At 42.1% G+C, this 72,089-nt stretch overlaps 1 protein-coding gene across 1 annotated transcript; it reads left to right on the forward strand.

Annotated features, from left to right (window-relative positions):
* Positions 1–1,151: 1,151 nt before the first annotated feature.
* Positions 1,152–45,240, forward strand: LOC140192579 (PH and SEC7 domain-containing protein 1-like; the record flags this gene model as incomplete). The annotated part of the gene is made up of 3 exons (XM_072250143.1): positions 1,152–1,264; positions 21,267–21,325; positions 45,068–45,240. Coding segments are annotated over 3 exons (292 nt in total), but the record flags the coding sequence as incomplete, so codon positions are not given.
* Positions 45,241–72,089: the final 26,849 nt, after the last annotated feature.

The raw sequence follows: 72,089 nt of genomic DNA on the forward strand, positions 1-72,089 counted from the left end.
CACGCACCCACCACTCTCTGTGTGAAAAACTTACCCCTGACATCCCCTCTGTACCTACTTCCAAGCGCCTTAAAATTATGCCTCCCTCATGTTAGCCATTTCAGCCCTGGGGAAAAGCCTCTGGCTATCCACACGATCAATGCCTCCCATCATCTTATACACCTCTATCAGGTTTCCTCTCATCCTCTGTCGCTCCAAAGAGAAAAGGCCCAAGTTCACAACCTATTCTCATAAGGCATGCTCGCCAATCCAGGCAACATCCTTGTAAATCTCCTTTGCACCCTTTCAATAGTATCCACATTCTAACTGTAGTGAGGTGACCAGAACTAACAGTGTTATGCTAACAGCTACACCACTGTGTCTAATCTTAGTTTGTGGGGTATCATTAAGTGTCTTTCAGGTTATTTTTGTTCTTTCTTCACTCACCCTGGGAACCTTCCCCTTGCTCTTTCCTTTCAGTACTGTACTGCCCATCATTTCCTTACCTTCTGTTAGCCCGGGTGGATGGGATTGACCTCTTCTGTCAAGAAGTAGCACAACATTTATTCAAAATAGACATGTCAGAAACTGTCTCGATTTGTGTGCTGTCGACTGTAACACCACTACAAAGCTCTTCCTAGCTGCACAGCTGGAGGAGTGTCTCAGTCATCCAACACTCTGTCAGGTTTTTATTGCCTACTTCAGTAATATCTCATTTTATGAGGGAGGGGTCTTCAAGCTGGCTCAATGCACAGTATGATATCTGGGAAAGTGACCCTCTTGTGTCCCTTTGTAAGCAGTGAGAATTTAAAGGGAGCACTCTTATTCAAGTAGCTTTAATTGACACATATGGCAAAGAATTTGATCTTTGCCACTTGTGTTGCTATACCTTAATGAAAAATTCTCAGTTTTATTAATTGTACCTGACTAAACTTGATATCACCTGGGAAACTGCAGGAGGTCACATTGTGGTGAGACTCCAGTACCTAGGTACAAATGGGTTTTAAATCAGCACGACTTGGGGAGAATGCTGCTGAGATTTGACCTTATAACCCTTCCCTTACATAATGACAAAAGTTGCATGTGTTTGGTCTCAGGGGTCCCTGTTCAGACAATCTGTTGTGGGGTTGTCACCCTCTTCTTCTGCTTAATGTCTTTTCGTTCTTTTGCAGAATTTTTTTGAAAGCATTTGCACTAATGGGAGAAACTCAGGAGCGAGAGCGGGTTTTAATTCACTTCTCCAACAGATATTATCAGTGTAACCAGGGCTCTATTCCTTCGCAAGGTAGGTTTAATCCCTAGTGGAGGCATAGTTCTGTGTTATTTTATATTTTTGTGATGTGGCTTTTGGAAGGTATTTATTACCCATCTTTTTTTTGTAATTTATTTTTTATTGAAGTTCATCATCAAACAAACATTTTCATAAGATGTATTTCAGATATTGTACATATATATCATATAATCATATTTGCCACAAATCTCCACATAATATTTATCTGAGACCTATAGAAAAGAGAGGAAAGAAAGAACAAGCGAAAGGAGAAAACTATGTACAAGTAGGGAGTGATTTTTTTTTTAAACAACATATTCATTGATTTGTGAGAATAAAATCAGGTCTATGAGGTGTTATGTATTTGAACCATTTTTCCCAGTATGAATCAAATTGTTCCAACTTATGATTAACAGATGCTATTATCTTCTCCATTTTGTAAATGTCCACTGTAATTTCCATCCATGCGTTTAAAGTTGGGCTCTCCTGTGACAATCATTTTCTGGTAAGAGTCTTTTTACCAGCCACCAGCAGTATATTCATTAAATATTTATCTCTTTTCAACCATTCTTGAAGTAGATACCCAAAATATATGGTCTTACTTTCTAAGGGTATTTCACATTTAAAAATGTCTTGTAGGGCATTGTGTATCCCACTCCAATAGTCTTTGATAACGGGGCAGTCCCAGAAAATATGATAATGGTTTGCATTTTGATTTCCACAATTTCTCCAGCAAACAGGGAGGTTACTATCATAATGGGATTTCTGAGAGGGTGTAATGAAATATCTTATCAAGTTTTTCCATCCAAACTCCCTCCATTTCTGTGAACTGGTACACTTCCATTGATACCTCCATATTATTGTCCATTCTTCCTCAGATATAATTATTCCTTCTTCCTTCTCCCATTTTGTTTTAATGTATGAAGTGGAATGTGTTTTAAGATTTGACAAACCCTTATACACGCTTGAAATGATTCTACTACCATTATCTGAATTATATGCTTTTCTAAATAGCTCTATCAAACATGTACTTGCCTTGGTTACATTTTTAACCCTCCTATTAACATACTGTCGCATCTGTAAATACCGATAAAAGCCTTGTTTTTCTAGTAAGTGTTTGTTTTTAAGCATTTCAAAACTGAACAGTGTTCCTTCTTTCATTATATTGCAAAGAACTGTTATTCCTTTAGCTGTCCAGTCCTTAATTCTAGCAGTTTATTCGGCGTAAAATCCGAGTCATATGCACACCATTTAAGAATTGCAATATCTCCCTCTAGTTTATATTCTCTTATAGTTTTCCATATTTTAAGAATCTCCCTCTAGTTTATATACTCCTATAATAGTTTTCCATATTTTAAGAATCCATTTCATCCATGGATTATCAATAGTATTTATGTACCCTTATAGGTTGTTATCAGCCAAAATTGCCTGTATGGGGATGGGAAGTATCCCCTCCTCAATGTTTTTCCATTGAGCGTCATATGATGGGTTGCACCAACATATCATAGCTCTCCACTGTGCTGTAAAATACTAATCTCTAAGAGAAGGTAAGCCCCATCCCCCCTTTTCCTTGGCTAATAGCAAATTTTAGAGACGAACTCTAGGCCTTTTACTTTGCCATATATATCTTCATAATATTTTGTTCCATTCACTGAATTGGTTTAAATGATCCACATTCCATTTTATCCTTGCCTTCTTTCGGTATAGCTGAGATTATCGCTCCTTCCAGCTGGGTGGCATTTGTTTCTTTTTTAGAGCCCAGTTCAGTGTGGGGAGGAAGACAGGAATTAACTCATTTTTAAACTCTTTATACCACTCTGCTGTATACCCATCTGAACCTGGTGACTTGCTTAATTTAAGCCTACTAATTGCAGCTTTTAGTTCAACTTCAGTTATGTCAGCAGTCATCGTTCTATTTTGTTCTTCACTTAAAGTGGGTAACTCTAGAGAATTCAGGAAAGTGTCAATTTGAGTTATGCCTCCTCCTGGAACTTTGGAATACAGGTGTCCCCCGCTTTTCGAACATTTGCTTTACGAAAACTCACTGTTACGAAAGACCTACATTAGTACCCTATTTAAACGCAAACAACAGGAGTTCTGCAGACGCTGGAAATTCAAGCAACACACATCAAAGTTGCTGGTGAACGCAGCAGGCCAAACAGCATCTGTAGGAAGAGGTGCAGTCGACGTTTCAGGCCGAGACCCTTCATCAGGACTAACTCAGTACCCTATTTTCGCTTTCAGAAGGTGTTTTCACTGTTATGAAAAAAAAATTCAGCGCGCAATAAAAAAATCAGCGTGTGAAAAAATCAACGCGCAATAAAAGGCAGCCTGCCCCGAGCAGCCGCTCTCCCCCAGATTGGGAACTGCTTTGCTTTAACACGTGCCTGTGAGCAGCCGTTTGCAAGTTGAGCTCGTAAGGGTGTTACACTTACGGTAAAACTAGACATAATTAAGCGTTTTGATCGTGGTGAACGAAGTAAGGACAACGTGAGTTTGGCTTGTGGAAGCTGACGAACATGATGTTGAAGAGGTTTTGGCATCCCATGACCAAGAACTGACAGATGAAGAGCTGATGCAATTGGAAGAAAAAAGGATAACAATCAAAACCGAATGAGTAACGATAAAGTACGACTTTAATTTTGAAAGGGTACGTCGGTTTAGGGGACATTTGCAAGATGGTTTGAGTCCTTACAAAGAACTGTGTGATAGAAAAATGCGTGAGGCTCAGCAGTCAAGCAAGCCTTCCACATCAGCCACAGCAGACGATGAACCTTGACCTTCGACATCGAGGCCGGCAGAGATAGAAGAAGATGAGCTGCCTGCTCTAATGGAAACAGGCGACGAGATGACACCCCAGTGTCCCACCACCCCAACACCCAGGCCACGGACAGATACTGTACTGATTTGCAGAGAATGCAAAGGTAGCCGGGAGGCACACAGCACGTCTTCAAGAAAAAAGCCGAAATAAACATGCTAATTAATTAGGTGCCGCCGACACGTAATTGTCGGCCCGGATCAGAGACGACGCAATCGGAAATCGACACTGATCTGGGCCAACAATTACGAGCGGCACCTAATTAATTAGCATGTTTGTTTCGGCTTTTTTCTTAAAGATGTGCTGTGTACCTCCCTGCTACCGCTGGACCCCTGCGTTCTTCGCGGCAATATATCGCTCAGCGGCCTGGAGGGTGGGGGGCCACTGCACCAGCCAACCTGCGACGACTCAGTCTGACACACCATCATCAGTGTGCTCGGAGCTGTTTTCCCAATTCCAGTAAGTGATACTACACTGTACATACATTATTTCTACTTTATATTGGCTGTGTATTTTTACGTGTTATTTGGTATGATTTGACAGCTTCATAGCTTAAAGGTTACTGGAGAGCGCTTGTGCGTGTTTTTGCCAACAGCGCTTGCGTGAGATTTTCTGCCGACGGTGCTTGCGTGAGATTTTCGCTACGGAGAACAGTGCAGTAATGATTGTGGAAAAATATTTCTACCTTATATAGGCTGTGTATTTATCATATCATTCCTGCTTTTACTATGTGTTACTGTTATTTTAGGTTTTATGTGCTGTTTGGCATGATTTGGTAGGTTATTTTTGGGTCTGCGAACGCTCACAAAATTTTCCCCCATATAAATAAATGGTAATTGCTTCTTCGCTTTACGACATTTCGGCTTACGAACCGTTTCATAGGAACTCTCTACCTTTGGATGGCAGGGAAACCTGTATAGAGTTCTGTAAAACACTTCAAAAGCTTCTTGAATTTCACTTAGCTTATTTTTTTAAAATCATTTTTGTTCCTGGATCCCTAATTCTATGAATTGTATTTTTTGCTATCTTTTTCTTCAGTTTCCACGCCAGTATTTTCATAGACTTAGATTCACTTTCATAATGTCTCTGTTTCAGAAACATTAAATTTTTCCTGATTTCTTGCGTAGCCAAACTATTAATTTCATTCCTAATTTTTAAAAATTTCCTCTAATGTATCCTGTGCCAAATTCAATTTGTGTTTTTTTCTAGTTCCTTCAGCTTATTTTTTAATTCCTCTCATGTTTTATTCCTTATTTTTTTTTCTCTTATATGAACATATCGCTATAGTTTTCCCTCTTAAGACAGCTTTCATAGTATCCCATAGAATGGGAGGTGAAACTTCTCCATTATCATTGAATTCTAAGTAAAGACCAATTTCTTTTTTAATTTATTCCTTAAAGTAGGGATCATTGAGTAGACTTGAATTTAGTTTCCAAATAGTATTCTTTGGTTGTATGTCAAAATCAACAGATAAATATGTAAGTGCATGGTCACTTACATCTATTTTCCCAATTCCACAGGTGATTATTTTGTCTTTATCTTTTCCAAATGATGTTATGAAATAGTCTATTCTTGTATATACAGAATGGGGGGCAGAATAATAAGTGTAATCCCTTCTGTCGGGGAAAAGGTCCCTCCATATATGAATTAAACCAACTTCCTCAAAAAGTGTATTAATTCTCTTATGTAAGGATTTTGTTTCATAGGTTTTTCTATTGGAAGAGTCTAATTTTGGTTGTAATTGTAAATTTAAGGCTCCCCCACATATCAGGAGACCTTCTGTTTCCGTTACCATAATATTAGTAACTTTTTGAAAGAAACTAATATCACTTCCTGGGGGTGCGTATATATTCAATAGAGTAACTGAATTTCCATCTATATTACCCCTTTGAAGAATATATCTACCCTCCTTATCTCCCATTTCGAATACTTTTTCAAAATTTAGCTTGCTTGAGATGAGAATAGCAACTCCTCTTCTATGTCCTGATTTATATGAGGAGAAAAACAAATTAGTGAAGCCCATTCTCTTTAGTTTTCCATGCTCATTATCACTTAAGTGAGTTTCCTGTAAATTTACTACATGGGCTTGTTCTTTTTTCATTTTGGGTAGAATTTTTCTGCGTTTGATTGGATTTAACAGCCCATTGACATTAAAAGAAATGAATATTACTTTGTCCTTAACCATATGTATTTATCTGTCAATATATCATTGAAATTAACAGAATAGAACGTAATCGATCTACTCCCTGAACAACTAAGAACCAAGAAACATGAATAATTTAAAAAAAGGCAATGAAGGTGTGATTCCAAGGCTGAGGTCTCTAGTAGATGACCCTGGGTTGAGCTAGAGGAAACGTCTAGCCATGGGGGATAACCCCTCCTCCCTGTGAGTTGGGGGCCCCCCATTACAGTACCCATAAAAGTAAGTGAACAAGTCTATGTCCATTACACAGAAAAGATATCCCTGTGTATTCCACCCATATATATATTCTCATTTAGGTGGGGAAAAAGGAGTGAATGAATGAATAAAAAAAATTGAGTGATATAAAATCCACATTATAATAAGTATTTCTTGAAATAGGTATAGCACCATCTATTTTTGCTTCCGTTTATCTTATCAACACTTTTAAAGTTAGCCAAACGTTATGGCTTTTCTGGAGGGGGTGAGGGCTGTCTTTGGAAAACTCACAGTCTCTTCCTGAAGTTCTCTCGCCCTCCTCCCTTCCCCTGCTTTCTCGGTTCTCTTACTATTTTTTAGATTATGAGAACACTCAGTTCTCTTTTATTGTCATTTAGAAATGTATACATGCATTAAGAAATGATACAATGTTTCTCCAGAGTGATATCACAGAAAACAGGACAAACCAAGGACTAATACTGACAGAACCACGTAATTATAACATATAGTTCCAGCAGTGCAAAGCAATACCATAATTTGATGAAGAACAAACCATGGGCATGGTAAATAAAGTCTCAAAAGTCCCCGAGTCGATCGACTCCTGAGTCCCCAATAGCAGGCGGCAAAAGGGAGAAACTCCCTGCCATAAACCTCCAGGCACCGTCAACTTGCCGATGCCTTGGAAGCAGCCGACCACAACCGACACTGAGTCCATTCGTCCGAAAACTTCGAGCCTCCGACCAGCCCCTCCGATACAGCCTCCTGAGCACCATCCTCTGCCAAGCGCCTTCGACCTCGCCCTGGCTGCTGAAACAAGCAAAGCTGAGGATTTCGGGGCCTCCTGCTCCTGAGATTCCAGTTACCACACAGTAGCAGCGGCAGCGAAGTGGGCACTTCAGAAGTTTTCCAGATGTTCGTCTGTACTCTCACGTCCGTCTCCACCAAATCAGAATTGTGCACAGTCCCCTACCTGACAGATAACAGACATCACCACCGAAGTGGCTGCGCGCGCTGCCATTGCGTCGCCATCTTCTCCTCATTTCCCAAGCAGTCCGGGATAATTGCTCAGCCAGGCTTTCCCTCGCTTTGATCACGCTGACGGGCAGCCCTCTGTTCCTCATGTCTGTAGTCGCCTCTTCCACTGTCTGATACAGGTGCATGCCATCCTCATAAAACACCTGCAGTTTAGCAGGGTACGGAGTTTGGAATCTAATCTTTCCTTGCTTTAATATTCGCTTTACTGCAGAGTATTCTTTATGTTTCTGCAGGATCACCGGGGGGGTAATCTTGATCGAAATATATTAATTTCCCATCCAAAAGCCCCCTCTTCTTACCCCAAGCCTTTTGTAGAATCTCTGCCTTGGTATTGTATCGAAGGAATCTAATTACTATTGAGCGTGGCTTATCTTCTCTGTCTCCAGTGAGCCTCGGGACGAGCGCATGATGCGCCCTCTCAATTTCAAGCTCCATAGTGGAGGCAATCTGTAGCGCATCCTGTAGCAACTTTCCTACAAACTCCAATATAGACAAACCTTCCGCTCCTTCAGGAACATTGTATATCCTGATATTTTTCCGTCGTGATCTTCCCTCCTGGTCAGTCAGTTTACTTTCTTGTTGATTTAATATTTTTATTGTCTTACTTAGTATCTGTTCCACGTTTTGCACGCGATCTTCCAACTTCTCAATTCGAGTCTCTGCCACTGCTGTTTTTTGATTGATGTTGGCGAGCTCTGACTTGATATCACAAGATCACAAGACAAAGGAGCAGAAGTAGGCCATTCGGCCCCTTGAGTCTGCTCCGCAGCTCCCCCATGAGCTAAACTATTCACCCATCTAGTTCCAATTTCCAGCTTTTTCCCCATATCCCTTGATACCCTGACTAATTAGATATCATTGAGTTGCTGTTTTATATCATTTTGGAATCCCCGTATCTCTTCCAGAATTTCTATCATGTGTCGCTTCACCTGAATGAGGCCCATTGTCAGCCTCGCTAGCTCGCGTTAGGGTAGGAGAGCCACGCGTTGTACCTCTCTCTTCCATAGGTTCCGCAGTGATGCTTTTTTTTATCTCCATTCTTTTTCCCCATTCTTGCCCCCTTTATTAATTCAGATATTTTCGAAAGATCTTATATTTGATGGATTAAGGGGGCAATATATGCATTTTTCCGGAGGAGTTATTGATTTAAGCTGCCATTCTGGACGATGATGTCACCGGAACCTTATTACCCATGTCTAATTACCTTTGGTAGTGTTGACCTCACACCTTGAACTTCAACAGTCGAAGGGTGAAGGTACTTGAACATTCTATGGTAGGGTGGGAGCTCTGGGCTTTAGACCCAGTAATGGTGAGGGAAGAGCAATATATTTGAAAGATCTTAGGAGTGTGAATTAGATGACAAATTTGGTGCTACCAGGTCATTCTGACTAGTTTAGTGTTATTCTCTTTGAACATTAGGGCTGTGGTAGAATTGAATGGCTTGCTAGAGCATTTCCATAAGAACATAAAATATAGGAGCAGAATTAGGCCAGTCAGCCCATTGAGTCCACTCTGCCATTCCATCATGGCTGATCCATCTCCTTCTCAGCCCCAATCTTCCGTCTTCTCCCTGTATTCCTTTATGCCCTGACTAATCAAGAATCTATGCCTTAAATATACCGAAGGACTTGATGACTTGGCCTCCACAGCCAGCTGTGCTAAGGAATTCCACAGATTCATCACACTCTGTCTAAAGAAATTCCTGCTCATTTCTGTTCTAAGTGGATGTCCCTCTATTCTCAGGCTGTGTCCTTTGCTCTTAGACTCCCCCACAATAGGAAATATCCTATCAAAATCTACTCTATCGAGGCCTTTCAACATTGATAGGTTTCATTGAGATACTGCCCGCCCCCCCCCCATTCTTCTGAATTCCAATGAATACCGTCCCAGAGCCATCAAATGCTCCAATTTTGGAAACATTTTTGTAAACCTCCTTTGAACCTTCTCCAGAGTCAGCACAGCCTTTCTTAGATAAGGGGCCCAAAACTGCTCACTATACTCCAAATGAGGCCTCACGAGTACCTTATAAAGCCGTAACATTACATCCTTGCTTTTTTATTCTAATCCTCTCAGAATGAATGTTAACATTGCAGTTGCTTTCCTCACTACCAACTCGACCTTCAAATGAACCTTTAGGGAATCCTGAAGAAGGATTCCCTAGTCCCCTTGTGCTTCAGATTTTTGAATTTTCTTTCCATTTAGAAAATAATCTATACTTTTATTTATTCTACCAAAGTGCATGACCATGCGCTTCCTGACTCATTTTGAAACTGTATTTCATCTGCCACTTCTTTACCCATTCTCCTAATCTACTTAAGTCCTCGGTAGCCTCTCTGCTTTCTCAACACAATGTGCCCCTTCACCTATGTCTTCACACTTGACCACAAAGCCATCAATTCCTTCATCCAAATCATTGACATATATTGTAAAAAGAAGTGGTCCCAGCACAGACCACTGGTCACCGGCTGTCGACCAGAAAAGCCTCCCTTTATTCCCACTCTTTGCCTCCTGCTCTATCCATGCTAGTGTCTTACCCAGCCTTTCTCAACCTTTTTTTGCCTTGGAGGAACTCTTGAAATAATTTTCAGGTCTCAGGGAACCCCTGCATAAAAATTATTGTATTTACAGCTCACAGTACATTAGCGAGATCAGTAAATTGTAGATATAATAATCCAAAAATAATTTGTCAATGCTGTTTTGTGTAGAGAATGAATTTTTAGCCTACCTTTCTTGGAAAAAAAAACAGGTAGTTAAGCTTAGCTTACCTTTCTTGAAATTAATCTCTTTCTTTCCCTTTCATAAACTTGAAAACCTCATAAGGCACACATAATAAACTTCTGTTAAATAACTGGCTTAAGCCAAAAGGGGATTTAATTTTTCTAAAGATTGGCTCGGTAGATTTAATTTAATAAAGGTTGCAAATTAATTAACGCTATCTACAATATGAAAATTCATTGACGATCTTGAATAGTAAAATTACTAAAAACCATAAGACAAAGCAATATATATATATATATATATATATATGCTTATCCTCAGATGCAATTCTATACAAGACTTTGTAAAAACATTTTCTTACTAAGTAACATGATCAGGCTCAAATATAGACCTAGCACGTGAAACCCATACTTGATTTCTGCTGCACAAATACTTGATGCTGGGTCAAACTAGAGATAAGCAGACATGATCTCACCTCAACTTTTAACTAAAACAAAATGATTTCTATCCTTGCTCTTGATGCTTGTTAAACAAGGAAAATCTTGCTCACACATGTAAAAAGTTGAAAACTGCATCAAAATGTTCATTGCTATCCTATGAATGGCAGGATACTCTTTTTTTCACAGAAATCCAGAGGAGGTCAGTAAATCGCATCTTGGTGTGCTTGTCCTGGTTTTCACACAGTTTTTCAAACATTCTTGAGTGAATTGGTCTTTGTTTAATAAAGTTAACCATTTTTTGTAGCATCTTTCAGAACTGTTTTCATTTCATCTCCAAGAATTTTTGACATTGGAACGCCTGTTGAGAAACCTTGAATTCTTAACCTGTAATATGTTGGGCTGTTAACCTGTTAAGCAGCACCATGCGTGGTACCTTGTCAGAGGCCTTCTGAAAATCTAAGTACATAACATCCACTGATGCTCCTTTGTCTATCCTGGTTAATACTTCTTCAAAGACTTCCAACAGATTTGTCAGGCAAGACTCCCTTAAGGAAACCATGCTGAATTTGGCTAACTTTATCATGTGCCTCCAAGTACCCTGAAACCACATCCTTAACAGTTGACTCCAGTATCAACCCAACCCCTGAGGTCAGACTAAATGGCCTGTAATTTCCTTTTTTCTGCCTTTCTCCCTTCTTGAAGAGTGGAGTGACATTTGCAATTCTCTGGTCCTCTGAAACCATGCTAGAATCCATTGAAATTTGAAATATTACTAATGACTTCATCTATATACTACTAAAACTCTCATGCTCTGTTTGTCTGTTTGTGACCTCCAATTAGCGCAAACGGTGCATTACAGCGGCACTATTTTTGGCTAAATTGACTTAAAATGTGCTAACTTACAGAATGCAGGCAAAGTTCAGGGTTATATATTTGTATAAAATTGCTCACTCACCAAAATCAACAGCCCTGCTTTCATCTGAGAGCCGATGTCAGCCATGATGGAAACCGCGACGCGACACCGCGATGCATGCGTACGGCCAGCCTCAGAAGCGACTCACGATGCTCACAGCAGCGACACCAACCGGAGCAAAAGGGCAGGGCAGCTCTATTTTGAGTGGTCATATTCTGCTAATCACCATCAGCATGTGCAGGATTGGGACAGATCTAACCGCCACCTATCAATAAGAGATAATTAAATGTTATTGTAATGATGTACATCGAGACACCAATAAAACCGTTTGCTGCAGTCAAAGGACAGCGGTGACTATATCACGTCCATTTAGGAGAGTGCTAACCACATCATCAAGAATAATGAGCATCCTTTGGTGTCAGTGCTTTGTATCTTCTATCCATCATTAGGGTAAAAGAAATGGTCAGCCTAATTATGCCGCATGGAAAAGGAAGGGGGACATTATGGTCAAGGGATGACGTCAAACATTGTCGGGAAGTGGCAAGGAGAGGGAGAGAACAAGAATCGGATGAGGCCAGGGCCGCATGACTCCATGATCAAAGAGTCAGGACAAAAAAGGATGAGAGAAGAAGAGACAGAGGAGGAGAAGTATGCATGTCTCCAAAATGACAACAACTGGCATTGAAGGAGGAGAGACGAAGAGACAAAGGAGCTGAGAAATGTACGTCTCCAGGATCAGAGACAAACAACAAACAGCAGAAGAGATGAAGAGGCGGGGATGAAAGGGCTGCATGTCTCCAGAATGACAAAAACAGGCACAGAAGGTGCAGAGAGGAAGAGACAAAGGAGCTGAGAAATGCACGTCTCCAAGATCAGAGACAAAGAATAAACAGCTGAAGAAAGCACTGCACGTCTCCAGAATGACAATGAGAGACGCAAGGGTGGCAGATCAACCAGAAATGATGCCATCAAAAGTGTCCTTCATTAAACGAGGAAGAGCTATATTTGCCTTGCTACGCGTCGTTCTTCTTTAATAAACTGAGGTTTTCTTCTTCAATTTCCAAAGCAAAGCGATACCAATAGCATTCAGGAAAATTTAATGTTCATTCTGGTCACATCAGACTGCATAGAAACATAGAAAATAGGTGCAGGAGTAGGCCATTCGACCCTTTGAGCCTGCACCGCAATTCAGTATGATCATGGCTGATCATCCAACTCAGAACCCTGTACCAGCCTTCCCTCCATACTCCCTGATCCCTTTAGCCATAAGGGCCATATCTAACTCCCTCTTAAATATAGCCAATGAACTGGCCTCAGCTGTTTCCTGTGGCAGAGAATCCCACAGATTTACCACTCTCTGTGTGAAGAAGTTTTTCCTAATCTCGGTCCTAAAAGGCTTCCCCTTTATCCTCAAACTGTGACCTCTCGTTCTGGACTTCCCGAACATTGGGAACAATCTTCCTGCATCTAGCCTGTCCAATCCCTTTAGGATTTTATACATTTCAATAAGATCCCCCCCTCAATCTTCTAAATTCCAACGAGTATAAGCCTAGTCAATCCAGTCTTTCATCATATGAAAGTCCTGCCATCCCAGGAATCAATCTGGTGAACCTTCTTTGTACTCCCTCTATGGCAAGAATGTCTTTCCTCAGATTAGGGGACCAAAACTGCACACAATACTCCAGGTGCGGTCTCACCAAGGCCTTGTACAACTGCAGTAGTACCTCCCTGCTCCTGTACTCGAATCCTCTTGCTATACCCTTCTGTCAAAGGGTGCCCCAACGATTCACCCCATTATCTCGTAATTACTAATTTTTGCTGTATTATATGCCCTCTGATTGGCTTTGACTTCTCTTGTCAGCCACAGTTGCATCATCCTGCCTTTAAAATACTTCTTCTTTGAGATGTATCTATCCTGCACTTTCCAAATTGCTTCCAGAAACACTAGCCATTCCTGCTGTGCCATCATCCCTGCCAGTGTTCTTTTCCAATCAGTTTTGGCCGGCTCCTCATATCTCTGTAATTCCCTTTATTCCACCGTAATACTGATACACCTGACTTTAGCTTCTCCTCTTCAAATTGCAAGGTGAATTCTATCATATTATGATCACTCTTTCCTCGGGGTTCCTTTACCTTAAGGTCCTTAATCAAATCTGGTTCATTGCACAACACCCAATCCTGTATAGCTGACTCCTTAGTGGGTTCTACCATGAGCTGCTGTAAAAAAGCTATTTTATAGGCATTCTAGAAATTCCCCCTCTTGGCATCCAGCACCAACCTGATTTTCTCAATCTACGTGCATATTGAAATCCCCCATGACTATTGCAACATTACCCTTTTAGCATGCATTTTCTACCTCCTGTTGTCATTTGTAAACCAAATCTTTGTTACTGTTTGGAGGTCTGCATATAACTCCCATCAGGGTCTTTTTACCTTTGCAGTTTCTTAGCTCGGCCCATAACGAGTCTATATCTTCCAATCCTACGTCACTTCTTATGTCAATTCATTTTTTTTACCAATAGAACCACCCCACCTCCTCTGCCTCTCTCCCTGTCTTTTTGATACAATGTGTTTCCTTGGACGTTAAGCTGCCAGCTATAATATTCTTTTTCAGCCACAATTCAGTGATGTCCACCACGTCATACATGCCAATCTGTAACTGTGCTAGTTCATCTACCTAATTTCATACATAGTGTGCATTCAGATATAACAACTAAAGTCCTGCATTCAGTACCCTTTTAACTTTTTTCCCCTTTTACATTGCAACTCATCTCATTAACTGCAATTTTGCCCTATTATCAGTTTGTCCTTGCTGGCAGCCTCACTACACACTGCCTCTGTTTGTAAACCAATTGGCCCATCCTGAGCCCTATCACTCTGATACCCATTCCCCTGCCAAATTAGTCTAAACCCTCCTGAACAGCTCTAGCTAATCTGCCCGCAAGGATACTGGCTCCCCTTGGGGTCAGTTGCAACCCGTCCCTTTTGTACAGGTTGTACCTCCCCCAGAAGGGATCCCAATGCTCCAGAAATCCAAACGCCTGCCCCCTGCCCCAGTTCATCAGCCATGCATTCATCTGTCAATTCCTCCTATTCTTACCACCCTGGAGGTCCTGCTTCTCAGCTTTCTACCTAGCTCTTTATCTTCTCTCTTCAGGACCGTCTCACCTTTTCTAGCTACGCCATTGGTGCCAATATGCACCAAGGCTTCTGCCTACTCACTTTCCCCCTTTAGAACGCCATGGACCTGATTCAAGATATCCCCAACCCTTGCACCAGGGAGGCAACATGCTATCCGACTGTCTCTATCAGGTCCACAGAATCTTGTCTCTGCTCCTCTGACTATGGAATCTGCTGTCCTCTTCACCTCTCTTCTGAGCTAGTCATTCCAACTTTCCCCGGTAGGTTGTCCCCCTCAACAGTATCCAAAGTGGTATACTTATCAAAGAACAGCTACAGGGGTACTCTGCACTGGCTGCCCATTTCCCTTATTTCTCCTGACAGTCACCCATTTACCTGCCTCCTGCAACCTAGGGGTGACTACCTCCTTGAAGCTCCTGTCTATCTTTTCCTCAGTCTCCTATATGAGTCGAAGCTCATCAGGCTGCAGCTCTAGTTCCTTAACTCATTCTCTGAGGATCTGCGGCTCAATGCACCAGGTACAGATGTGGTTATCCATTAGGCTGGAGGTCTCCCAGAATTCCCACATCTCACACACATAACAGAACACAACCTCTGGAGCCATTCTCACTGTGCCCTAACAGATGAGGAATGAAAAGTAAAGAAGAAAAAAGAAACCTACCAGATACTTGTCAAAGCCTGATGAGCCAAAGCCGCTCCAACACTTGCCCACTCACACTATCTCAGGGATTGGTTAAGAATCAACAAAATTACAGTTAGTCTGAGGTCTAATTATTGGCCAGATTGGGTAAGAATGGAGCATTTCCACACCTTGCAAGATGGTACTGAACCCAAATGGATAGTTTGGTGGTAGGCTCAGCTTTATTTAATCATCCAGCTGTCTTAGTGAAATTTGAGCTTGAGTTTCTGGATTGTTATTGCAGACAAAGTGAATGTCTACAAATAAAGCTTCAATGATCCACCATCTGAATTTTCCTGATAGTTTAGCAACCACTATGTAATGCTCTGCCGCATACCCTCTCAACCAGCCGGAGCCCTAGTTCTCCCTTTCTTCACATACTCACATGCTTCACTGAAGCAAGTGTTATCCCATTGTGTAACATTTTAAAAAGTGAATTCAAATGTGTTGATGCATTGATTGATGGCAGGGGACATCCAATAATCTAGGAAGTATAACAGTCTAGCACCACCAAAGTGCTGTTGCTATTGGCTTATCAGAGCTTTACAGGAAAAAATATTAGCCACTGGGATAATATAACATGTGTTTTTCAGCACTCCCAGCATAATGCCTTTAAGATCCAATTCTGCCAAAGGTTTGTCAAATTTTACTTGTTAAATTTTGATACTACATCTATGAGTTTTTAATTTATTATAATCATTGGTATTTCAGAACTTCTGCTAAATAACTACTTTAAAGACTTCACTGTAGTGTTAGTCTTAATCTGGGTCTGCAATGCAGAACTGTAGTAAATCTATGCATTCCTTAATGGCTATGTGTCTTTGACCTGGCTGTCACTACCACACACTTTCCAACCTCTGTTATTCCACTTCTTGTCAATCTGATTGAAGAACTCTCGATCCTTGAGTAACCCTGATAGATACTTCTACTCTGTGTACAGGTCAACCTTCACTAATCCGGCACCACTGGGACATGAGGAGTGCCAGAATAGTGAAAATGCCGAATTACAGAATGATCACATTAAGCATAATCAGTGCCGGATTATCGAAAGAACCAGATTATAGGTAGCCGGATTAGTGAAGGTCGACCTGTAGTTGTTTTTCTCTGAGCATCATTATCTTGTTGTGGTGGAGGAGACTTGTGAGTTTCTGAGATCCCAAGCGCAATGCTGTCTGGAGCTTAGCTCCTGGTCGAGTCACCTATGGTAGTAAGGTTAAGCGAGAGGTTCCAGACGAAGAGCGATCCAACCAAGACCTCAGCAGTGGAGCTGGTGGAAGATAATGACACCTCACAACAGCAGTGGAGATGGAGGAAGACTGCAGCAGTGAAGGATCCTCAGTCATATTGGATGTCATGCCACTGGCTACTGACTGTGATTTGTCAAGGACTGTGTGATGGCTACCCCCCACGTTAAGCTTAGTCACACACAGACATTCTCCATTAAGAGAGTAACCCCTTTGGAGAACAGCGTATTCAATTTGAGTGATCACACTTCTAGTTATTTTCCTTTGGAGCAATGAAAATAGTTTTACATTAGTTTTATTTTTTTCTTGGAATGTAATACTATAGCTACTGTTTTATTTTAAGGAAATAAATATTAAATGGCTCACCTACTTGCAAAGAAATGGAATAAAATGTTTCATCAACAGCAGAATTTCCATTATTCAAACCAGTCAGAAACTCTGCTTCTCTAACCTGTTGCATTATGTTCTCAGTGGCCTTGCCTATCAAAAGCAGGTTGAACCCACTAATATTCTGTTCCCTGTAGTTCAGCAGAACCTAAAGATCTTCTCTTCCAGTTGATTGTATGTTCAACAGGTTTACATCTTGGTATTTTAATTCTGAGAATCAATGAATAATAGGAAGCTGACAAGAAAAAAAAACTACTGAGGCATGAAGGAAAGGAATTTGACGTCATTTGATATTAAAATGGTTTAAATTCCATGACTGTTGTATGACTAGGATACTGAAGGTATTTTCACAAAATGGACAGCATGATTCTATGGAATATTGCAATATTTGATCACTTAACTGGAAACTAGTGTGTTAGGAAACAGTACATGAGTCCATTGGACTGAGATGCATAATCAGTGTGGCATGCTTTTGGGTGCCTGGTTCCAAGTCTTCACACTACTGGCTATATTCCTTTCCTTGTGTGCTTTGAATATATAGTAATTAATCAAGCATGTCGCCACCCATAAGATATAGGAGCAGAGTTAGGCCATTTAACCCATCAAGTCTGTTCCACCATTGCATCATGGCTGATCCAGTTTTCCTCTCAGCCTCAATCTCTTGCCTTCTCCCTGTATCCTTTCATGCCCTGACCAATCAAGAATCTGTCAACTTCTGCCTTAAATATTCATAAAGATTTGGCCTCCACTGCAGACTGTGGCAAAGAATTCTGCATATTTACCACTCTCTGGCTAAAGAAATTCCTGCTTATCTCAGTTCTAAAAGGATGGCCCTCTATTCTGAGGCTGTGTCCTCTGGTCTCAAACTCTCCCACCATAGGAAACATCCTCTTTATCCCCACTCTATCAAGGCATTTCACCATTTAATAGGTTTCAATGAGGTCATCCCTCATTCTTTTGAATTATAGTGAATACAGACCCAGAGGCATCAAACACTCCTCATACGACAAGCCATTCAATTCTGGAATCATTTTTTTGTGAACCTTCTTTGAGCTCTCTCCAGTTTTAGCACATCCTTTCTAAGATAAGGGGCCCAAAACTGCTCACCGTACTTCAAGTGAGGCCTCACCAGTACTTTATAAAGTGTCAACATTGCATCCTTGCTTTTATATTCTAGTCCTCCTGAAATGAATGCTAACATTGCATTTGCCTTCTTCACCAGAGACTCAACCTCCAAACTAACCTTTAGAGAATCGTGCACTAGGTCTTTCAAATCCCTTTGCACCTCATTTTTTTTTTGTATTTTCTCTCCATTTAGGAAATAGTCAACCCTTTCATTTCTTCTACCAAAGTACATGACGATACACTTCCTGACACTATTCCACCTGCCATCTCTTTGCCCATTCTCCTCATCTGTCTAAGTCCTTCTGTAGCTTTCTACTTCCTCAAAACTACCTGCTCCTCCACCTATCTTCATATTATCTACAAACTTTGCAACAAAGCAGCATGCCACCATTTGATGGTAGGTAGACTCTGAACACATCAAATCTCTCAGTTTTGAAGAACTTGGTTGTTTCCAAAAGGGAAGTCCTGAATATCTGCCTTTCTTCCTGGTCTGATTTTAATGTCAGTGATTAACATTCGGTTATAAGAATCCTGTCACTTGGTGGTTGATCTTTCAAAAGTCAATTTAAAAAAAAGGCAATAGATTCTAGCATGGTTCCGGAGGACTGGAAGATTGCAAATGTCACTCCGCTATTTAAGAAGGGGGCAAGGAAGCCAAAAGGAAATTATAGACCTGTTAGCTTGACATTGGTGGTTGGGAAGTTGTTGGAGTCGATTGTCAAGGATGAGGTTACAGAGTACCTGGAGGCATATGACAAGATAGGCAGAACTCAGCATGGTTTCCTTAAAGGAAAATCCTGCCTGATACACCTATTGCAATTTTTTGAGGAAATTACAAGTCAAGGGAGATGCAGTGGATGTTGTGTATTTGGATTTTCAGAAGGCCTTTGACAAGGTGCCGCACATGAGGCTGCTAAACAAGATAAGAGCCCATGGAATTATGGGAAAGTTACATACGTGGATAGAGCGTTGGCTGATTGGCAGGAAACAGAGAGTGGAAATAAAGGGATCCTATTCTGGTTGGCTGCCGGTTACCAGTGGTGTTCCACAGAGGTCCGTGTTGGGGCCGCTTCTTTTTACATTGTACATCAACGATTTGGATTATAGAATAGATGGCTTTGTGCCTAAGTTTGCTGATGATACAAAGATAGCTGGAGGGGCCGGTAGTGCTGAGGAAACAGAGAGTCTGCAGAGAGACTTGGATAGATTGGGAGAATGGGCAAAGAAGTGGCAAATGAAATACAATGTTGGAACAGTGTATGATTACACACTTTGGTAGAAGAAATAAACAGGCAGGCTATTATTTAAATGGGGAGAGAATTCAAAGTTCTGAGTTGCAATGGGACTTGGGAGTCCTCATGCAGGATACCCTTAAGGTTAACCTCCAGGTTGAGTTGGTGGTGAAGAATGCGAATGCAATGTTGGCATTCATTTCTAGAGGAATAGAGTATAGGAGCAGGGATGTGATGTTGAGGCTCTATAAGGCGCTGGTGAGACCTCACTTGGAGTACTGTGTGCAGTTCTGGGCTCCTTGTTTAAGAAAGGATGTACTGACGTTGGAGAGGGTACAGAGAAGATTCACTAGAATGGTTCCGGGAATGAGAGGGTTAACATATGAGGAACGTTTGACCGCTCTTGGACTGTACTCCTTGGAGTATGAGGGGGGATTTCATATAAACATTTTGAATGTTGAAAGGCATGGACAGAGTGGTTGTGGCAAAGTTGTTTCCCATGGTGGGGGAGTCTAGTATGAGAAAGCATGACTTAAGGATTGAAGGGCACCCACAGAACAGAGATGCGAAGAAATTTTTTTTAGCCAGAGGGTGGTGAATCTGTGGAATTTGTTGCCACGGGCAGCAGTGGAGGCCAAGTCATTGGGTGTATTTAAGGCAGAGATTGACAGGTATCTGAGTAGCCAGGGCATCAAAGGTTATGGTGAGAAGAGGGGGGAGTGGGACTAAATAGGAGAATGGATCAGCACATGATAAAATGGTGGAGCAGACTCGATGGGCCGAATGGCTGACTTCTGCTCCTTTGTCTTAACGTCATGCTTTTGGAGCCAGCATAGCATGCCACAACTTATTAACCCCTACTAAACCATGTGGGTTTTGAATGTGGGAGGAAACAAGAGCACCCAGAGGAGAAACACTCACTCTCTTTGTAACCCACATGGTCATGCAGAGAACATACAACTCCTTGCAGACAGTGGTAAGAATTGATCCTCGATCTTCCCCACTCGGACGCTGGCACTATAAAGCATTACACCATCTGCTAAATGTTGATATTTTGGATCAAAACTCTGCAGGAGTTTGACACAAATTGTCAACAGTTCCTTTTCTCTCACAGATGCTGCTTGGCCTGCTGATATCTTCCAGTAGATTGTAAGCTGCTCCTATTTAAGTGAAAAATATGTGCAAAATCCAGATAATTCTGACCTCATTATTTCCTATTGCTGCACAATATTTAACTCTTACATAAAATGGATTAGTGAATTAAATTTACTTGGTACTGCTGATTGAGCTCATTTGATTGCATTAATTAAAGCTTCTTGTCTTGCTGCAAAAATATTGTAGTTCAGTTATTAATCTTCTAGCATTGAAAAAAATTAGAAGTATGTTTTAACTTATTTTCCAAATGACTGTTTCTACCTAATTGGGAATCTCTCAATAAACGAATTAAATTTGGACTTGCGTAAGTGGTTTGATTGGTATTCATGAGCCATGCAGTTGAGGTTTGCTCTCCCTGGAAAAGTTCCAAGATTGTGTCAGTGGCTTCCTCGTCAGGTATTGGTTGATCTCAACCCCAAAATACTGCACTTTCTACTTTCTCTGATCTGACCCAGAGGACACAGGATAAAAGGGGGGTGGGGAGTGGCAAAGAAGATAAAATTCATGGGCCAACAGCAGCTGTAAGCCAATTGATATTGCAAATGGCGGAATTTCTGCACTGATTCATTTTAGACAATTTAGTTGGTAATGTTGGGTAATTAAGTGTTCCGTAAACATTGTCTCAACTCTGTAGTTGGAGCTGGCATGTTGACATGTTCACACAAACATGATTTGTCAGGACTGCTTTGCTACTAAGTGAACACTTACATAAACCTTTCTGCCCTTTTACAGATGGGGTCCATTGCCTTACTTGTGCACTGATGCTGTTGAATACTGATCTTCATGGCCATGTAAGTATTAAGATCCAAGAATTTATATACAATATAAATTGATATGCTTAAATGGAAAAGGAAATTAGTTTCTATTATGGCATGACTTTATATACTGTTCACTGCCTTAAATTCAGTTCCATGATTTGCGAATGGAAGTGAAAGATATTTGATGATATTAAGTGCACACAAGCTGTTACCTATTAGGATTAATGATTTCCTAACTTGATTCAAGTATGTAGTCTATATTTGGTATGCAGTCTTCATGTTTATCTTTGCTAAATTGATTCAAATTGCTTTGCCATCGTTGGTCATCATAATATTTCCTCAGCTTTTCCAGTTTAATTTACAGTTTACGGCAGTGGCACACTTGTTTATTCATTCTGGCTCAAACACATCAGCACAGTTATCTGAGAATATTGTTAATAAAATGAATTTCTGTTCCAGTTGACTGATTCAGATTGAAAGTCATTGCTGTCTATCCACTTTTGTCTTTGCTTGACTTAATAACATCAATAGTTTTGCACTTTTTTATTTCATAAACCACTCATTCCTATGATTGGAGAATGAATTTTTCCTGCTGTTCTGGGGTCATAGAGACTTTGCTCACCCATATGAATAACCCTTGTTTCCAGAACTTCTAATTTTTTGTGTATTGCTTACATCTGGAACAGACACTGTTGATAAACAATATGGCTGATTTCTCTGCATGGAATACATATTATAAACACTATGTTATTCCTTGTTTTTTATAAAAGGCTATTAACTCTTTTGAACTTGTGCAATCTTTACATTCTCTGCACAATTAGCTCCTGTACAATGCATAACACCACAGTGTTACAGGGTGACCAATGGCAATACATTTGTCATTGCTTGATGTAAATAACTGTATTACTACAGGGAGAAATGGGGCAAGTGTGCATAAGGTTTAGATTACCCTTATTATTAATGGCTGATCTGTGCTCTTGCTGATTCGCTTTCGAGTTTTGACCTTGGATCAAATAGGAAACAAGATTTTCAGTAAATTGATAGAAATTGCGGTCCCTTGTCAACAATTTTGTAAATTCAATTTACTCCAAATGTTTTAAGCTCTGTTGCCCATTTGGAAATGTGTCAATCAAGCATTCTATCAGACATCAGTGAGGAGCCTTCTTAGTTCTATCGGTGTTGTACGGTTTGAGCTTTGGTGCCCCTTAATGCAGGTATAGGTACAGATACTTTACAAAAAAGACTAGTGAGATGGATGTAATTGGTGGATTTAGACCCTTTGTTATTCACAAGGCTTTCACCGTTGATGCTAGTCATCGGCTTCTATTTACAGTTAGATGGAAGTTAAGCATCATATTTAGCTAATATACTTATGATGAAGAAAGTCATCTGGCCTATTGGGACCATGCTGCCTCACAGTGCAATCTAAATTCCCCTCACTAATTTATCCTGCAGTCTAATCTGGCAAAGTGTTCCCATCAACTCCCTGCCATTTCACGAGGAGAAAATCCTGTTCTTTTAACTGGCTTTGCCTCCAATGGAGAAATATTGTTACAATTCCGTTGAACTCAATGGAAAAATAACAAGAAATGAGTGTTAATCTGAAGTTGCTAGGTCATATAAGGTGCACAGTGGAGCATTTTCACCTTCCCAAGGTATTTATTTCTTTTTTAATTGCTCATGTTTGCATCCCAGGCTGGCAGTGTGAGTTACACCCAAACTGTTTGGCTTCAAGAGGCAGTCACCATTTAACAGCTGGGGTGCTAACTAAATGGAGTAATGGGTTGATGATGTAAAGGGCTGATTATCCTACTTTGGTTTAGTGTGGAGATGAGACGGTTAGTGTGATATCACTGTAGAAAGTCGAGCTTGACAAGCTCTGTGTCATTGTTTGTCAGTAGGTTGAAACACCTTACCGGTGAGTAAGGCAGCTTTGTGAATAAGTTGTGCAGTCTGCATGCTTTATCAGCTTTTTGCTTTTTGACATTAGCTTACAGCCCCAGAAGACTGAATCAGTCATATTTCTGTTGTGACCGAACCAGGCTGTTGGGGTTGCAGTCCTTCACCATCCTTACCTAACTGTAACTGCTATTGGCAGTAGTGAGTTATGTGATAGATCTTATTTCCCAGAGTTGGTTCATGGCATAAAGTAACGGCAGTTTCTGCTGGTGCAGCTAATGTGTGATACCTGCAGGCGGCATCATGATTCCACTGCTCTCATTAGGAGAACCTCTTTCTGTAGTGAATTATATTGGGAGCTTTATAGCCGTGGGATAGAAAGATACTTTATTGATTCCAAAGGAAATTATAGTGTCACAGTAGCATTACAAGTGCACAGATACAAATATTAGAAGAGAAATAAGAAATAATAAAAAATAAAATACCTCAAACAGTCTAACAGTTTTTGGAGCAGCACAGTTGTCTTAGTCTATTATTAAAAGTGCTCGTCTGTTCAGCCAAGGTGGCATGCAGAGGATGAGAAACATGGTCCAGAGTTGCCAGGATTTTCTGTGGGGTCCTTTGTTCTACCACAGCCTCCAGTGTGTCCAGTTTGACTTCTATTACAAAGCCAGCCTTTCCAATCAGTTTATTGAGCTTGTTGGCATCACCCGCGTTGATTGCATTGCCCAGGCACACCACAGCATAGAAGATTGTACTGGCAACTGGTAGAACATGTGAAGGAGAGGTCTGCATACTCCAAAGGACCTCAGCCTCCTCCAGAAGTAGAGATGACTCTGGTCCTTCTTGTACACAGTTTCCATGTTGGTGTTTCAGTCAAGTCTGTCATCCAGGTGCACCCCAGGTACTTCTAGGTCCTCAGCACATCCACATCCTCACCATCAATAGTAACAGGGAGCTGTGCAAGCTTAGTCTTCCTAAAGTCCATCCCCATCTCCTTTGTCTTGCTGATTTTGTGCTGCATCATTTGACAAAGTTCTCCACCAGGACCCTGTATTCATCCTCCCAAGCTCACTTTATACACCCAACTAGTGCTGGTCAGTGTTATGAGCAACACAGACATCCCACCTCTCCCGGAAGTTCTGGGAGTCTCCCACATATGAATAGTGGCTCCCTGATGCCCGCAAATTATATACAATATCACAGAAATCAATTTTTTTGAGAGCGAGCGAGAGAAAGCAAGAGAGAGTGCGAGAGAAAGCAAGCGAGAGAGAGAGCGCGAGAGAGCAAGAGAGAAAGCAGGCGAGAGAGAGAGCGCGAGAGAGAAAGCAAGAGACAGAGAGCGTGCGAGAGCACGCGAGCAACCACAAGAGAGCGAGAGCGCGCCATGGCAGAGTGTTCCAAAAAAATATAAAACGTACGTCACCCCAGACTACACTAAAGTGTACCCCTGTCTAATAGGGGTCAAAAATAATGACAGTGTTATTTGCTGCACTGTTTGCAAAAATGACTTTTTTATTGCCCATGGTGGGTTAAAATGTAAACGACATGTTGAGGTGAGTTTAACAGGTGTCATTCGTTCATTAGCATAGCTAACATTATTTAAACTAGCTGGCCAGCTGCTAAGGAGCTACTCTATTGCAGATATTCCACCTCTCCCGGAAGTCTCCCGCAAATTGATAATGCTACCTCCCTGAAATGAGTTTTTGCAGGGTGGGATGTCTGGCAACAACACTGTTTTTTAAAAGAAAACCAGTGGATGGAACTAACATTATTACTCTTTCCTGTGAGTGGCATTAAACCGTCAAAGAAGTTGTCCTATTTTCATTAGTTGCTTTCAAGATATGGTTGTTACTGGTAAGGCCAGATTTCATTAGCAACTGATAGGTATCCCATTCTGAGCCACAGCAACCTGTGTAACATCATTGCCACCGAAAGTGCTGGGCTTTTGACTTGCCTGCTGTAGAAGAATACTAATCGGGATGGTGTTTGATGTTGAGGTACTTCCTAGGCTTGCTGTTGTAGATGATGGCTTTGAGAGTTGTTGCCAAGGAAGCCTTGAAAGATCATGTGGGCTCTTTGCATTTCATTATTAAACAGGAAAGTAGGCTGCAGGCAGGCCCTGGAAGCAAAATCCTGCAGCTGTTGGAAGTCTGAAATAAAAACAGAGCAATGTTCAGTAGACTAGGCAATATTTGTGAAGAGAAAAACAGTTAATCATAAACACAAGAGAATCTGTAGGTGCTGGAAATCTTGATTAGCATGCACAAAATGTTGGAGGAACTAAGCAAGTCAGTGGCATCTATGGAGGGGAATAAACAATCAAATTCCGGATGAAGGAGTTTGGCCCAAAACATAGACTGTTCAGTCAGTCCTGTTGAAGGGTCTCTGTCTGAATCATCTACTGTTTATTCCCCTCCATAGATCCTGCCTGATTTGCTGAGTTCCTCTAGCATTTTGTGTGTGTGTTGCAAACAGACTTAATGTTTTCAGTGATGATGCTTCATCAGATTTGAGAAAAGTAAAAAAGTTACCCAGTTCTACATTGCAGAAAAAACCAGAGATATGAAGAGAATGAAAGGGTGGAGATCAGAAAGATAGTGTTGGGCTGCTCTTGTTGTTCCTACCTTAAGCTCTATACTCTTTGGCTAATTTTATATTTCATCAAAGTAGTTTCAGAATATCTGCGGTATATTGCTAATTACTTAGAAGGGGAGTTGCTGTTAATTGCTGTCAACTAACCTAATCTGCCACAGTCTGAGCTTTGATCCCTACTTTGTATCGACATAAACATCAATGTAAGCATCACGATGTTCAATATTTTCATGTTTCTAAATGCCAGAGCTTTTAATGAATCATTGACTGAGGTGTTGTCAGATTCTTTGCATTTTTTATGTTAGCTGAGGATTATTTCTTCATACTTAAATTAATAATGATTGAGTGATAAATGCCTGGTGCTAAAATTTGTACTGTACCTCAGGGACTCATTGGAATACCAGGGAGAATGTTTCCATTAACAAGCTGAATAGGAATTTCCTTTAGATAGATATGGAGATATTGCATAAACTTACTGATAATTCTATATTGTCACTGAAAATGTGAACAAACTTGAATATTGGTAATACATCTTTTACAATAGTTTCAAGATTGCTACACCTTATGTTTAACTGCCAGCACTGGTAAAACTACAGTCCGTACTTTGAAAGCGCAATTATGAGGATAAATTTCACATCTCACTATTACAACAGGGATGTTTTGTTGGCTTTCAGATCTCTAGCAATAGCAGCTTTCATTTTGCTTTTCAGTTTCAAACTTTCAGAGACAACAATCAGTTTCCGAAATGCTGGCATCAGTAATGGCCGTGATGCTGAGTAGATTGAACCTAATTTGATCGGTGCGATCTTTTCATCTCAGTGCAAGCAGATGCCATACCACTATTACAGCAGCAATCTAATTGTTCAGCCAACCATTAACTCCAGGATCATATTCTGTTTGCTAAGTTGTTAATGCAAATTTATGGGTGACATCAAAACCCCATCTCTCTGATCTAAATCAAAAGTTTTTAAAAAGAAAAATAACATTTTTATTTCCCCTTTTGAAACTGTACTGTATCTCCTTCATGGACGTCTGAATTGGTAACAGGCATAGACAATTCCAGATGCTTTTTTCCACTAAGGTAGAACTTGTGAGTCAATAGTTCCTTCTGATACACTTACTAACCTCAGTCTTAAGAGGCATACTTGCAGTCCCTTCTTTTTCCTCTTGAGGTCAGCAGAGAGACACTGAAGCTGGTAACAGAGAAGTCTACATTCATCACTACAAACAGACACTCTTGTGGAGACACTCTTGATATTGATTGATTGAATGATCTTTATTGTCATTATACAAAGGTACAATGAAACTCTGTTTGGCTTCCTCTCAGGCAATTAAATAAAGCGGTAGAGAAAAACAAGGCAGTAGTAGAAAAAACAGTATTAAATAGATAAGTACAGGTTTCCCCTGCCATCCGAAGGGAGAGCGTTTCTATGAAACAGTTCATAAGCCGGAATGTTGTAAAGTGAAGAAGCGATTACCATTTATTTATATGGGTGTAAGGGGGTTTCGATTTTTATGTTACTGCGGAGGCTAATTAAAATGGCGTTTTTGTTATGTTAATCTGGGGAATGCGGCTTTGTTGTGCTTTAACGCTGAGAAAGTTTGCGCTAGCAGCTTATTGTGGTTTAGAGGGTGATAAGAGGGTGCTATTAACCAATTGGGATAGTTGTTATGGTTTTGGTGTATTTGAAGATACTGTATGCGCGGGGTTTTGGGGCAGAAGGCGGGAGAGCGAGACAGAGGATGGACCAGGTGCTGTGAGTCCGCTAACGGGGTCGGACCCTGAGCGGGACGTTCGGCGAGGAGACGGAGACGGACTCGTGTGGAGCGTCTGGTCGACCACCGTTGTTAGTCCCAGGCGGCCGGTCGAGGTGGCCCGAGGGGTCACAGGGTGAAGAAGAAGGTCCTTGAGCTCCAACGGTTTTGTGCACGAAGAGATTGAACTTTGATAAGTGTGGCGCCTTTTATTTTCCTTTTATATTTTATTCTCTTTTAATTATATAGTTCCAGTAATATCTATAAACTGTAAATCATTTAATTGCATCTGGTGTAATGTCTGTTATTTGGGCGGGGTGGGGTACCTCACACAGCGTCCACACAAACGAATTACCCAGTTTGGCGGGGCCGAGGCTGTTTCCCTAGACGACAGCGAGCCGAGCGACCCTGAGGGTGGCCAGGGGGGCTGCATGGGAAAATTTTGTGAGCGTTCGCAGACCTAAAAATAACCTACCAAATCATGCCAAATAACACATAAAACCTAAAATGACAGTAACATATAGTAAAAGCATGATATGGTAAATACACAGCCTATATAAAGTAGAAATACTTTTCCACAATCATTGCCTGAACTGTTCTCCGTAGCGAAAATCTCACGCAAGCGCTCAAGTGCCGTCGGCAAAAACACGGTGCAAGCACTCTCCAGTAACCTTTAAGCTATGAAGCTGCCAAATCATACCAAATAACACGTAAAAATACACGTCCGATATAAAGTAGAAATAATGTACGTACAGTGTAGTATCACTTACGGGAATTGGGAAGACAGCGTCGAGCACACTGATGATGGTGTGTTAGGCTGAGTCGTCGGAGTTTGGGTGGTGCAGTGGCCCCCACCCTCCGGGCAGCGAACCGATACCGATCCGCGAAGTGTGCAGGGGTACAGCGGTAGCTGGGACACATCCAGCACATCTTTAAGAAAAAAACTGAAACAAACAAGCTAATTAATTAGGTACCACCCGGCACGTAAATGTTGGGCCAGATCAGAGGAGATGCAATCAGCATTCGCCTCTGATCTGGGCCGACAATTACGTGCTGGATGGCACCTAATTAATTAGCATGTTTATTTTGGCTTTTTTCTTAAAGATGTGCTATGTGCCTCCCGGCTGCCGCTGCATTCTCCGTGAATTGGTATCTGTCCGCGGCCCGGGGTCTGGGGTGGTGGGACGCTGGGGTTTCATCTCATCATCGATCAGGGCAGGCAGGTCATCTTCTCCTATCTCTGCCTGCCTCGATGTCGAAGGTCAAGGTTCGTCGTCTGCTGTGGCTGATGTGGAAGGCTTGCTTGACTGCTTAGCCTCGCGCATTTTTCTATCATACAGTTCTTTGTAAGCACTCAAACCATCTTGCAAATATGCCCAAACTGACGTACTCTTTCAAAATTAAAGTCGTACTTTATCATTACTCATTCAGTTTCGATTGTTATCCTTTCCTCTTCCAATTGCATCAGCTCTTCATCTATCAGTTCTTGGTCATGGGATGCCAAAACCTCTTCAACATCATCTTCGTCAACTTCCACAAGCCAAACTCTCTTTGACCTTATTTTGTTCACCACGATCAAACCGCTTAATTATGTCTAGTTTTACGCTAAGTGTAACACTCTTACGAGCTCTTTCAGGCTTTTCCGCTACCTTAGAACTCATCTTGCAAACGGCTGCTCACAGGCACGTGTTTATGGAATGCAGTTCTGAATCCGGGGGAGAGCGGCTGCATGGGGCGCACGCTGATTTTTTTTGCATACTGCTTTTCTTCGTAACAGTGAACACACCTTCTGTTAGTGAAAACAGGTAACTAATGTAGGTCTTTCGTAACAGTGAGGTTTCGTAAAGCGAACATTCGAAAAGTAGGGGACACCTGTAGTGGAAAATATGTTGCAGCAGTACCAGAATATCACAGTAATGCAGAAAGTGCTGTTCATGCAAGTATTTGAGTCCTTATGTGTGCTCACAGTTTCAGTCATTGTTCTGTGGGAGTGGTGTGATGGAGGCCACAGCTCTGGGATAGAAGCTGTTCCTCAGTCTATTTGTTCTGGCTTTTAGTGTCCTGAACCTTTTGCTGGATGGCAGTGGGTCAAACAGGGAGTGGCCGGGGTGTGTGGTGTCTCTGGTTATGCTGATTGCTTTCTTCCTGAGTCTGCTGGAATAGATGGTGTCCAGTCCTGGGAGCTCACAAACCCAAAGGCACATCACACTTTTGCACCCTTAAGATCAAGGGTGATTCAATACAATTTCAGAAGTTACAATCACAACTGAGAAAATTTGCAGGTGCTGGAAATCTGAGCAACGCACACAAAATACTGGAGGAACTCAGCAGGCCAGGCAGCATCTATGGGAAAAAAAGTACAGTCGACATTTTGGGCCGAAACCCTTTGGCAGGACTGGAGAAAAAAAGCTGAGAAGTAGATTTGAAAGGGGAGGAGGGGGAGAGAGAAATGCTGGGTGATGGGTGAAACCTGGAGGGAGAGGGACGAAGTAAAGAGCTGGGAATTTGGTGAAAGAAATTCCGTTTGGGTAGCCTCCAACCTGATGGCATGAATATTGATTTCACAAACTTCCGATAATGCCCCCAAACACCCCCCTCTCCATTTCCCATCTGCCTTTCCCTCTCTCACCTCATCTTCTTGCCTGCTCATCACCTCCCTCTGATGCTTCATCCCCCTTGTTCTTTCTTCCATGTCCTTCTGTCTCTTTCACCAATCAACCTCCCAGCTCTTTGCTTTATCCCCCCACTCCAGATTTCACTTATCACCTGGTGTTTCTCTCTCCCCTCCCCCTACCTTTTAAATCTACTCCTCAGTTATTTTTCTCCAGCCCTGCTGAAGAGTTTCGGCCCAAAATGTTGACTGTACTTTTTTCCATAGATGCTGCCTGGTCTGCTGAGTTCCTCCAGTATTTTGTATTTGTTGCTCAAAAGTTATAATGATGTTGATTACTTCAATTCTTTGCATTGACAAATGGTTTCTTTGAGGTACCTAGTGGAAGCACATTGTGATTGATAAGACAAATCTGAAGGTCAATACACCTTTGGGAGAAACTAATTAATACAAATTTTTTTTTTGGTGTGTGCCGGCGTGCGCGCGAGTCTGTGCGTGTGTGCGCATCTGTGCCTGTGCATCTGCGTGTCCGTGCATGCGTGCGTCCGTAATGATGGATTTTTCATGGCTTTTTTACAAGGTGCGGAGCGAGCGAGAGGGACTGTGTGGCGCGCCACTCCTCACACAGTCATTTCACAGTATTTTCTCTTTGGTTTACGAGGTCGAGTTGCGATCTCGATACTCAACCCGGCACAGATGGAAAGCATACTCGTGGGTGGACCCGACTAGTTTCGGACTCAGGAACCTCCGCTCCTGGGTCCGGAGCCGATGTCGTTGTGCCACCAGCCGGCCCTAATGCAAATATTCTAAAACCTTTTGATGACAGAAAGCCAGACACTCAAAGTAATGTCGTCAGGGATGTCTGAGTACAAAAATTTGATAAGTACGCAAACACTACTGATTGCCTATATCTGTGGCCATGTTTGATATGCTAAGAGACAACATTCATCTGGTCTGCCAGATTGCGTTCAAGACACAATGGTGCAAGTAATTTAGCCATGTTGCCTTGTTTGATGCAAACCAATTAACACAATCCTATTGTCTGAAAGTTTGTCTCTTACATATGCAATTTCTTAGGCTAAGTCCACACTAGACCGGATAATTTTGAAAACGCTGGTTTTGTGTAAAAACGATAGGCATCCACACCAGGCATTTTTGAAAATATCCCTGTCCACATTAAAGTGGATATACTGGGCATGCGCAGGACACACAGAAAACAAGCAAAGAGGAAACGGTATACTTGGTGTGCATTTGTCCAGTTACAGACTAGAAAAACTTAAAAGGAAATTGCCAAACGAAACACTTGGTGCACGTTTGTCCAGAAACATTTCCTACAGCCATAGCCTCACCACTGATGAAAGGGACAACAGCTACAACTAAATGCAATAAGGCTTTTTACTGGACAAAAGTGAACGAAGGGTCAAAACGAAGAGTGAAAGCTTCGGTTACAGATTTATCTGGTCTAGTGTGGACGTAGCCTTAGTCTATGGAGTAACCTGGGCTTTTAACTTCAAGTTACTGTTTGTAATTTGCAAAAGGAACTGAAGGCTAATTGCAAGGTTCCTGAACTTATGTACATCTATGATTAGGACTGAAGCCTAGCTCTTATTTGAGTTACTCTGCTGTAATACTGATATATCCGATATATCCACCAGCATTTTGTGTGTGTTGCTTGAATTTCCAGCATCTGCAGATTTCCTCGTATATCCGATTTTAGCTTCTTCTCCTCCTCCCACTGCAGGGTGAATTCAATCATATCATGATCACTGTCTCCTAAGGGTTCCTTTACCTTAAGCTTCCTTCAAATCTGGGTCATTACATAACATCCAACCCAGAATTGCTGTTCCCCCAGTGGGCTCAACCACAAGCTGCTCTAAAAAGCCATCTCATAGGCATTACACTCATAGAAAACTACAGTATAGAAACAGGCCTTTCAGCCCTTCTACTCCATGCCGAACCATTTAAACGCTGTAGTCCCATCGACTTGCACCTGGACCATAGTCCACCACACCCTCCTGTCCATGTACCAATCCAAACTTCTCTTAAATGCAGAAATGGAAATTTTATCCTCCACTTGTGCTGGCAGCTTGTTCTACACTTTCACTACCCTCTGAAAGAAGTAGTTACCCCTCATGCTCCCCTTAAACATTTCACCTTTTTACACTTAACCCATGACCCCTAGTTGTAGTCTACAAATTCACCAGCACCAATTGGATTTTTCCAATGTACCTGCATGTTGAAATTCCCCTTGAGGGCAACATTGCCCTTTTTACATGTGTTTTCTATCTCCTATTGTAATTTGTAGCCCACATCCTGGCTACCGTTTGGAAGCCTGTATATAAATCTCATCAGGGTCCTTTTACCTTTGCAGCTTATAAACTCTGCCCGTTAGGATTCCACATCTTCTGATCCCATGTCAGCTCATTCTAAGGTTGTGATTTCAATTATTAACAATTGAATCACCCCACCCCCTCTGCCTACCTGCCTGTCCTTTTGATTCAGTTTGCATCCTTGGATGTTAAGCTCCCAACTATGATCTTCTTTCAGCCATGACTCGGAGATGTCCATAACATCATACCTGCCAATCTCTAAATGACTACAAAATTATCTAACATCCCATATACTGCTTGAAAGGAAGCTCTCCAAGTACGCAGGACTGGTCAGCAACTGTTAGCAGGCTGGATGGAGAGCGAGGTGTCTCCCAGTGGAGGTTGGTTGGAGGGGATTCGTAGCCCGTTCTTTAGTTAGAGCCTTCAGCATTTTGGGCATCGAGGGAGAGAGGAAGAGGAGAGCCATCCACAGTATCACTGATGCAGCAGAGAGGGCCTCAAGATGGTTGTGGCTCAAAAGAAGGGAGCCATGGAGTCATAAGTAGCTAGCCATCTGGACACAAGCTGGGGTCTGATCAGCCCCGGCTGGGTCACCTGGAGGAGGTTGTATGATGTTGAAAGACCCAAAACACCCGATGATTCCAGGAACATCACTGAAGATGTGTCCAGAAGCATCAATAGATGTATGTACACAACAGTGCTTATGATTGCACTGCTCCTGGGAAATGCTGTCTCATTCTGCCCTGCAGAACTGATGTACGGTTAGAATGACATTGTTTTTGAATCTTGAATCTTGAATCTTGTTAACATTTTTGGCCCCCTGTTACACTTTAACTCATCCCACTGACTGCAATTTTGACCTATTATCTGCCTGTCCTTCCTCAAAGTTTTACCATACCCTACATCTACTTGTATACCAACTGCCCCATCCTCAGCCCTATTGCTCCAGTTCTCAACCCCCTGCGAAATTAGTTTACACCCTCCCCAAAAGCTTGAGCAAACCTGCCTGCAAGGATATTGTTCCCCTTGGGATCGGGTGTAACACGTCCTTTTTGTACAGGTCATTTCTTTGCTAGAAGAGATCCGAGTGATCCAGAAATCTGAAGCTGCTAAATTATCCTATTCTTACCTTCATTAGCATATAGCACAGGCTGCAATAAAGAGGTTACTACCCTGGATGTCTTGTATTTCAGCTTTCTGTATATATCCTCTCTTTAGGACCTCCTCACTTTTCCTACCTATGTTGTTGGTACCCATACGTACCCTGACTACCGGCTGTTCACTCTCCCCCTTTAGAACCTGAGATATCCCTGACACCTGGAAGGCAACATACCATCTGGGTGTCTCTTTCATGTCCACATTATCTGCTTTCTGCTCCTCTAATTATGGAATCCCCTATCACTAGCACTCCTCTTCTCCCCGCTCCCTTCTTGGCCTCAGAGAGAGACCTGGTCTCTGTGGTTTTCCCCAGTAGGTCTCCCCACCCCCACAATATCCAAAGAAGTATGCTTATTATTGAGACAAACCTCCACAGGGTTACTCTGCACTGGCTGCCTATTGCCTTTCCGTCTGCTGAGGTTGCCACCCAGGGACCTGCCTTAGGGGTGACAACCTACTTGTAGCTCCTAGTTATCACCTTCATATTCATCAATGTGAGCCAAGTACAGCCCTTAATCAAAGGAGGGAAATCCACTCTGAAAGAAGTAACATGGGGGCCGGAGGAGGAAAAGGCTTTCACAGATGTCAAGAAAATCGTGGTCTCTGCACCTGCACTAGGGTTACCCAATATGTCCCGCCTCTTTCACCTTTACTGCAGCAGTGAGGGCGACTATTACAATGCAGTGGTGGTGCAGGCCCATAGGGACACAGATGAACAGTGGCATGTAATTAATCAAAGCACATGTCCTCCTTTCTTTGCAAAATCGTATATTTTAGGCACTGTACAGAAAAAGCACCAGATCTTTTTTCACTGTGTAGTTTGTTTCCCTATCTGAGCCTTGTGTGAGCTGGTTTTAAGTCCCTCGTCCCATGGTGTTTCTAAAATGCTGGCTTTTGGCCCTAAGTGACCTGTTTCATCCTCCAAGGCAATTAAACCATAAGACATAGGAGCAGAATTGGGCCATTTGGTCCATTGAGTCTGCTTCGTCATTCAATTACGGCTGATCTTTACTCCCCTCCTCAGCCCCACCCCCCAGCCGTCTCCCTGTAAACGTTAATGCCATGTCCAATCAAGAACCAATCAATCTCTGCCTTAAATACACCCAACGACCTGGCCTCCACAGCTGCATGTGGCAACAAATTCCACAAATTCACCACCCCTGGCTAAAGAAATTTTTCTGCATCTCTGTTTTAAATAGATGCCTTTCTATCCTGAGGCTGCGCCCTCCATGGGAAACATCCTTTCCACATCTACCCTGTCTAGGCCTTTCAACATTCGAAAGGTTTCAACGAGATGTCCCTTCATCCTTCTAGCGATTACAGACCCAGAACCATCAAATGTTCCTCGTATGATAACCCTTTCATTCCTAGGATCATCCTTGTGCGCCTCCTTTGAAACTCCTCCAATGCCAACACATCTTTCCTTAGATGAGGAGCCCAAAACTATTCACAATACTCAAGGTGAGGCCTCACCAGTGCCTTATAAAGCCTCAGCATCACATCCCTGCTCTTGTACTCTAGACCTCTTGAAATGAATTCTAACATTGCAGTTGCCTTCCTCACCACCGACTCTACCTGCACGTTAACCTTTAGGGTGTTCTGCACAAGATCTCCCAAGTCCCTTTGCATCTCAGATTTTTAGATTTTCTCCCCATTTAAAAAATAGCCTGCATATTTATTTCTACTACCAAAGTGCATGACCATGCATTTTCCAACATGGTATTTCATTTGCCACTCTCTTGCCCATTCTCCTAATCTGTCTAACTTCTGCATCCTACCTGTTTCCTCATTACTACCTGCCCTTCCTCCCACCTTTGTATTAACTACAAACTTAGTGACAGAGCCATCTATCCCATCATCTAAATCATTGATATACAGCAAAAAAAGAAATGGTCCCAACACCGACCCCTGCGGAACACCGCTAGTCACTGGCAGCCAACCAGAAAAGGATTCTTTTATTCCCACTCACTGCCTCCTACCAATCAACCAGCTCTAACCATGCCAGTAACTTTCCTGTAATACCATGGGCTTTTAACTTGGTAAGCAGCCTCATGTGTGACACCTTGTCAAAGACCTTCTGAAAGTCCAAATATACAACATCCACTGCATCCCCTTTATCTATCCTACGTGTAATCTCCTCAGAGAATTCCAAGAGATTGATCAGGCTGGATTTTCCCTTAAGGAAACCATGCTGACTTTGTACTATTTTGTCCTGTGTCACCAAGTATCCCGTAACCTCATTCTTAACAATAGACTCCAACATCTTCCCAACCATTGAGGTCAGATTAACTGGTCTATATTTTTCTTTCTGCTACCTTCCTCCTTTCTTCAAGACTGGAGTAACATTTGCAATTTTCTAGTCCTCTGGCACCATGCCAGAGTCCAATGATTTTTGAAAGATCATTTCTAATGCCTCCACAATCACTACCTCTACCTCTTTCAGAAACCTAGGATGCAGTTCATCTGGTTTTGGTGACTTGCATATCCTTAGGTCTATCAGCTTTTTAAGCACCACCTTCCTTGTAATAGTAACTGTGCTCACTTCTCTTCCCTCACACCCTTCAACATCTGGTACACTGCTAGTGTCTTCCATAGTGAAGACTGCAAAATACTCATTTACTTCATCTGCCATCTCCTTGGCCCCATAATTATTTCTCTGGTCTCACTTTCTAGTGTCCCAAATCCACTGTCATCTCTCTTTTTTTACATACAGCTTTCCCCCACCATCCGAAGGTAGAGCGTTCCTATGAAACGGTTCGTAAGCCAAAATGTGGTAAAGCGAAGGAGCAATTACCATTTATTTATATGGGAAAATTCTGTGAGCGTTCGCAGACCCAAAAATAACCTACCAAATCATGCCAAATAACACATAAAACCTAAAATAACAGTAACACATAGTGAAAGCAGGAATGATATGATAAGTACACAGCCTATATAAAGTAGAAATACTTCTCTACAACGATTGCCTGCACAGATCTCCGTAGCAAAAATCTCACGCAAGCGGTCTTGGCAGAAAATCTCACGCAAGCACTGTTGGCATAAGCGCGCTCTCCAGTGACCTTTAAACTTTGAAGCTGCCAAATCTACCAAGTAACACGTAAAAATACACAGCCTATCTAAAGTAGAAATAATGTATGTACAGTGTAGTATCACTTACCGGAATTGGGAAAACAGCGCCAAGCACACTGATGATGGTGTATTAGACTGAGTCGTCACAGGCTGGGTAGTGCAGTGGCCCCCACCCTTCGGGCCGCTGACCCGATACATTGCCGCGAAGAACGCAGCAGTAGCCGGGAGGCACCCAGCACATCTTTAAGAAAAAAGCCAAAATAAACATGCTAAATAATTAGGTGCTGCCCGGCACGTAAATGTCGGTGCAGATCAGAGGCGATTGCCAATTGCATCGCCTTTGATCTGGGCCGACAATTACGTGCTAGGCGGCACCTAACTAGTTAGCATGTTTATTTCGGCTTTATTCTTAAACATGTGCTGTATGCCTCCCGGCTACTGCTGCATTCTCCACGAATCGGTACAGTATCTGTCCAGGGCCCGGGTGGTGGGACATGGGGGTGTCATCTCATCGTCGATCAGGGAAGGCAGCTCATCTTCTCCTATGACTGCCCACCTCGATGTCAAAGGTCGAGGTTCGTTGTCTGCTGTGGCTGATGTGGAAGGCTTGCTTGACTGCTGAGCCTTGTGCATTTTTCTATCATACAGTTCTTTGTAAGCACTCAAACCATCCTGCAAATATCCCCTAAACCTACGTACCCTTTCAAAATTGAAGTCGTACTTTATCATTGCAGCGAAAATCCCACGCAGTTGCTCACTTTCTGCATTCGGTTACATTCGGTTTGGATTGTTATTCTTTCCTCTTCCAATTGCATCAGCTCTTCATCTATCAGTTCTTGGTCATAGGATGCCAAAACCTCTTCAACATCATCTTCGTCAACTTCCCCAAGCCAAACTCACTTTGTCCTTACTTCGTTCACCACGATCGAAACGCTTAATTGTCTAGTTTTACGCTAAGTGTAACACCCTTACTCTTTCAGCTTTTTCAACAGCTTAGAACTCCTCTTGCTAACGGCTGCTCAATGCAACGTGTTAAAGCAATGCCGTTCCGAATCCGGGGGAGAGCGGCTGCTCTGGGCGCGCGCTGCCTTTCTTCGTAACAGTGAAAACACCTTCTGAAAGTGGAAACAGGGTACAAATGTAGGTCTTTTGTAACAGTGAGGTTTCGTAAAGCGAACGTTCGAAAAGCAGGGGGACACCTGTACTTGAAAAAAATGTAACTATCCACTTAGCTATTGTTTGCTAGCTTGCTTTCGTATTTCTTCTTTTCCCTCCTAATGAATCATTTAGTTCCTCTCCGTAGGGTTTTAAAAGCACTCCAATCCTCTGCCTTCCAGCTAATTTTTGCCTTGTTGTATACCTCTCTTTTGCTTTTACATTAGCTTTGACTTCCCTTGTCAGCCATGGTTGTACTATTTCGCCATTTGAGTATTTCTTTTTTTTTGGAATACATCTATATTGCACCTTCCTCATTTTTCCCAGTAACTCACACCACTGCTGCTCAGCTGTCATCCCTGCCAGCATCTCCTTCCAATTTACTTTGGCCAACTCCTCTCTCATACCACTGTAATTTCCTTTACTCCACTGAAATACTGCTACATTAATCTTCACTTTCTACCTATCAAATTTCAAGTTGAACTCAATCATATTGTGATAACTGTTTCCTAAGGGTTCTTTTACCTAAGGCTCCCTAATCACCTCTGGTTCATTACATAACACCCAATCCAGTATAGCCAATCCCCTAGTAGGCTCAACAACCAACTCTTCTAAAAAGCTATTTTGTAGGCATTCAACAAACTCACTCTCTTGGGATCCATTTCCAATCTGATTTTCCCAATTGACGTGCATTGAAATCTCCCGTGGCTATCATAATATTCCCCATTTGCAACGCCTTTTCTATTTCCTGTTGTTATCTGTGGTTCACATCCCAGCTACTGCTGGGAAGCCTGTATATAACTGCCATCAATGTCCTTTCACCCTTGCAGTCTCTTAACTCAACCCACAAGAATTCAACATCTTACGGTCCTATGTCATATCTTTGTACTCATTTGGATGCCATTCTTTACCAGCAGAGCCACAGAACTCCCTCTGCCAACCTTCCTATCCCTCCGATACAACATTTAACCTTAGATGTTCAACTCCCAACTACAACCATCCTTCAGCCATAATTCAGTGATGGCTACTACATCACTTCTGACAATCTGTAAAAGTGTGACAAGAATATCCACCTTATTTCTTATACTCTGTGCGTTAAGATATAACACTTTGAGTGCTGTATTTGCTACCCTTTTTGATTCTGCCTCCCTAATGCACTGATTGTCACCCTGCTGGCTGCAATTATATCCTATCATCTGTCTGCCCTTCCTGACAATCTGACTGCATGCTACCTTTGCTTTTTTTTTTTACCATCACTCCATTTCCCACTCCCCTGCCAAATTAATTTAAACCCTCCCCAACAGCTCTAACAAACCTGTCTGCGAAAACATCGGTTCCACTCACGATTAGGTGCAGCCTGTCACTTTTGAAGAGGTATTACCTCCCCAGAAGAGATCCCAATGATCCAAGACCCTGATGCCCTGCCTCCTGCTTCAGCTTCTCAGCCATGCATTAACTGCCAAATCATCCTGTTTCTACCCTCACTGGCACATGGTGCAGGCAGCAATCCAGAAATTACTACCTGGGAGGCCCTGCTTCTCAGCATTCTACCTAGCTCTTTAAGTTCATTTTTCAGGACCTCTTTGCTTTTCCTTCCTATGTCACTGATACCAATATGTACCAAGACCTTTGGCTACTCTCCCTCTCTCCAAAATGTTGTGGATGCAATCTGAGACGTCCCTGTCCCTGGCCCTGGCACCTGGGAGGCAACATACCATCCAGATGTTTGGTTCACCTCTACAGAATGTCCTGTCTGCTCCCCTGACTATTGAGTCTGCTATCACTACTGCTCCCCTCTTTTCCTTCTTTCCCTTCTGCACCACGGATCTATGCTCAGTGCCAGTAACCCAGTCTCTGTGGCATTCCCCTGGGAGGTCATCCCCCACAACAGTATCCAAAGCAGTATACCTATTTTTGAGGGGAATGGCCACGGGGATGCTCTGTGCTAACTGCCTATTCACATTTCCATTTCGCCGGACAGTCACCCAGCTACTCACCTTCTGCAACTTCGGGGTGACTACTTCCCTGTAATTGATCGAATATCTCCTCACTCTTCTGTACAAACCAAATGTCATCCGGCTGCTGCTCCAAATCTCTGACACGGTCTTCAAGAAGCTGCAGCTGGATGGACTTTATGCAGATGTAGTTCCCTGGGAGACTCTGGGTCTCCCAGGACTCTAACATCTGGCATGAAGAACATACAATAACCATTTACTACACTAAGTACAGTAAGAGAGAGACTAAAAGGAGCCTTACCAGAAGCTTAGTCAGAGCCAACACCTCTTTCGAGCCAAAGCCTGACACTCCTACTCTCACCATTGACCTACTCCCAACATGTTCCTTCTGTACTTTTAAACAAGCACTGCCAACCTGTGAGAAACCTCATCACTGTGGCCTGCTCCTGCCACTGATTGGACAGTCAGGATAAGCCTGAATACCCGCGAAGCTCTCCTTTTAAATGAGCGTCGCCGACCTGCGAGAAACCTCATAGCTGTGGCTTACTCCTGCCACTGATTTGACCGTCGGAATAAGCCTGTGCACCCGTGAAGCTCTCCTTTTAAACAAGCATTGCTGACCTGCAGTAAATCTCATCGCCTTGGCTGGCTCCTGCCACTGATTGGATCGTTGGAATTAGTAAATCGTCTACATATTGTTAGATGGTTGAGTGGTAGGGTATTAAATTGAGCTTTCTCAAAATCTGTGCCATGACCTTATGAAAAATGACTGGGCTATTGTGGAATCCCTGGGGGAGTATGGTCCACTTGTACGGCTGCAAATCGATCTTGGGACTTGGGTGTAACGGGAGCCCCTAAAACCCATTAGCAATATCCAGAGCTAAGAAAATGTTACTTTCCAGAAACAGACCATTCAGGAGTGTGGCAGGACTGGCCACAATGGGATGCCATCTCAGTGTGGTTTTATTGAGGGCAGTATAGTCTATCTAATCATCTGGGTTCTTTACTCACCGTGAAGGTTACCACAGCCTTGCTTGTGTAAAGTCCACACATCTAGGAACTGCTGACAAAGAAACCCATAGACACCATCCTGGCTCCAGTGCCTGATGATTGGAGTAGCTGTGGCAATGCTGGCTAGGTTCCGTACTCTGTTGCTTGTACATATTCACTGCTCCTGACTTGTCCATGTTATTTCTCCCTTTCTGAAGCCCATGAAAATCCCTGCCTCCCTCAGTATGTCTATTCTGAGGATATTTATCTTTTAAAATCTTATCATTATTCTTTCATCATCTCAATCTTCATTATTTGGACAAATCCAGAAATGCACTTCACCGATTTTAAGTGTCTGTGACTTGCCTCTTTCTGACTTCGCCATTCTTCCCCCTACATCTGTAATACAAATAGCCTGTCCAGTCATTAGCAAGGGTAGCTCAGTTATTGATGCCGAAGCCCCTGTGTCAATGAACATATTGCATTGCTGGTCCCCTAACAATGCTGATGTGTACATCTGTGGGTCACCATTGCTGATGATGGGGGCCACCACCAGCTATTTGCCTGACCTTGAGGCTGTCGTTACTAGTTCTATAATCTGGTCAGCAGTCAGATTGGATAGAGAGGCCACTGTTGGGGTTGGGGATTTGGATTCTGATGTGTGTCTGCCTGTCTTGGTGAGTGACTCTCGTGTATCCTTCCTCTGTTCGGATACTGTCTCCAACCATGGCCTGGGAGACCACAATTGTCACATATCATCTCCTCTGCCCTCCTATGACTAGTGTGGCAGTCCCTTGTTAAGTGTTGTGGTTGGTGGCAAACAAAGCAAATCCCTACATCTTCACAGCAGCTATGTCTGATACAGCCTCTTTTCCTTATGACCTCTTTTCCCCCTCTTTCAAATCCTACCATTATCCCCAAGTCTAAGACCTCCTAGTGTGCTGAACTCTGCCCTTCATTGAGTATTTTCAGGTAGACTGGATCAACCCTCCCTGGAATGTCCAGCCCTGAGTGTTTCTCATACGCCCGGAATTTTCCCTCTGCACAGTCTATAGCAGGTTCATTGGCCTTCTGAACAACAGACATTATAATTCCCCTGTTACTCTCTCCTCCTCCAAGTCAGTGCCTCAGTTCTTCCTTAAAGTTCAGATATCTTTTCTCATTGCTGGCATTCCCAGTAGTTGCTCATGTTCCATCCTGCACCCCTGGAATCACGTCTTCCCTCATATTTCTTGGGCATTTAGCTTTAGCAATATGTGTATGCCTTTGAGATGCATCTGGTGGATTTCAATCATTTCCTCCTACACCCAAATTTCTGCATTGTCACACACAACACTAAGTGAAGGCAGTTTGCATACAATACTCTGCTTTTTCCCTGGGCTCAAGGGCTTGTGGATGGTGGAGATGAGTGTGAGTGGCTGGCCGGGATGACCAGGATTCTGAGTCTGTCATTGCCTGGCCTCTGTAGGTACCATTCTGACAGGCCATACTGTGTATAACCTCTGCTGTTTGTGGGTACTTGCCCACTTGTCAACTCCTGGTTTAGCACTTCCCAATTTACCTCATCACCTTCCACAGCAGTTACCCATGGCTGCTGCCCAGTGTGTACCCAGCTGCTGGGCCTTATCCCATTTACCTCTCAGTCTGTCCAGATCCCTGACGAGTGCGTTTTTGTATTGTTCTGATTGTCTTGCTTGTATTTCATGCACGCCTCTCTCTCTCTGTAAGTATTCTGTTTCTTCAATCGGTCCTGCTCTATTTGTACACTGTTTCGCTGTTCCTTGTATTTATCGTTTTCCTTCTGCAGCTCTTCTATTTGTACACTCTATAATTCCATTTACCTTGTTCTCTCTTGCAAATATACATGATGTAGAATGACTGCTGCTTCATCTCCCTTCCTCTTTGATTGACTTTTCCACCACTGCCAATGTTCCTCTGGGCTCCAGGTCTTAACTCATCCAGCTTTGTCCATTCCCTGTTCAACCTTCTCAAGTTTATGGAATATATACTCTGTGAGTTGTGCCTTCTTCATAATTGAGCCCATGATGTTGCCATATCCCTCTTACGTGGAAGGTTAAATATTTCTGCACTATTGCCAATCTTTGGCTTTGATTCTCTGGTTTTTCCACACCCAGTCAGACATAGACAAAGAATTCCCTGAACGAACCATCAGTAACCACCTTTTATAACTGGGCTTTGAACTACCCAGCACTGTCTTGTGGCTGGTTCCTTCCTACCAGGTGGGCTGGTGGCGCAGTGAGATCAGCGCCGGGCTCGAGAACAGAGGTTCCCGAGTTTGATCCAGTGACAGACAGCTCCTGAGCACGCTCTCCATCTGTGTTGAGCTCGCAACTTGACCTCCTTTTAAAAAAAAGAGCACTGCCACCTCCTCCAGTTTAAATTCCCACGCAGAATATTGTGGAGGATCAAATAACCATACTAAGCAAACAAACACACACACACACACACACTACCCCCCCCACACACACACACACACCATCCCCCCCCCCACACACACACACACACCACCACCCCCCCACACACACACACCACCGCCCCCACACACACACCCACCACCACACACACACACACCCACCCACCACCACCCCACACACACACACACACACACACCACCACCCCCCCACACACACACACCACCGCCCCCACACACACACCCACCACCACACACACACACCCACCCACTACCACCCCACACACACACACCCACCACCACACACACACACCACCCCACACACACACACACCTCCCCACACACACACACCACCCCCCCCACACACACACACCCACCACCATCACCACCACACACACACACCCACCACCACCACCACACACACACACCCACCACCACCACACACACACACCCACCCACCACCACACACACACACCACCACACACACACACACACACCACCCCACACACGCACACACACCTCCCCCCACACACACACACACCTCCCCCCACACACACACCACCACCCCCCCCACACACACACACACACCCACCACCACCACCACCACACACACACCCACCCACCCACCACCACCACACACACACCCACCCACCACCACCACACACACACACACACACACATACCATCACCACCCCGCCCCAGCTCTCCACCATGTCCTTTGAAACTCCATGATCCCCGGTGGTTGCTGACCTAATCAGATCTAAGTATGGGTGCTACTCTTTAAACAAAAATACTCATCCCCTTAGACTGCTAAAGGAGGTGAATATATTGTGGGTCATGAACATATCCTGGATGGGCCTCAAATTTTGTGACTGTGATCGATGTCAGCGGAGAGACACTGAAGCTGGTGATATAGAAGTCTTTATTCATCACAACAAACAAACATTCTCATGGAGTCACTCTCGGTAGAGGCTCACAAACCTAAAAGGTACATCACATTTTTTATACCCTTAAGTTCAAAGGTAACAGTAGGTGATTCAATACAATTTCAATAGTTACAATGACATTGTTTAATTCGATACCTTGATTCCTTTGAGATACATTGTGGAAGCTCATTGAAACCTCTGAAGTTCCAAACGCCTTTGGAAGAAACTAATTAACGCAGATACTCTAAAATCTTTTGATGACAGAGAGCTAAACCCAACATTAACATTGTCAGGGCTGTCTCTGAGTACACAAAAACTATTGACTGCCTATACCTGTAGTATGTGAAGTGACAACATCCATCTGGTCTGCCAGATTGCACTAAAGTCACAATGGTGCAAATAATTTAGCCATGTTACCTGGTTTGACACAAATCCATTGTCTTAATGTTTGGCTCTTGCATATCAAGCTTCTTGAATTTATTTACAGTATGAACTGAAGCCTGGTTCTTGTTTGAATTAATATCTGTTACATTCATATAGCTCCAGAATACTCGCTAACACTTCCTCCTACTTGGAAAACTGATGCAGAGGATGACACATTTACTGCCCTGGGAATAAGAGGCATATCTGCAGTACCCTCTTCTTCCTCTCATTGTGGAAGGTTGTCATGGTACCCATTAGAGTATTTTGATAGTCTGTTTCATTTCAGGCTTAAATTTTACTTCTGTATAAATCAAACGTGAAGCAAAGAACCAATTCCGGGACTCTGGTGATTGATGCTAGTTCTACATCAATTTTATATTTGTGCAGGGAGCCTCCAGAGTGATTTGGTTTCGTTGTTTTCTGACTTTCTTGGCAAGTGCAACATGTGCTAATCTTTGCAATTCTTTCAACATTTCAGAATATTGGAAAGAAGATGACCTGCCAAGACTTCATTAACAATTTGGATGGATTGAATGGAGGAAAAGACTTCCCAAAAGAGCTATTAAAGGTATTGGATGTGGATCTGTTTGTGGTATAGAATTGAAATGAACTGAATAAGTATCCACTTGTAATCTAAAAGAAGTGGTGAAAGCATAAAGATGTTGTTTGAGGGTGGGGACAATATGCTGTGATTGTCCCATTGTGTACGCATCTGTATTTTTGTAATCACTGGTTTACTTGTGGACATTGCTGCAGTGCTGTTGTTTATTGTCTGTAGTTGCTCCTGAATTGAGGATTTAGATCAGATTCATCCTCATTGATGGGTCTGAAGTGATGTAGATGCTAGTTCGGGTTAGGAGGACAGGTTTTCATTCCCTGAAGGACATTATTGAACCAGCTTGGTTTATGTGATAATCTGGGGTTCTCAGTTTCCCTTTATGGAGACAAGAGTCTTCAATAATTTGAGTTTTCCTTGCTGCCGTGGTGGGCTTAGAACTTGTTTTTATGTCAGTGGTTAATGAGTCTAACATATAGTCTTATTACAGTGGTGCTAACAAGTTTGTAAACCCTGTAGAATTTTCTCTGTTTCTGCATAATTATGACCTAAAATGTGATCGGATCTTCACTTAAGTCCTAAAACTAGATAAAGGGAACCCAATTAAATAAATAACATAAAAAGCATTATACTTGTTCATTTATTTATTTGGAAAAATGATACATTATTACATGTATTTGTTGGGAAAAGTAGATGAACTTCTGGGGTAATGCCTTCTATAAAAGCTTTTACAAACTTTTAGCACCAATGTATTTACCACTGCAGTGCTGTAAACAAAGTGTTTTGGGCATGTGACAGGATAAGGCATCTTTACAAAAAGGTATCCATGAGAATGAGATGTCAGATAACCCTGTGATCTCTATCTTGGAGGCCAATGCCAGGCTGCCTTTCAGGAGGGTGAACCCTCGCAAGGCAGCAGGGCCTGATGGAGTACCTGGCATAGACTGAAAACCTGTGCCGACCAACTGGCAGGAGTATTCAAGGACATTTTCAGTCTCTGTCTGCTACAGTCGGAAGTTCCCACCTGCCTCAAAAGGGCAACAATTATACCAGTGCCCAAGAAGAGCGGCGTGAGCTGCCTCTACGACTGTCATCCAGTAGCCCTCACATCTATGTTGATGAAGTGCTTTGAGAGTTTAGTTATGGCTAGAATCAATGTCTGTCTCAGGAAGGACCAGGACCGACTGCAATCTGTCCAGCTACAATAGGTCTACAGCAGGCGGAACCTCAGTGGCTCTCCATGCAACCTTGAGTCACCTGGACAGTACAAATACCAACGTCAAGATGCTGTTTATTGACTATAACTCAGAATTTAACACAATCCTTCCGACAGTCCTGATCAGAAAAACTACTAAACCTGGGCCTCTGTATCTCCCTCTGCAACTGAATCCATGACTTCCTAGCAGGAAGACCACATTCTGTGTGGATTGGAAATAACATCTCTACCTTACTGACAATTAACAATGGTGCTCTACCCTTAGCCCATTACTCTGCCCTCTCTACAACCATGACTGTGTGGCTAAGCATGGTTCAAATAAATCTATAAATTTGCTGCTGATACAACCATTGTTGGCAGAATTTCAGTTGGTGACAAAGAGCATACAGGAGTGAGATATACCATTTGCGGAGTGGTGTCACAACAATGAACTGGCATTCAATGTCAACAAGACCAAAGAGCTGATAGTGGACTTCAGGAAGGGTAAAGAAGAGGGAACACGAACCAATCCTCATAGAGGGATCAGAAGTGGAGAGAGTGAGCAATTTCAAGTTTCCTGGTGTCAGTATCTCTGAGGACCTAGTCTGGATGCGACATATTGATGCAGCTATAAAGACGGCAAGATAGCGGCTATATCTCATTCAGAGTTTGAGGAGGTTTGGTTTGTCAACTAAAACCCTTGATAACTTCTACATATGCACCATGGAGAGCATCCTGATTGGCTGAATCATTTCTGTTATGGGGAGAGGTGTCTACTACACAAGATCAAAATAAGTTGCAGAAACGTATAAAATTAGACAGCTCCATCATGGGTACCAGCCTCCGTAGCACCCAAGGCATCTTCAAGGAGCAGTGCCTCAGGAAGGTGGCGCCCATCATTAAGGATTCCTACCAGTCAGGACATGCTCTCTTCACACTGGTACCATCAGGAAGGAGATACAGAAGCCTGAAGGCACCCACTCAGCAATTCAGGGACAGCTCCATCTGATTCCTAAATGGACATTGAACCCATGAACACCACCTCACTACTTTTTTATATCTGTCTTTTTGCAGTACTTATTTTAACTTAACTATTTAATAGATATATATATATATATATATATAAACTTACCGTAACTCTTTTTTTCTCTTTATTTATTTATCATGTACTTCATTGTACGGCTGCTATTAAGTTAACAAATTTCATGACATGCTGGTGATGTTAAATCTGATATTATTTTTGGTCTATTAGAGATGCTGTCTGTACTTGTGTTACTTCTAAACTCCAGAGAACGAGGGATTTGCACTTAGTTTAATATGTTACCCAGTGCTCTTTTGCATGGGAACACGGACCTGTTGGACTTTCCAATCCATCAATACTTGTGTGTATTTTTACCGTGTGTCTTTACCACAGAGAGTGGTGAGCATCCTGCTTTCACCTGGCTGACTTCTTGGCTTCAACATGGAATTCTTTTGGTACTCTGCTGCTATATCCTAATTCCAGATACCAATGACCAGTCACCCTTGTGCTTTCTGACCAACTTTTGCTTCTAGTCCAATGATAGGACAACTGTAAGTTTTACAAATACTCCTTAATCACCATCTACCATCACAGAAGTGGCTTTGGCCTTCCCCATTTCTGAAATCTCTTCAACGAAAATACACATGTTTGAGATCCCAACACTTCAGTTCTGGCCTTGCAAGCATTGATAATTCACACAACACACAACTAGTTTGGAACTCCCATTTGTAACTCCTTTACGTCTGTTCCTCTGTTTGAAGCCCACCGGTTTGACCAGACTTTTAGATTATTTTTAACATGGCTTTGTGTTAGCCCTTGAGAATACTTGCGTGAAAGTGGTAAGTTAAGATCCACCATAAGTTGTAGTTGCTAATTCCGCTCTCAATTAATCGCAGGAAATGAAGTGATTTTATAATCCAAATCTTTGGATATTAGTGATGCATGTGATGTCATATGGTAGCTAATGACTGGGAACAAATGAGCAAGGCTTGAGTCTTCCCTTCCCTGGAGAGTAGCAGATGTACAAAACACCTGCTGTTAAAATGATTAATAAATAGTATGCCAGTTTAAAAGCATAATGGATTTTGATATCAGGAGCGGGAATTAATATTATTGAAATAAAAGCAAAACATATTGGAATTACTTGAGTCAACAGCATCTGAGGAGGTTCCTGGTTTTAGATATCATTGAATATACCCGAGTAGCAATAGTTGAAGAAAACCTATAGGAGATGATTCCCGAACTTCTAGAATCAGGTTTATTATTACTGGCAGATCTAATCAAATGTGTTGTTTTTAGCAGCAGAAAATACTATAAGTTACAATAGGAAACATTTTAAAAAGTAAGTATGGAAAAAGAGAGGAAAAGGGGAGGTGTTCATGGGTTTATGGTTCGTTCAAAATTTTGATGGTGGAACTTATGTCCCTTATGATTACTTACCACATGACATCACTAATATCCGAAGATCTGTAAATAATCTCATTTTCTACCATTAATTGGGAGTGGAACTAGCAACTATATGAAAACTTTTAACTTCTCACTTTCACAGAAGTATTAACTTTAGCTTTAGGGTATCCTAGGCTGTCTATGTAAATAGAAAAACCAAGAACTTGAGTGCAGATGTGACTAACATTCATCTTACTTCAGCAGGATTTCAACAGGGCAAGTAAAAGACTGATTACAAAAACCTAGAGAGCTGAGCGTGGTCAAAAGCAGAATATAAGAAACGAAGTGCAAGTGACTTGGAGGTGGCAGTTCAAGCGTATTTCTACCCCTATGTGCTTCATGGACGAGTTACATTGGACTATTGTTGTCTCGGTCAGTTTGGTTAGGTGTAGAAAACATATTAAATATCAATAGTTGTGGAAATTCCAGAAGAATTTTTTGGTAAATGAAGTGCTGGAGACACCTCCTGGATATCGGTGCCTTGTTATCAGTGTGAAGTAGCTTTGGAAACAAAGTGACACACTGGGACCTCGTTTGTCTTCTGAAATGTTGCTTTATTACAGGTTGTGCTAGGACTGGGATGTTCTTGTTGCATCCGTTTGCCTGATGCACATTCTGTGTATGGCACACCATGCAATCTCACATTAATTGTTATATGCAATCTGTTCTCTTGATGTTTCTATGACTGATTCACCACCAGTGTTGAGGCAAAGTAAGTTCCAACACTAGCAAACCTTTTTCCATGTTTAATTTTCAAACTTTAAAAAATGGACAGATTATTTACTAGCAAGTTCATCCAATCTGGTGGCTGACTCCTGCAACAGACCTGTCATTCTTTTCTTGTATTATGTGGAATCCAGCTTGATCTCGGGACTGGGGATATTAGGAGAAGCTGTTAGAGGCGTTGCAATGCTTCTTTCCACTAACTCTCATACATGGGGCTTATAATCCTCTTCAGCAGGTGGGTGAGGTTTCATCTCAGCCTGAGCAGCACCATTGCAGTGCTGGACTTTCATTCTTGTTTATATTGCTTATAGAAGCCACATGACAGATAATAAATGTACAAACTATTGTGCAAAAATACACCACCAGACATATCAGTTCAATGCGTGTTTCGTCAAGGATTGAAATAAGTTTTGATGCAGTTCAACATGTCTGGTGATGACTGATTGCAGAATCAGACTGAGGTGAGCATGAGCATTGATTTCTCTAAACTAAGGTAATTTTTGCCCACCCCCTTCATTCTTCTTCTATTCACCACTATGACTCCCCTCTTACCTTTTTCTCTTTTGCTCACCTGCCTATCACCTCCTCCTGGTGCTCCTCCTCCTTCCCTTTCTCACATGATCCAATCTCCTCTCATACCCGATTCCATCTGCTTCTGTCCTTTACCTTTTCCAACAATCACCTCCCAACTTCTCATTTCGTTCCTCCCCCCAACCCCACCCACCTGGCTTCACTTGTCACCTTCTAGCTTGTACTCCTTCCCTTCCTCCCACCTTCTTGTTTTGGCTTCTTTCCCTTTCTTTTCCGGATGTTCTAACCTTGGAACATCTCGACAGCAAAGGTGCAAACATCACGCTGCCCTTCATGTACTGCAGGTCATCATTCAATACTATCATCCCCTCGAAACTAATCAATAAGATCCAAAAAGTTGGTCGCAATACCTCCTTGTGCAATTGGATCCTTGATTTCCTCACTTGCAGACCCCAATCAATTCAGATTGGCAAAAACATCTCCACAGTCTCTATCAGTGCAGATGCACCACAGGACTGTGTGCTTAGCCCCTTGCTCTGCTCACATTTTACTTATGACTGTGAGGCTAAGCACAGCTCTAACTCCATGTTTAAGTTTGCTGATGACACACTGTTGTAGGCGGTGACGAATAGCATATAGGAGGGAGATTGAAAATCTAATGGACTAGAGCCACAACAGCAATCTCTCACTCAATGTCAGCAAGACCAAGGAGCTGATTTTCAATTTTAACAGGAGGAAACCAGAGGCCAGCGAACCAGTCCTCATTGCGGAAATCAGAGGTGGAGGCAGTCAGCAACTATAAATTCCTTGGTATTGTAATTTCAGAGGATCTGTTGTGGGTCCAGCACATAAATGCCATTACGAAGAAAGCATGGCAGCACCTGTACTTTCTTGGCAATTTGTGAAGATTAGGCAAATTAAACTTTGACAAACTTCTATAGGAGAGTATATTGATTGGCCGCATCACAGCCTAGTATAGAAATACCAATGCCCTTGAACGGAAAATCCTATAAAAAGTAGTGGATATGGCCCAGTACATCATGGGTAAAGCCCTCTCCACCATTGAACACATCTACACGGAGCACTGTTGTAGATAAGCAGTGTCCAACATCAAGGACGCCCACCATCCCACCATCCAGGCCACGCACTCTTCTTGCTGCTGCCAACAGGAAGAAGGTACTGAAGCCTCAGGAAATACATCACCAGGTTCAGGAACACTTATTACCCCTCAACCATGTGGGTCTTGAACCAGAGGGGTAACTCCACTCACCCCAACAGTGAACTGTTTCCACAATCTATGGATTCACTTTCTCCATCTAATGTTCTCAATATTTGTTGTTTTTTTATTATCATTGTTGCATCTTTTCTTTTGTATTTACATAATTAGTTGTTTTCTGCACATTGGTTGTTTGTCTATTCTGTTGTCTGCAGTATATCATTGATTTTATTGTACTTCTTGGAAATGCAGTACATAACCACAAGAAAATGAAGCTCAAGGTTGTATATGGTGACACATTTGTACTTTGATAACACTAAACAACAAAGATTTTGCTTCCTGAATATTTTTGAGTGTATCTTATGGATTTTGCACTGCTGATCATGAAAATCACCATGAAAGTTCCCCATCATGCACCATCTTTTAAAATTTGCCCATATTTGTTATTTCAATTCATAATTCAAGTCAGAATAACTGATGTCAAAATTAAGGATGGCATTTTGTTGGTCCACAAATCAAACAGGTTATCAACAACAAGCAATTCACTGAACTTTTAATGGGATCAGAGAAAATCGAATGGGAGGCATTCAAGGATGTTGAAATTTTGGAGCACCAAACTACGTGCAGCTGATTGAAAACATGCTTCAGTCATACAAAGCCATGAAATGCAACATGCCACTAAAGATTCATTTTCTGCATTCCCACTGCAAATCTTGGCACAGTCAGTGACGAGCATGGTGAAAGGTTTCACCAGGACATTGCAGTCATGGAGAAATGTTATTAGGACAACTAGAATCCAACAATGTTTGACACTTAAGCAAGAAGCCTTAGACACTGAGTACAAATGAAAATCATCACCAAAGCATTTTTAGCTTAGTTGGTATCGCAAAATGTCTCCACCATTATGCAATTAAACCCATTATATTCAATAAAAGTTAATTTTTTGTTTTTCCAAATTCCTACGAGATACAAGCAGTCTGAAATTATTTTTGTGTTCAGCTTCAAGCAATCTATGATAAACAAAAAAAAAATTCTAGGAAGCAGCACTTTTGAAAAATTTGTTGTCCAATATAGTAAATTTACTCTGAATTATGAAGATTCTTGGCCCAAAATATCGAATATTTACCCCTTTCCATAGAGGCTGCCTGACCTGCTAAGTTCTTCCAGCATTTTGTATGTGTTATGCTGAGTTTTTACTCTTTTCACAAGTTTGTAATTTATGTTGATAATGTATTGCACCACCGCTGTAAATGAAACAAATTTTCATGGCATTTATATCCTGTGTACGTGTATGCTCATGACAATGATTGTCCATGACTTAAATTTCTGCAGCAATGTCACCTGCAATACTCAGTTATAAGTATTTTTAAAATTGTTTTTCAGTTTTTTTAAAATTGGCTGTCAATTGCTGATAGGGCACAATCTGAAAAATTGATCCTGCCAGTTTGTCTTATCAGTTGCATAAAACTTACATTAGGCCACATATTGTGTGTATTTCTTGTTTCCCCATTACAGGAAGGATGTGGAGGATTTGGAAAGGGTTTAGAAAAGATTTACCATGATGCTGCCTGGATTAGAGACTATGAATTATAAAGAAAAGTTAGACAAAACTTGGGTTGCTTTCCTTTAAGTATTGGAAGCTGAGGAATGACCTGGCAGAAATTTCTAAAATTGCAAGAAGCAATAAATAGGGTAGACAGCTAGAATCGTTCTTGCCAGGGTGGAAATGTCAAAACTAGAAGGCATAGATTTAAGGTGAGAGTGATAAAGAGATTTAAAAGAGAGATTAGCTTTATTTGTCACCTATACATAGAAATATACAGTGAAATGCATCTTTGCATCAAAGATGAAATCCAGTTTTCTTTAACATAGGGAGTGGTAGGTATCTAGAATGCACGACTGGGAACAGTGGTGGAAGCAGATACAATATTGATATTCAAGAAGCCTTTAGATCGAAACACTGAAATGCAGGGAGACAGAATGATATATGGAAAATATACAGGCAGAAGGGATTAGTTTAATTTGAAATTGAGAGAATGGGAAAACAAGTGGCAGATGGAATATAGCTAGGAAGTATATAGTCATGTGGTTTGGTAGAAAGAATGAAAGTGCAGACTATTTTCTAAAAGAAAAGAAAATTTAAAAATCAGATATTCAAAGGGACTTGGGAGTTCTTATGCAGGATTCCTTAAAGGTTAACTTGCAGGCTGAATTAGTGGTAAGTAAGGCAAATGCAATGTTAGCATTAATATCAAGATGACTAGAATAGAAAAGCAAGGATGTAATGCTGAGGCATTATAAATCATTGATCAGACCACACTTGAAATATTGGGAGCAGTTTTGGACCCCTTAACTAAGAAAAGATATGCTGGCATCAGAGACTGTCTAGAGGAGGTTCACGAGAATGATTCTAGGAATGAAAGGGGTTAACATATGAAGAACGTGTGATGGCTTTGGGCCTGTATTCTCTGGAGTTTAGAAGAATGAGGGAGGATCTCATTAAAACCTATTAAATATTGAAAAGCCTCCACAGAGTGGATGTGAAGAGGATGCTTCCTATAGTGGGTGAGTCTAGGACCAGAGGGTGCTGTTGTGTGTATTAAGTCACTGGAGAAAGGTACCATTGGATACAAAGCAGCTTCTTTATTCAACAGAACAAGGAACAGCAGGCATCATATGCTGACGCTTTTGGTCGAAAGGACAAGGACGACAGATAGATGAGACATCAGCATGTGCGTTCTTGATTCTTGATCCTCCAAAATATTCCGCATGGAATTTAAACTGGAGCTGGTTCACCCACTAATAGCATTTGATCCTGACTTTGAAATGCATTATCATGTTTTCATCATCACTGGGTCTAATCCAGGATCATTGTCCCCAAAAGGACTGTGAGAGTCCCTTCACCAAGACTTGTCGTAGTCTAACTAAGAAGGTGCCTCACCATTTCGAAGAGCAATTAGGGACAGTAATAAGCAATGTACTTTGAAAAATTCATTAGATAAATAATTTGAAGATAACCAAGTTTGCTGATGCTTGAATCTAGAACAAAATCAGGATTTCTGGAAGACCTCAGTGGATCAATCATCTTCTGTGGAAGCAGAAGGTGTATATTGATGTTTTTGACTTAGACTGCATTAGAGTTGAGAGGCAACGCAGAAAAGATAGTCAGTATGTTGAAATATGTAGCAGGGGTAGAATAAGTGAAACCAGATGGAGAGCAGATGATGGGCAGATGGAACCAGGCTGGTGGAGGAATTGGGAGGGAAGAACAAAGGGAGAGAAAACTATGTGGAGAGGCAAGTTTGATTGGGAGGAGAACATCGGGGGTGTAGGTTACCTGAAACTGAAAAATTTAATGTTCATATCACTTGGTTTTAAGCAAGCCATACGGATTACACCATGTTGTTCTTCCAATTTATGCTTGAGCTTATTGTTATCACGGAGAAGGCTGATGACAGATACTTCAGTGCCGGGAGTGGTATCATGACAAAGAGTTAAAATGACATCCAGCCGGACACTTGAAATATCAGTTGCTGGCAGAGTGCAAGTATGCCCCACAAAATAGTTGTCTAGTCTATGCTTGATTCCTCCGGTGTAAAGGATGCCATCTCATAAGCACAGGCTGTGGTAGAACGGGTAAGAAGAAGTGTAGGTGAGCCTCGGCTTCACATAGAATAGCTGGTGGTGACAGGAGGAGGAGATGATGAGGCAGGTGTTATAACCTCCGGATGCAGGGTAAAGTGCTGGGAGATGGGGAGGGATGAGGGGGAGGCAGGGAATCATTCAGAGTGGTCCTTGCAGAAATGGAGTGGATAATGGGGGAGGTGGAGTTTGTGAGTTTGACGTCAGTGGTGGGCAAATTGATGGAAAGTATTCTTAGAGATGGTATATGTAATTATCTGGACAGACAGGGTCTGATTAGGAACAGTCAACATGGATTTGTGCGTGGAAGGTCATGTTTGACAAATCTTATTGAATTTTTTGATGAGGTTACTAGGAAAGTTGACGAGGATAAAGCAGTGGATGTTGTCTATATGGACTTCAGTAAAGCCTTTGACAAGGTTCCACATGGAAGGTTAGTTAGGAAGGTTCGATCGTTAGGCATTAATATCGAAGTAGTAAAATGAATTCAGCAGTGGCTGGATGGGAGATGCCAGAGAGTAGTGGTGGATAACTGTGTGTCAGATTGGAGGACGGTGTGTAGCGGTGTGCCTCGGGGATCTGTACTGGGTCCAATGTTGTTTGTCATATATATTAATGATCTGGATGATGAGGTGGTAAATTGGATTAGTAAGTATGCAATTGATACTAAGATAGGTAGCGTTGTGGATAATGACGTAGGTTTTCAAAGCTTGCAGAGAGAATTTGGCCTGTTAGAAGAGTGGGCTGAAAGATGGCAGATGGAATTTAATGCTGAAAAATATGAGGTGCTACATTTTGGTAGGACTAATCAAAATAGGACATACATGGTAAATGGTAGGGCATTGAAGAATGCAGCAGAACAGAGGGATCTAGGAATAATGGTGCATATTTCCCTGAAGGTGGAATCTCATGTGGATAGGGTGGTGAAGAAAGCTTTTGGTATGCTGACCTTTATAAATCAGAGCATTGAGTATAGGAGTTGGGATGTAATCTTGAAATTGTATAAGGCATTGGTAAGGCCAAATATGGAGTATTGTGTAGAGTTCTGGTCACCGAATTATAGGAAAGATGTCAATAAAATTAACAGAGTACAGAGGAGATTTACTAAAATGTTGCCTGGGTTTCATCTCCTAAGTTACAGAGAAAGGTTGAACAAGTTAGGTCCTTATTCTTTGGAGCGTAGAAGGTTGAGAGGGGACTTGATAGAGGTGTTTAAAATTATGAGGGGTATTGATAGAGTTGACATGGATAGGCTTTTTCCATTGAGAATGAGGGAGATTCAAACAAGAGGACATGAGTTGAAAGTTAAAGGGCAAAAGTTTAAGGGGAACTTCTTTACTCAGAGAGTGGTAGCTGTGTGGAATAAGCTTCCAGCGGAAGTGGTTGAGGCAGGTTCAATGTTGTCGTTTAAAGTTAAATTGGATAGATATATGGACAGGAAAGGAATGGAGGGTTATAGGCCAAGTCAGGCTGGTGGGACTAGGTGAGAGTAAGAGTTTGGCATGGACTAGAAGGGCCGAGATGGCCTGTTTCCGTGCTGTAATTGTTATATGGTTATATGGAGGTTGAAGTGCTGAATTTTGTGTCTGGTGGGTTAAAAGTTGAGGACAAAAGGTAGAGGGGTGGGGCCAGAGCAGTGGTGCGGAAGCTAGGAGAATATGTGTTAGAGCTCCACCTTTAGTCAAGGGGAAGAAAAATTCTTCTGGAAGAAAGAGGATATTTTAGTTATAAAGAAAAAGGCCTCATTTTGAAAGCAAATACAGTGCAAATTGAGAAACGGAAATGGCATATTTACAAGAGACAGAGCTGAAGGAGAAAAGGTAGCTGTGGGAGGCCATGCGTTTGTAGGAAATGCCAGTCAGAGCCGTCTCTATTTCCTGAGGAGACCGAGGTCCTTTAACATCTGTCGGATGATGCTGAGGATGTTTTACGAGTCTGTGGTGGCCAGTGCGATCATGTTTGCTGTTGTGTGCTGGGGCAGCAGGCTGAGGGTAGCAGACGCCAACAGAATCAACAAACTCATTTGTAAGGCCAGTGATGTTGTGGGGATGGAACTGGACTCTCTGACGGTGATGTCTGAAAAGAGGATGCCGTCCAAGTTGCACGCCATCTTGGACAATGTCTCCCATCCACTACATAATATACTGGTTGGGCATAGGAGTACATTCAGCCAGAGACTCATTCCACCGAGATGCAACACTGAGCATCATAGGAAGTCATTTCTGTCTGTGGCCATTAAACTTTACAGCTCCTCCCTTGGAGGGTCAGACACTCTGAGCCAATAGGCTGGTCCTGGACTTATTTCCTGGCATAATTTACATATTACTATTTAATTATTTATGGTGCAACTGTAACGAAAACCAATTTCCCCTGGGATCAATAAAGTATGACTATGACTATGACTGTGACTGTGAGGTGGAGACATGGATCTCTAGGAAAGGAAGTGAAGTGTCAGAAATGATCTAGATAATTTTAAGGGCAGGGTGTTATAAAGTTCATGAGTTCCACCATGGTGGAGAAGGCAGTACCAACACAGTCTTTGATGTAGCAGAGGACGAGTTGTGAGGATCCAGCAGAACTGGTTTGGCACAAGGTCTGTTCCACGTAGCCAACTAAAGAACTAGTTTGGCTATGTGTGGGGGTGGGTGGAGGGGGACTTGCTGAAGGAATTGTTGAAAGAATGAAAAATCAACTTTTCTCTCACAAAAAAATCTGCAGATGCTGGAAATCCAAGCAACACACGCTAAATGCTAGAGGAACGTGTGACTCTGATATAGGGTCTTGGCCTGAAGCGTCAACTGTTTACTCTTTTCTATAAACGCTGCCTGGCCTGCACTATTCCTCCAGCATTTTGTGTGTGTTGCTCAGCTTTATTGTATTTTTCACGTGGGCATGGAAACATACAGTGAAATGCACCATTTGTGTCATTGACTAGTGCAGTCTGAGGATATGTTAGGGCAGTCTATAGCGTCACTATGCTTCTGACTCCAACAAAGCATGCCCACAACATCCTAACCCTTACCAAGCCATGCGTCTTTGGAATGAGGGAGGGAACCAGAGCACCCAGAAGAAACCCACATGGTCATGGGAAGAATGTACAGACCCATTACAGGCAGAAGAAACGCACATGATCATGGGAAGAATGTACAGACCCATTACAGGCAGCAGGAACCCACATGGTCATGGGAAGAGTGTACAGACCCATTACAGGCAGCAGCAGGAATTGAATCCAAATCGCGGGTGCTATAAAGCATTATACTAGCCGCTGTGCTGCCCTGACTCTGCTACCACACCACCCTTTGTTTGAAGGAAGTAGTTTGGAGAACTTTGTGCATCACAGGACAGATTAGCTTCCATAGATTTGAGCAGGTTAGTGTATAACGGTTCAATGAAAAGCGCCCATTGAAACTTGTAATGTAGAAACTCAAAATGTGGGTGTCCTGTGATCTTTGATAACTTTCCTCCCCTTTCCTCCTCTTAATCCTCATTTAGTTGTATTGGAGTTTGATGGACTCTCTTTTTGGGTGGGTGGGAGGAACAATGCTCTGTAGAGATTTCACTGGAACAGAATTTAGATCATCTCATGTCTTAGGGATATACAGCAGGGATCACATCTGCCATTCTCACTGCAGACCTCCTCTCTACTGAAGATTTCACCTTGTTTCCATGGTTAAAGCAGAAGCTATCAACCGTGATGGAACACCTTTGATCATTAGCTTGCTCTTTTAAGGCCACTCATGATTTAAGATGTAACAGCATATAATTGGCAAGGGATACATTATCCTCCCCCCCACCCGCCAATCACATCTTATCTCTGAGAACAGTAGTTTGTATTTGTACAGCAGCACCTTGCTAACAGGGACATGGACACATAAAGCATGGAAACAGGCCCTTCATCCCACCCACCTAATTCATGCCAATTATCAGCTTCCTGTTTTAATTGATTCTGTGCGTCCAATTTTATTCTACCCTTAGTTCCATCACACCCTGTCTTCCACCCTGGTTCTGTCATGCACGTGCACAGCAGAGGCATTTAACAGTGGCAAATTAACCTAGTGAACCACATGTACAGTATATGGAAAGATCAACATTCATCCCTTACTTAAAAGCAACTTATCTAGTCACTGAACTCATTTTCCATTACTAGGATGATCCTGTATAAAAACTGGCATTTGCTCTTGAACATCTTACAGTGAATATACCAGTACAGTGAGTTGTTAGCTCTAAAACATATTGGGAAATACAGAGGTATGAGGAAAAAGCCAAAAAAATAAGTTGCTTTCAGAAAACACAGTGCAGAATGATGTTGATTTAGGGAAGGAATTCCAGAGCTTTCATTCATGTTTAGCTAGTGCTCTGTTGCTGAAGTAGGATTAGGATTGTTCATATTGATTCAAGAACCTGACGGTTGCAGAGAAGTAGCTTTCCTGAACTTAGTGGTGTGGGACTTTGGGCATCTTGCCCTATGGTTACTGCGAGAAGAAGGCTTACCCTGATGGTGACTACTGCTTTCTTGAGGTAGTGCTGTCAGTAATGGGAAGGTCGGTGCCCATGATGGGCCAAGTAGCATCCACTATGCTCTGCAGCCAGTTGCATTTCTGTATGTGGTTACATTTGATCTTTGTACTATCACCAATGTTACTTGCACAATATAGCTCAAATTTAAGAGAAGACTAGAGCTGTTCTAACAGAGAAGTAAGAAATAGCATATCCAGGTTCATGACATGATTTGTGCCTTTTATAACAGGGTCATTAAAATAATTCCATAATCTTCATAAAAGCAATCTGTGTTTGCAGTGAATTGTATTACATTTATTATGATACTGGGTGCTTACTGCGTTGGAAATGGATTGAATTATAGCCTTCATTTCCTCATAAACAGATAAATTTTATGTTTAAGGAGGTAGGCAATAAAAATGATTTAAATGCATCTCGACATTAAGGTAAAATTTACAAACTAATATGAATGAAATTGCTTGTAAATCTTTAGTCAAGGGTATTTAGTTTGCTGTCAGACTGCGGAGGGATTTTTAAAAATTAAAATCTTAAAAGGTCAAAACAAACTTCGATGTTGATGGCATACTATTTTTTCTCTGTTAATTTGCTGTCAGTTTGTAGCCATGATTAAAGGTTTACATTGCAGCATTTGAACATCAATCCACGAGCACATTATAATTACAGTGCTATTTGAGCTACCTACAATTCAATAAAATTTTTTAAAATGTCATAGGGGTGGGGAAGTACAGTGATATTTAATCATTGTGCTGTTCCTTATTGGTGTGTTGAAATGAAATTGACTAATATGTGCCTTTTTCTGCACTTAGCTGCACCTGTCCACAAGGCTCCTTGAGACCTATAGAATGCCAGTTAGAACTGCTGGCGTCACCTTTTGCTGTCACTTCCAAAACCAATCTAGTCATGCCTGCTTGGTAAAATTCCCCTTGGGGGTTCCAGCTTGGAAGAGCACAGAGCTTTGAGTGTGGTGGAATATAATCCATCTTTCTGGGAGACTTTGGCACTGCCCCAACCTTCACTTGAAACTTGTAGCTCAATACTAGGAGATTTTTTTGTAAAAATGAAATTGCTTCCACATTGCAGATTATTTTAAATTCTTAAAGGCAAGTCTTGAGCTCAGTTTGGCGTTGCTATTCTTTCGTTCTTTACTTGAGTGACGATTTCGATCCACGTAGGTTGAAGGAATTTTGTGAAAGCTGGATGGAGTATTGATGGCGACTTGTCATTTATGCATACAATCTGCCGGAGAAACTCAATTGGTCGAGTGACACCTGTAGGAGCCAAAGAATTGTTTGTGTTTCAGGTTGAAGGCCTGCATCGGATCCTGATACAGCTTTTAGAACCTGAAATGTCCACAATTCCTTTCCTCTCTCAGATACTACTCAACCTGCTGAGTTCCTCTAGCAGAACATTTGTTGCTCCCAATTCCAGCATCTGAAATTTCTTGTGTCTTCATTGTACAATTCATCACTCCTCTTGCTTGAAGGCAGTCTGTTCCCAATCATTTGTTCATGAACAGAAAGTTGTTAGTTTTGTGTGATGCCATTAGGAGAATGGAGAACTTGCCAAGCTGAAGGAATTATGTAGGAAGTTGAAATTCAGGGGCTGGTACTAGTGATGGCTCTGTTTGGAAGGCATGCTTTATTATGTTTTAGTTTCCTTTATTCTATTAAATCCATTAGAGATTAGAGCAGATCTACTTGAGCTGTATGATTACCATTGGTAAGATGTCTGTGTAGGATAGCTTGAAACCATTAAATGGCCCTTTAAATGGAAGACTTGTTTTGAATTTAAAAGCTGAACAAAATTGGATTCCTAAATTTGTAGTTCTGAAATGTTGCACATATATTTTTTATTAGTTAATTATCAACCTTTTCACAAATAAAATTTATGTTTGGATGTCCCTACTTTCTATAAATATCTGTTTCCTGTTTTCATTCTTTTTATACCTGATCATTTTGATTTTCCAAGATAGATTTCTGGATTTGCCATTTCACAACCACATTCTCATAAGAGACCAGGAGAAAATCTGGAGACATGTATAAAATGTATAAAATTGCTTTATATTCCTCTAGGTTTCTGCTAATATTTTAAATGGTAAACCATTGAATACTTGTGGAATTTGTCTTCATTTGCAAATTTGCTTGACTGTCTATTGGCTCACAATGTAGAATAGAGAGCGTTTGTTGTGTTTTGCTAAAATTTAATGATGTTTTATGAAAGCTTTCCATCTGGAAATGTCTGATACACCAGTTTATCTCAGGAACTGAGATTTCAGTTTGCCCGAATAATGGATTATACAGTTTTGAAATATCAAAATTGTATTTTTTCCATAAATTGTGTTACATCTCTTTCAATGTCTTCATTAAATTTCCTTTATTGATTGCGCAAAACTTTGACTGGACAACTTTGTTCAAAACTGTTGCACATTCTAGCTTCTGCCCTCTTTTTTTCCATTCCAGATGAAGGGTCTCACCTGAAATGTCACTGTTCATTTCCCTCTGTAGTTGCTTCCTGACCTGCTGAGTTCCTCCAGCATTTTGTGAGCTGCAAATCAAAGTTGTCTCTTCAGCCTGACTATACACCTATCTTGTTGATTTCATCAGTATGATTCAGTCAATGGCACTGATGGAATTCTTTAGTTTCAGTAATTTCTGTCAATTAATTTTCAAGATTGGTAGAATATAATGGAATAAGTTTTAAAAGGCTTGAGAAGGAATGAGAGAGCTATGATCCTCCACTGATTGTTGTACCCATTCAAAAAGTTATTGAGCTGAGACAGTGCATTAGTTTCCAGTAAGAATTGACTGGTACAGATATTATCAACATTTTGCTGACTCCATAGGTAAGAGATCACTTTACTAACACTAGTACACAGAGATAGATGGAGAGAGGCAGATACACAGAGGTTTCAATGTTTCTCGACTAACCTGTCCTTTTTGCCTCCTCCTGTCATTAAGTTGGGGAATGGGTAATGGAAATAAAAAAAGAGCCCACGTTCCATACTCTATTCCCAGAAATTGTCCATGAAAGTGAGGCTGAGATCATTTTTGAAGATCTACAGAGTCTTTCAAACGTTCTCTGTATTCTATCCCATGCACATATTGCAAGATGCAGGGAAATTGTATCTTGCTGTTAGTAGTTTCAGAACAAATGTTGGTGCAATTCACAGGCGCATGTTAAGGTTGCACATTCCTCACAACAGTGTTGAAGTGCAAAGTTTGAAAAGAAGCCCAAAGAGAAAGGAGGGAAAGGAAAAACTCTGGCACATAAACAGAAGAGAGTTGTAAAACTCTGGCACATAAACAGAAGAGAGTTGTAATAAAGATGCATTTTCCAAATTCCTCTGTACACTGCCGTAAGTGATTTACCAGAATATTTGTGCATAGTTTTGGGATAAAGTGTTGGAATAAGTGTTCCATGTGGAGTAAGGAGGCAACTTAATCTTCTCTTGAATCCAGGTAAAGCCTGAGGATTATAGCAATTGATCATAAGACATAGGAGCAGAGTTAGGCCACTAGGCCCATTGATTCTGTTCAGTCATTTGATCATGGCTGATTTATTTTCTCTCTCAACCCCAAGTATACACTTCTCTGGCATAACATTTAAAAGAATACATCAGTGAAGTTAGAGGGACTCTCCAGTGCTTTAATTTTTTAAAAAAAATTATAAGAGAATGAACACACAAGATGTAAAAACTGTGATTATTATGCAGAGTAATTACGATAATCAAAATGGGATATGTGCACATTAGGATAGATGCGTAGGTAAGAAGGGATCCAGGAGAGAGACGGGCATAGGCACGCTCAAAGGAAACAGACCAAGTTCACAGAAAAAGGACTTTCCAAAATGTCATTAAAGGTGTCATGGTATTGATATTGTGAAGAGATACGAAGCAGCAGATGTTATAAGAATCTGATATGCGTAACTGAAGTGAACAGAGAGCAAGGGTCCACCACATTAACCTGGTTTAGAAGACACAACAAAGCCAGAAGGTGTCCTTAAAACCAGAAGGCGGCCTTATTTTATGTTCCCTTCTAAATTCCTCTGTTCACATTTATATTGGAAAGTGCCTGTGCAAACTGGTCCGGCTAATTCCACCCACAGCCAGTGGCTGCAATACAGGTTAGGAGAAGATGACAGCTCTGTTTTTAAAACCTAAAATTCATTAGTTATTTAGTTACGACCTTAGACTGTGGAGCTGCTGGGTTTGTTTTTGAAGCGAAGAGGGAGGAGACCTGATAGAGGTATACACCATAATGATGTATTTAGATACAGTAAATAGAACCTGTTCTTTTAGCAAAAGGGATACAGATTCAAACTGATGATAAGATGGAAGAAGGAGGCAAGGAAGAAAATCTGTATTCAGAGAGTGACTCTAGTGTGATATGTGTACAAAGTCACAAAAAGTAGTGGGAGACTGGAGGATTGGGAAAACTTTAAAAAGCAACAGAGAACAACTAAACAAGAAATAATGAAGACATAATAAATGGGAGAATGGATCAGCTCATGATAAAATGGCGGAGCAGACTCAATGGGCCGAATGGCCGACTTCTGCTCCTTTGTCTTATGGTCTTAAATAAGGAAAGGGAAGATAGAGTATGAAAGTAAATTAGCACAAAATATAAAAACAGATAGCAAAAGTTTTTATAAATATATAAAGCGGAAGAGGGTGGCTAAAGTCAAAGTTGGTCCCTTAGAAGACGAGAAGGGGAGATTGATATTTGGGGGATAAGGAAATTGCTGAGGCATTGAATGACTATTTTGTGTCAGTCTTCACGGTGGAGGACACTTCTAATATGCCAAAGAAGGATGTTATGGATGAAATGGGAGGTATGGACCTCGATAAAATCACTATCACTAAAGAGATAGTAAAGAACAATCCAGAGGACCTGAAGGTAGATAAGTCCCCTTGTCCTGATGGGATGTGTCCCAGGGTGCTGAAGGAATTGGCGGAGGTTATAGTAGACACGTTGGTAATCATTTATCGAAACTCTCTAGACGCTGGGCAGGTCCTGGTGGATTGGAAGACAGCAAATGTCACGCCACTTTTTAAAAAGGATGTACGCAAAAGATGGCCAGTTAGCTTAACACCTGTAGTTGGGAAAGTGCTTGAAGCTGTCATTAAGGAAGAAATAGCAAAACATTTAGAAAGGAGTGGTTCCATTAGACAGAAGTAGCATGGATTCAGAAAGGGCAGGTCCCATTTGACAAACTTACTGGAGTTCTTTGAGGACATAATGAGTGCAGTGGATAGAGAGGAATAGGTGGATGTCGTATACTTGGATTTCCAGAAAGTGTTCGATAAGGTGTCGCACAAGAGACTTATAAGTAAGATACGGATGCATGGAGTCGCAGGGAGTGTATTGGCATGGATAGTAGATTGGTTAACCAACAGAAGGCAGAGAGTTGGTATAAATGGGTGTTTCTCCGGTTGGCAGTCAATGGTGAGTGGGGTGCCGCAGGAGTCAATGCTGGGCCCACAGCTGTTTACCATTTACATTGATGATTTGGAAGAGGGGACTGAGTGTAGCGTAGCAAAATTTGCTGATGACACTAAACTGAGTGGAAAAGCAAATTGTACAGAGGTTGTGGAGAGTCTACAGAGGGATATAGATAGGTTAAGTGAGTGTGCCAAGGTATGGCAGATGGAATACAACGTTGGTACATGTGGGATCATCCACTTCGGAAGGAATAATAGAAGAGCAGATTATTATTTAAATGGTGAAAGATTGCAGCATGCTGTTGTGCAGAGTAACTTGGGAGCGCTTGTTCATGAATCGCAAGAAGTTGGCTTGCAGGTACAACAGGTTATTAAGAAGGCAAACAGAATGTTGGCCTTCATTGCTGGAGGGACTGAATTCAAGAGCAGGGAGGTCATGCTGCAACTGTACAGGGTACTGGTGAAGCTGCACCTGGAGTACTGTGTGCAGTTCTGGTCTCCATACTTGAGGAAGGAGATACTGGCTTTGGAGGCAGTGCAGAGGAGGTTCACCAGGTTGATTCCAGAGTTGAAGGGGTTAACCTATGAGGAGAGATTGAGTTGCTTGTGACTATACTCTCTGGAATTCAGAAGAATGAGAGGGGATCTTATAGAAACATACAAAATGTTGAAAGGGATAGATAGATAGAAGTAGGGAATTTGTTTCCATTGGTAGGTGAGACTAGAACTAGGGGACATTGCCTCAAGATTCAGGGGAGAGAATTTAGGGTGGAGATGAGGAGAAGCTGCTTTTCCCGGAGAGTGGTAAATCTGTGAAATTCTCTCTTCAGGGAAGCAGTAGAGGCTTCTTTACTAAACATATTTAAGATACAGTTAGATAGGTTTTTACATAGTAAGGGAATTAAGGGTTATGGGGAAAAGGCAGGTAGATGGAGCTGAATTTATGGACAGATTGGCCATGTTCTTATTGAATGGCGGGGCAGGCTCGATGGGCCGGATGGCCTACTCCTGCTCCTATTTCGTATGTTCTTATGAAACTTGTCTCCTGTAAGAGTGGTAGAACTCTTGGGGCTTGACAACTAAGGGGAGCTCATTTGCAAGGGCACCGTGACTGAGCAGAGAACCAGGACTGACAAAGTTAACTTGTGACACTTTATCATGGCCTCAATGGGTGAAATGGCCACTTCCAGTGCTGCTGAAATGGGAAGTCTGGTTAAGGAAATCGATAAGAAATGATTGAATGCATTGTGTTCTTTATAATGTTTGTGCAGAGATACATAATGGTCATTTAACATGTGTTCTGGGCAGTCCTGCTGGGATTTTAGAGTTCTGAATGCCTTCAGACTCACCTTGCTATTACTAAGAATTGACTCTGTCTGAGAGCTCTGGAGGTAGTGGACATGGAGAAGACCTTGCCATTAGCAGGGGAAACTAGGAACCATGAGAATAGCTTCAGAATAAATGGATGACTCCTTAAAATGAAATGAAGAGGAATTTCTTCAACCATTGGGTGGGTGGTAAATCTGTGGAGTTCATTGCCAGTGACTGCAGTGGAGGCTAATTTTTTGGGTAAATTTGAGAGGTTCTTCATTAATAAAGTGGATAAGAGTTACAGAAAGAATGCAGAAGAATGGATTTAAATTTCAGAAAATTACCTGTGATTGAATGGTGGAGCAGACTCGAAAGGGCAGAATAGCCTAAATCTAGTAAAATTCCAATTCTACTACTGTCAGAAAGGAGGGTTGAGGTGCCTGAAGACACATACTCAGTGATTAAAGAGCAGCTTCTTCCCTTCGGTCATCAGATTTCTGAATGATCCATGGACACTACCTCAGTGTTTTTTTCTTTTGTAATTTATAGTATTACAAATTTACATTATACTACTGTGCAGCAAGACAATAGATTTCATGTCATAAAAGGCAGTGATAATAAATCTGGTTGTGATTCTGATGTCCTCTGGTCCCTCATCCTCCCTCTTAAAGAGCACAAGAAATAGCAGCAGAATTAGGCCATTGGGCACATTATGTAGGCATCAAAGTATTTTTCCGCTAGGTTGCGTGTGCTTTAATTTGTTTGTAATCCTGTTGTCTTAGCTGTTCTGCAATGACGAGATAGAGCAAGGCTCCGAGACTTGGGTTTTCCAAGAATAACATCAACTTTATTGCCAAATGTGAATTTAAGACCAAATTGTGCATTCTTCTTGACAAAAAAAGCAGCAGTAATTAAAAAGGTATTTAAAATACTGATCATTAAAACTTTGTTTTGTCAGATATTAGGCCTATTAATATGTGATAGAGACTTTATTTTCTTTCTTGAGTGACTAACAGCTCTTAAGATCTAAAGGGTGGATGAGCAGCCTGGTTTTATTACTTAAACACCAGGTGGCAACATCAGTCTCAGAGCAAGCTTGTCTTTTGTGTGCCATAGCAACGGGAACTGTGTTAGAGAGTATGCTGCAATGTTGATTAGCTCTGCTTCTTTCACAGAAATATGTAACCTTTCCCTCTATCTCCTGGCAGAACTGTGTGCAGGCAAAAATAGAGCTGTTTACGCAGTGTACTGCACCTACTGACTTCAGCTCCACTGAAACTTGCAGTAACGGCATTTTCGGTGCTTTGCTTTTCAGTGTGTTTTACTTTGACACAGCTGACACCCAAAAGAAAGCAAAGACCTATTTGTAGAGGGTACGTTTTTCTCCCCAATTAATGGCAATCCTGCATGACAAAAAGCTTGGAAGTGGTGGTTGGGAAAGGACGAGGTGAGTGGGAACCTGGTGCTTATACACTTTCAAAAACTAGTTGACCACCTTATGCTCATTTGAAGAGGGGCTTCAGTCACATCAGATCTGATTTTATTGGGGTTTCAACTGAAGTTGTGTTACATTCTGTGGAGCTAAGCACTGTAATGAAAACAGAAAATGCTAAAGATGCTCATCAAGTCAGGAAGTGTTTGTGAGTAGAAAAATAAGGAACTAAATGTAATGAAGGCCCATCACCCTAAAGCATTGCACACATTTAGTAGTAGTAGTAGTAGTAGTAGTAGTAGTAGTCATACTTTATTGATCCCAGGGGAAATTGGTTTTCGTTACAGTTACACCATAAATAATATATAGTAATAGAACCATAAATAGTTAAATAGTAATATGTAAATTATGCCAATGTATTACAAAGTAAGTCCAGGACCAGCCGATTGGCTCAGGGTGTCTGACCCTCCAAGGGAGGAGTTGTAAAGTTTGATGGCCACAGGCAGGAATGACTTCCTATGACACTCAGTGCTGCCTCTCGGTGGAATGAGTCTCTGGCTGAATGTACTCCTGTGCCCACCCGGTACATTATGTAGTGGATGGGAGACATTGACCAAGGTGGCATGCAACTTAGACAGCATCCACTTTTCAGACACCACCGTGAGAGAGTCCAGTTCCATCCCCACAACATCACTGGCCTTACGAATGAGTTTGTTGATTCTGTTGGTGTCCGCCACCCTCAGCCTGCTGCCCCAGCACACAACAGCAAACATGATCGCACTGGCCACCACAGACTCGTAGAACATCCTCAGCATCGTCCAGCAGATGTTAAAGGACCTCAGTCTCCTCAGGAAATAGAGATGGCTCTGACCCTTCTTGTAGACAGCCTCAGTGTTCTTTGACCAGTCCAGTTTATTGTCAATTCGTATCCCCAGGTATTTGTAATCCTCTACCATGTCCACACTGACCCCCTGGATGGAAACAGGGGTCACCGGTACCTTAGCTCTCCTCAAGTCTACCACCAGCTCCTTAGTCTTTTTCACATTAAGCTACAACTAATTCTGTTCACACCGTAGCCCTGTACTCAGCCTCATCTCCCTTGCTGATGCATCCAACTATGGCAGAGTCATCCGAAAACTTCTGAAGATGACAAGACTCTGTGCAGTAGTTGAAGTCCGAGATGTAAATGGTGAAAACTGCTTTTATTTCAAGTTTCCAGCATCATTTGTATTTTTTTTGCTGAGCATAAATTGGTGATTTGCATTGAAGTTAGGATCACTACTCTTAAAGCTACTATGAGCTTAATTAGAAGTTGAATGGGTTATTTGTTTGGTCTTTTTTCACATTATTAAGAACTGCTAGGGAGGAAAACTATATAAGCTCCACACAGGCAGCACAGGGATCTGGCTGGAATGAGTGTCGCTGGAACTGAGGCAACAGCTCAACCACTGTGCCACCCTTGAGATCTGAAGAAACATTCCTTCACTCACTGTACCATTGTGATGGTGGTACTGAAAATGAAGGAATGGAGTATAATCAGGTTGAAGAGGTTAGGTCATTCAAGGGCTTCCCTTCCTCCACCATCAACGCTGCCCTCAACTGTAACTCTTCCATTTCACGCACATCTGCTCTCACCCCGTCCTCCCACTACCCTACCAGGAATGGGGTTCCTTGTGTCCTCAACCAACCACTGACCAGCCTCCGTGTCCAGCAGATAATTTTCTGCAACTTCTGCCATCTCCAACAGGATCCCACCACCAAGCACATCTTTCCCTCCCCCCCCCCACTTTCTGATTTCCGTAAGGATTGCTCCCTATGTGACTTCCTTGTCCATTCGTCCCTCTCCAGGCACTTACCCTTGCAAGCAGAACAAGTACTATACCTATCCCTACTCCTCCTCCCTCACTACCATTCAGAGCCCCAAACGGTCCTTCCAGGTGAGGCAACACTTCACCTTTGAATCTATTGGGGTCATATACTGTGTCCAGTGCTCCCAGAGTGGCTCCTATATATCAGTGAGACCCAACATAGATTGGGAGACCGCTTTGCCGAGCACCTACGCGCTGTCCGTCAGAAAAAGCAGGATCTCCCTGTAGCCACCCATTTTAACTCCTGTTCTCATTCCCATTCCAATATGTCAATCCATGGCCTTCTCTACTGCCATGATGAGGCTACGCTCAAGTTGGAGGAACAACATCTTATATTCCATCTGGGTAGCCTCCAACCTGATGGCATGAACATTGATTTCTCAAACTTCTGATAATGCCCGCCTCCCTTCACCAATCCCCATTCCCATTTCCTTCTCTCACATTATCTCCTTGCTCACCCATCACCTGCCTCTGGTGCTGCTCCCTACTTTTCTTTCTTCCATGGCCTTCTGAACTCGTCTGTTAGATTCTTCCTTCTCCAGCCCCGTATCTTTCACCATTCAACTTCCTAGCTCTTTACTTCATCCCTCCCCCCTCACAGTTTCACCTATCATCTTGTGTTTCTCCCTCCCCTACCCCCACCTTTTAACTCTACTCATCTTTTCTTCAGTCTTGCTGAAGGGTCTGAGCCCGAAATGTTGACTGTACTCTTTTCCACAGATGCTGCCTGACATGCTGAGTTCCTCCAGCATTTTGTGCGTGTTGTGTGTGGGGACATGTAAGACCATAAGACATAAGAGTAAAATTAGGCCATTTAGCCCATCGAGTCTGCTCCGCAATTCGATCATGGATGACCCTTTTCCCCCGCCTCATACCCATTCCCTAGCCTTCTTACCGTAGCCTTTGATGCCATGTCCAATCAAGAACCTATCAATCTCTGCTTTAAATACACCCAACGACTTGCCCTCCACAGCTGCCCGTGGTAACAAATTCCACAAATTCATCACCCACAGGGGACTGTCTTGTCTCCATTTCTCTTCACCATTTACACCTCGGACTTCAACTACTGCACAGAGTCTTGTCATCTTCAGAAGTTTTCTGATGACTCTGCCATAGTTGGATGCATCAGCAAGGCAGATAAGGCTGAGTACAGGGCTATGGTAGGAAACTTTGTCACATGGTGTGAGCAGGATTATCTGCAGTTTAATGTGAAGAAGACTAAGGAGCTGAGGAGAGCTAAGGTACCAGTGACCCCTGTTTCCATCCAGGGGGTCAGTGTGGACATGGTGGAGGATTACAAATACTTGGGGATACGAATTGACAATAAACTGGACTGGTCAAAGAACACTGAGGCTGTATACAAGAAGGGCCAAAGCCGTCTCTATTTCCTGAGGAGACTGAGGTCATTTAACATCTGCCGGACAATGCTGAGGATGTTCTACGAGTCTGTGGTGGCCAGTGCGATCATGTTTGCTGTTGTGTGCTGGGGCAGCAGGCTGAGGGTGGCGGACACCAACAGAATCAACAAATTCATTCGTAAGGCCAGTGATGTTGTGGGGATGGAACTGGACTCTCTGACGGTGGTGTCTGAAAAGAGGATGCTGTCTAAGTTGCATGCCATCTTGGTCAATGTCTCCCATCCACTACATAATGTACTGGTTGGGCACAGGAGTACATTCAGCCAGAGACTCATCCCACGGAGATACAACACAGAACGTCATAGGAAGTCATTCCTGCCTGTGGCCATCAAACTTTACAACTCCTCCCTTGGAGGGTCAGACATCCTGAGCCAATAGGCTGGTCCTAGACTTATTTCATAATTTACTGGCATAATTTACATATTACTATTTAACTATTTATGGTTCTATTTCTAGTTATTATTTATGGAGCAACTGTAATGAAAACCAATTTCCCCCGGGATTAATAAAGTATGACTATGACTATGACTCTGGCGAAAGAAATCTCTCCACATCTCTGTTTTAAATGGATGCCCTTCTATCCTGAGGCTTGTCCTAGACTTTCCCCACCATGGGAATCTTCCTTTCCACATCTACTCTGTATAGGCCTTTCAACATTTGAAAGATTTGAGATTCCCCCCTTGCCAAGGGATGGATTGTCACTACAAGGGATATGTATTTGTCTTACAATGGGCCTAGCTAATGTGGTTTCCTGGTACTTGAGTGTTCCCTTACAGTGACATTGAAGTAACGCACGCTAGCGATACTTCCTCACAAGTGGCCTGAGTGCAGCTGGAAGTTGCAGTAGTGGTATGCAAGCACGCAGCTATACGTTCAGGTGTGCCGTCGCTTTAATAGATCGGATGCATGGTAGCTGCAGAAGAAAAATAGTGAACTTTACTAAACAAATAATCAATCACAGAATTTTCTTTTTCATTGGTTGTACATCTTTTTTATGGAACCTGTGACATGCGATGTTCATAATCTTTTGCTGTGCAATACAATTTCCAGACGCATATGCTCTGAGTTTTTTTTTAAAAAAAGAAAATATTTTCCATTTGGGAGCTGTTCCTTCTGTGAGCTGACAGATTGCCTCCCCGTTATGGAATCCATCCAATTGCCTAAAATATTAAGCACACTG

Source organism: Mobula birostris, unplaced genomic scaffold (genome assembly GCF_030028105.1).
Source record: "Mobula birostris isolate sMobBir1 unplaced genomic scaffold, sMobBir1.hap1 scaffold_1706, whole genome shotgun sequence".
In the NCBI taxonomy this organism is placed as follows: Eukaryota; Metazoa; Chordata; class Chondrichthyes; order Myliobatiformes; family Myliobatidae; genus Mobula; species Mobula birostris.